Source organism: Protomyctophum parallelum, assembly GCF_964188405.1.
Source record: "Protomyctophum parallelum genome assembly, chromosome: 10".
NCBI lineage: Eukaryota > Metazoa > Chordata > Actinopteri > Myctophiformes > Myctophidae > Protomyctophum > Protomyctophum parallelum.
The window spans coordinates 19,645,777-19,717,865 of NC_139704.1; positions in this window are offsets into that span (position 1 = coordinate 19,645,777).

Here is a 72,089-nt window from a genome sequence, read left to right on the forward strand (position 1 = left end):
GAAATTACTTGCCCTTGGTCTCGTTATTTTCTCTAACCCTCCAAATCAGGACAAGCTCTCTCATAGTTTCACACCAGAAAAAGGGAAAATTGGTGTGTTTGGCTGAGTGTCATGTTTCCATCACTGCTTATCGGAGCTGGAGCCAACAAATACCTATGATTACCACAGTTATTTGTCCTGGGAATGAATGACAATTGTAACCTTTCGAACTGAAGACAAAAAGCTGGATGTTAGCGGGGCATGACCAAAGTTTTATTGCATTGTAGATGAGCATTTTCTTCCAACAATTATGAACCATTATCACCAATGCCCTTTTCATTGAACTTTTGTTCCATGTTATACTACTGTGGCTGTATTGCGAACTCCCCTCCTAGCTTTTACAAAGCTGGAAGCAATGTTGCCCATCTCACAAATTGCTTTAACCCATGTTTAAAAGGGTTATAACATCACAGATATGTAGTACACATGCGCACATGTAGAGTAGCTGTCTCATGGCTCGCCCCCTCAGAGGCCCCTCATTAATGTTTTAATAAATCAATGACTTGCAGTCATTGATTTATTAAATCAATAAATTATAGTATGTAGGTGGATATTCGGACCAATACAAGCTATGAAACATTATATCACACTTTCTTTTTGTAGATTGACCTTACTAGAAGGGGGACACCCTTTAGTGCAGGAATAAACCCTTAGTTTTTGAGATACCCCTACCCGGGGTAAAACAAATCGGGATTCGGGACATAGTTTTTTCATATCTTTCCCTTCATGAAATGGATTGTCCCGAGTTTTACTTTTACTGCAAAAGTCCTGAAATTAATCCATGAAGTGACTCACCGCATAGGCAAAAGAAACGCCTATCCAAAAAGTGGGAGTTCCAAGTAAATACTCTATTTTCTACCTGCTGATTGTTTTTACCTCTGACTAACATCAATATTCTGGGGGGAACATTTGCGAAGCCAGCCAGGTCGAAGGCCAGTGCTGGAGATAATGTTTTGCCCCCATGTGTGTCTAGACTAGAGCTAACCTGACAAACTACTAGTCCGATCAGCGTCAAATTTCTTGAGCACGTTGCCATCAGGCCAAGGAAGTCAATCCTAGCCTAGTTAAATCTTCCCCGGATTCTCGCTGGCAAATTTCTACACAACTTGTGACGACAATGTATCAAACTCAGTTCGACACATTGTGATATTCCATACTGAATGCCTATAATTTTTGAGTGAGGAGCCTATTTTACAAAAAATACCACAAATAGAACAGTTGACCCCAAAGTTGAATCATAATAAGCTACCAAAAGCTAGGTACACATCATCATCCCGAGAGTCATGTGACAAGGAGCGTGCACGCCAGACAGAGAGAGGACAGTGAGAACATTATGTAATATTCCCTGTAATAATATAATTTCTGCCATCCAATGACAAATTTATTCTGACATTGTGTAACTCTTTGTGCTCCATTACTCAAACAGTTCTGCTATCATAGGCCGACAGCTTTACGTCCAATTGTACAACGTCTAAAAACATATTAACACACAGACGCCTACGCCTAGTTCAGGTGATGCAATTCTGCACATCGTCCCTGTAATATGTCACATTCTGCTTCTTACACAACACTCGGTAGGCCACCCGGCCTGGTGGACACATGGGCTCTTGTCTATTGCAATTCCACTTGCAAATCCCCTTCCTTTTGGAAGGCTGGAGGCAACGTTTCCCATATCACAAATTGCTTTAACCCACGTGAAAAAAGGTGAAAAGTATCAGACATTTACACACATACCGGTATATGCAAACATGCACACGTGCATGGTACACACAAGCACGCGCACAGAAATACAATCTGTGGGCAATTAAGAGGCAGCAGGACAGTGGTGTACACCAGCGAGCAACGTGTCACATCTGCAACAATGCATCGCAATGAACTAGTAGACAAAGACACGTCATAGGACTTTAGTATAAATCAGGCTTAACACAGTTCATCAACCTGCAAAAGTAGGTCGGTATTTTGACTGTTTCCTCTAGACAAGCTGAAGCATTGTGCTGTAAAATGGCTCCCACCCCAGCAGCTGTTGCCTACTGCTGGTGGCCTGTAGCAGCAGACAGGCATCTGCAAGAGCAAAACCAGTCCACAAGATGAATGAATGAGCGACACTCCCCTGGTTCAAATTCACAGGCTGTTCAGTACAATCATCCATCCGGCCAATCTCATCCTTCCCTAATTAAGTTGAAAAGGGGGAACGAGGGCATTTATTTATTTGGCAAACCGCTGGCACAGAACGCCATGATTCGTATTTCCCTCTCCAGGTCATATAATTGGTCTGAGCAATGATAGGCTTAGCACCACACAGCGATTGGGCAAGGGCACTTGGAGGTGCTGTAAATGGAGCCGTGTCTGTCTGGAACACCCAGTCGCTGAGCATTACATTCAGCGGGGGACAGTATTGATGAATAACCCACGATGACTTTATGACCACTGAATGCATGTTGGGAGCTGTTAATAAAGCCACCCCATGAATGATACTGCTTTATTGCTGGAAACCTCAACCAGATAGGTGTCTCATGTGAAGTTGCGTGGTGGTAATAAGTGTGATAACATCACGACGGGAAGAAGGGAATCAATCAATTTGGGCAGAGGTTTATCACGCAGGCAGAGTGGCCCTTGTGTGTGTCAGAGATTGGAAGCAGAGACTGTTAATCATGACATTCAAACCACAGCTCAAGAACCGAGCCCTTGGTGCCATGTGTAAACTGAAATACCAGAGGGTGTCAGAGAAAAGGTCACAAAGAGAAAGCACTGTGAGAGGCAATTGTGACAAATACAAACTTTTTTATTATTTGCTTCTATAAGAAAACCAGCATTTACTTAAATATTCAGTGTATTTTAGAGGCATTATATGTATTTAGAAAGATTATTTTTATTATTATTAATATATTGTATGTAATAGCAAAGCATAGTGATTAAGGCTGCACAATATATCGTTATCGTATCGTTATCGAGGTATGAACATGCACAATATCAGTATCGCAAAAAGGCAACGGTATCGCGATATAGATATATCGTCGACATATCGATATATCGTCCACTTCTAAAGCCAGCCCTCTGTTTTAGCCTGTGCCCCTCGGAAAATAAACCATCACTCCGTTTGTCCCTCTGTCCTGCACACACGAACATGCACACACACACACACACACACACACACACACACACACACACACACACACACACACTAGGGCTGCACGATATATCGTATCGTATCGATATCGAGATATCTGCCATATATATCGTGATATTAATTATATCGTATCGTATCGAGATATCTGCCATATATATCGTGATATGAATCTTTGTCCATATCGCAGCCCTAGTTAAAAGCAGGCTCTGTACCCAAAAATGCCTGTATTTAGCCTGTCCCCAGCAAGTGGTCACAATTTCACAATTTCAGCCAAAAAAGTGTCTAATACTGTCACAATCACATAAATATACATACTAAATGAAAGTAGATTGTCAACAACATAGCAAACAATATACACAGTTAATTTTATTTTTGTCGACAGATTTAGCCTCAAGACTCCTTTTCCAAGTCCTGTTTATATTTGTTGCAACAGTGGAGCACCTGGTCTGACAAGCATTCAATTGTTTGATATTTTAAACAAACAATGTTGATATCAATGTGGTCACAGCTTTTACATGTCAACTCCGCCAGGACATTATTATGATCTTTGTTAAGAATTCCAAAATAATGTTTAGTATTTTAGTTTAGGGTTAGGTTTAGCTAGCAACTGAAGAAAAAACTAAATGGCTACATTGTACATTGTAAATGGCTTTTTTTGGGTACAGAGCCTGCTTATAACTAATTTTGATTTTGACTTTACAAGTGCTTTTATTTTTATGAATTAATTTATTTTTTAACATAAATAAGGCTCTTATGTGTGGGACATGTTTTTTCCACTTTTGTCCCTCATCTCAACAATGAGTGCTATATATAGACGTCTACATTTAAACCTTGATTAGCCAGGCTAATCAAGGTCTAAATGTAGACTTCTAAATGTATACAGACGTCTATATATAGACGTCTACATTTAGACCTTGATTAGCCAGGTTAATCAAGGTCTAAATGTAGACTTCTAAATGTATACAGACGTCTATATATAGACGTCTACATTTAGACCTTGATTAGCCAGGTTAATCAAGGTCTAAATGTAGACGTCTAAATGTATACAGACGTCTAAATGTAGACGTTGAAACAACGTTGTTTCAACGTCTATATATAGACGTCTACATTTAGACCTTGATTAGCCAGGTTAATCAAGGTCTAAATGTAGACGTCTAAATGTATACAGACGTCTAAATGTAGACATTGAAACAACGTTGTTTCAACGTCTATATATAGACGTCTACATTTAGACCTTGATTAGCCAGGCTAATCAAGGTCTAAATGTAGACGTCTAAATGTATACAGACGTCTAAATGTAGACTTGCAAAGTTATATGTAATACAGTTGTGTATTCTTATGACATTAATTTCATTATATTTCTTTTCATATTCCATCTGAATTAGTTAAAACTAGTGATGCATAGATGAATATATTTTACCTGTTAAATATTTGGATAGCTGTAGAGAGCGCTTCAGTATTTGAGCCAGATATGAGAAACAGGTTAACAAATACAACAGTAACAGCAGTCATTTAGTAATAATAATACGTGCCAATATGTACTGCTACTTTAGCATAGCAAACTTGTAAGCCATTGTAAGCCATTTCTTACAATTTACTGCAGTGGTTATTATTGATTATTATTGTTCACAACTGAGAGGTGCATGAATGCACTGCTGTAACCACAATCTCACTTGACAGCAAGTCCAGCCTTCACCTGCGTTTCAAATAATATGAAATGAGTTTTAATGAACTGTTCTCCAGCTAGATGAACTGGAATTCGATTCCTCGCCTGAAACGAAGATGCCGTTTGGCATCTTATTGAAACACAATCAGCATGCTGTTGGCTTCACTATTTAGCATAAGACATCAATAATACTGTCCTTGACAAAAATAAAATACTGTTAGTTTCTCTGCCTAGCTTGCATGACATACAGAAGGTTAGCTTGAGACTGGGGGAAATCCTAGACAATATTTTGACATGCACATTATACTAAGTACATAAATGTCAATCAATCAATACATCAATCCTTTATTGGGGGAGATGTTTTACAAAACCCAAAATAGACAATAGATGATTGAGTACTTTACGACCAAGTGGTAGTTTGATCGCTATAATATCACTGTAGGTGAAAATCGTAAATTATTTTCAAAAATAGCGAAAATAGCATACCGGTATCTACAAGCTCATAATGCATCGCAATGCAACAAGTAAGTTAAATCAGCATTTGTTTTAATCAGGTTTGTAAGTGGTAGTACATATTCCTCCAGACTAGCAGGGGGAATGCATGAAGGAAGTAATGAGTACAGCTCTCTCCTCCCTCAATGGTTGCAGTGCTTTTGAGCAAGGACATTAACCCCCAGCCGAGTGGTCGATATTGAGCATCTATCTAATGAGGGTTTGAATGTGTGCAACGCTCTCTTCCCTGGCAACCAAAACTAGTTTTTCGGATCACAGACTGTCTTAACCATTGAAACCCTCTGAAGTTATCCTCTGAAAGGGTCTTCTTTTTTCCCCTCAACACCAAATCTCTTTGCAGAAATGACGCAGATGTGATCATTAGTGTTGTTGCCCTATAGACTATTGTTATTGTAAATGAGCGATACTTTGCCGCACTACTCCTCCCACAGTTTTTGCCGCACGCACTCGAGCCATATGTCAAATCGACCGGCTTCATCGGGAATCGTGTGCTTGCTCATTGCTAAGAGATCCGTTGTATAGTTTAATTGATATTAATTAATTCATTCTCCATAGACTTATAATGAGAAGATCGAAGACTAATTAAGGCTCCAATTTAAGTATTTTTTCCTTTGGACCACAAGCGCCATATTTACAAGACTTGGGGGAGGTTAATAATAATTATTAAAATTAATTGAATGGATTATTACATCAGTTGGCCTCATGGTGGCACTATAACAGCGTGTGTTTTTCCCTATAACTCTTGAACCGTAAGTCATAAAATCTCCAAAACACACTTTTGGCTCCTCCTCCTACAGATTCTGTCCAAATCTCACAAAAATCAGCACACATGATCTCCGGACCTATCCGATTAAACTGCATAATTTTGGTAGTGCGTATCGTTTGGCCGTAATCGTCGTCCGAATGTAGTAGGAGGGGCCTATTTTACAAAACAATTACGGAATGTCCAATCCATCCCAAATTTGAATCACATGTCAGGGGTGGTTCAATCAACCAAGTTCCAAAAGCAATTACATTTTCATCCATAGGGGGCGCCGCAAATGTGAGAAATGTAACCGTTTGTCACAAAAACATGATTTTTGGGGGATAAATCCCCTTACTTACGCATGATCACAGGGGTGACGTGGCATTGTAATTGGCTGGCAAAATTAGTGGGAGGGGCCATGTAAGCGACTGCGGCAACCACACTTTCTAGTTTAGAATGTTCATCTATTATGACATAGGCCTACCCGAAAAGGAACACTATAGGGTTCATGATGGTAACACTTACAACCAGTGTTCAGAGAAGAGCTTGAAATACTCAAGCAAGAACAGGGTTGCTTCTGTCCTGGGGACATAATGCAATTATATTAGATTTTACATTCCCCGTATTCATGATATGAAGTGTGAACTGAAGGTGTTGCAAGCCTCTAAAAAAACCTCCAGGCCTAAATTTATGAGTGCTACTGTACAATATCAATGCTATGACAGCCACAATTTCCCAAGTTGTGGAAACTGTCTGCATAGCTTTTTCCCACATGATCCCTATTATATAGCTGTCATTGCTAACAACATTTCACATATAAAATGGCATTGTGGTAAATATGGGATGGGATGCGTAAGTGTTGTTGACTTTTATTTTAGAACATTTCTGTCCTGTTGAGAAATGTGTTTATCTATTATTGAAACGCTTACAAGCACATCTTTGAAGAATGCTGGTATTGAGAGGCATGCAGATACAGTATACTAAGATTGCTACTTACAGTAGAATGTTCTGTTAAGGTTACAGACTTCGATACGATCCTTTGCGCTTTGATGTCAGTGGATATGATGCAATTGTGCTCCAATACAAATTGTGACACAATCACAAATCAATCCACATCGGCACGGTTATTAAAGCTGAAGACTTAACGCCAGTCACTGTCCGTGAAGCAGTCTTGCGGTATACTGTATTCAACAGCAATTGGTCTTGACACGTCCAGGGAAGTGAGGAATCTGCACCCCTGATATTTACGGGGGTCAAGTGCCATCGATCGTAACCTTCCATGGAGACACTGTCCTGTCATTGATAAGACAGATTAAGATCTCGGTGCCAGCACGTTTCTCTACTGCCCATCACAGCCTGTCTCTACCGACGTGCTCTATACTGTATGTCTTCCTCTGGGTATCACTCTATATGGTATCCATGTGTTACTGTACTACATGTGTCTTCATTGCCCTCTACTCTTTTTTTTCCTGGTATACATTATGTGCCACTACTACATTAACTAACCACTTTCAACGTGGCGTGGCGTCACCGTACTAAGTACGGTGACGCCAAATTTGTGCAAGGTTTCTGGCTGATCAGAGCCCCTCTCAAAACAACAAATCTCAAAACATTTTCCAAAATAACGAAAACGATCTACAAACTCACTGGTTATCTTCGACAAAGTATAGTAAAACTAGAAAGATGCAATTCTGGAAAAATTGTGGTTGCCTCAATCTCTAATATAGACACCTCCCAGTAATTTTGCTAGCCAATTACAATGTCAAGTCACCCCTGTGATCATGTGTAAGTAATTCGGAGGGGATTTATACTCCAAAAATCATGTTTTTGCAAGCAAAGACTCTTTTGTATTTGGCAAAACTGACACGCTATTGCCTCCAGGTTTTAGGTTGTATTCCTAGATGCACAGGTACATCATTTCAGTCAGACAGAGGCCATTCCCTTTCCCACACCTGTCATTTTGCATCAGCAAATAATCCTTCAGGAGGGACATGGGGTGTTGTTCAGTCCAGTGTGAAAGTATGAGTTTGTATGCTTCACTAGCTCCTGCAATTTCCTTATCTCACACGGAGATGCAGAGGAGCTTGTGATGATGGGCAGGGTGCTTTTTGAGTTTAGAACAGTGATTATTTTTCTGAATCAGGACCCTCTTGAAAATCTCAAAAGCGGCTTGGATCAATATATTTGAAGTTTCTATTTTTCACAATGAGAACTTATTTTCGGTCATTTCATGAAAATATATCATAATGGTTTTTTTTGTTTTGTTTTTTCTATTACATGTATGTATAAATTACCCTAATTGTATTCACGCAGTTCACTTCACAGATGTTGTTTGGTGCTTTTGTAGTATGTTGGATGTGTCATTCCATGTTCATTGACAGAATTAAACCTGGTACATTGACCTGGCAGTCACAGACGTTAAGTGTTTGATATGCTATTTGTTATTTTGCACAATAAGTTGCAGTAAACTATCACACACGGCGTACATATACATTCTCACACATTTTATGTATTTGATATTAGCCTTAAACATTTTGCCTAAATAGATGGCAGAACACTATATTTGATTAGGTTACCATTATTGTCCCTTGCATATATATATTCACCTTTATTTGCATTCTTATATTTTACTTATTCTGTATTTAACGTAACTGCAGTTTATAGGAAGCTTCCACAAAATAATCTCACCCACTCCTTCCTTTATACCTCCTTATGAATTGGAATGTAATTATTACGAAAGACGAAACATACAAAAGTAAAAGCTGATATATGAAGCCGATTCCATTAACAGGTAGACTGTGTCAAGCATAGAAATAGAGAGGCTGACCGAAAATGTATCTGTTTTCACCCCCGGCACCAGACAGGAGGATGGCTCATGGCTGGTGTGTATTTATAATTCCCACCAACACAGCCCACAGAGTGCCCTTGAGCAAGCAGGAGTTCTGTACTGACTGAGGGTGACTCTACACTCTGATCTCTCTGAGGCAAAGCATAGGTGTATGTTTGTAATAGCATGCAGACACTGTGCATCTAAAAAGACATGAGGAAAGAAAGCCCGATTCCAATTTATACCCAGTAACTATAAACTAAATAACAATTCATGTGTTATTATAAATAATTATTATAATCATTATCATTTATAATTGCCCATTTTAATCTCAGCATGGACATCATGAAATGAGGTGACAGCATGAAACTGAGAGAAATGATTTAATTTTGAAAGCTAATATATCCCTCTTAATTAGCTGGTGGAACAACGCTGTTGAGGAGCAGGCTGTGCTGTTCTTTAAGAGTATGACATCATCATGTTGGTACAGCCTGTGTGTTCAGGTCTCCGGCACGATCACCATGTGCTTCTCTCAAGAAACGAATGTGGCAAATTGTCTGTGGACCTGATCAAAGCCTGATTTATATACTTCCTTCTGAGTATAGTGCATCAGGGACCCTGTGTGTGTGTGCGTGTGTGCGTGTGTGCGTGTGTGTGTGTGTGTGTGTGTGTGTGCATGTGTGCGTGTGCGCGTGTGCGTGTGCGTTGTGCGTGTGTACTGAGGCAGACACCTCACGCAATTTTCTCGTTTCGTATTTTGTTGAAACATTTCTGGAAATGCAAAAAATAGTGAGTTTGCCAAACCGTCAGGAAATGTCCTCGCTCATCCCACTTTTGTGTCCAACATTCATTCATGTACTATATAGTAAAGTAATATCCTTCTCCAAATTTTGGCCAGTAGAGGTCAGAAGTGTTCCTCGCTTCCTCTGTTGGACTGAGAGCCACAACTGACATCATGCTTATTTCTCCTGCATGCATGCATGCATGCACTACTGTACATAAAACATTACATGATTCATAGCAGAATATACGCAAAGTATGCCCCCTCTTTTTTTCCACATATTCATTTGTGGTAAATGTTAGAGAAGTTAAATGAGGAGGGAGGGAGGGAGGGAGGAGGGTTAAATTCATGTGTGTGCTAGAGTGGGGGTGTAATTCTTTAGCTGCTGATGCGTATTATCAAGTTGGAATGAAGACACACAGTGATAGCAGAGGACATTTTGGGTGCATACAGCACAGTACACAAACCGTCAACTATATTTAGAGGCAGCTGTGAGGAAATTGTTGAATGATCACACAGTGAACTCCTGAGTGCTCATTCACTCAGCGTGTATTGCATACGGATAAATGAACACTGAGGATTTTAATGGGATAGCTTTATTTATTTTTTTACTTTTATTGTGCCAGAATGGCTAGTAATGGTGTGAGTCAGTCTGTGATGTCAGTCATAATTGACGTAGAGTAGAGACAAATGGCCCCATATTTGGACAAGGTTTCAACATTTTCCAACCACATTTATATAGCGCCTTTATCCAAGGCACCCATTTACCCCCCCCCACACACACACACACACACACACACACACACACACACACACACACACACACACACACACACACACACACACACACTTTGACTAACTCTGGGGGAGCCTGGGATCGAACTGGGAACCTTTGGTTGCCATGGGGCCACTCTACCCCTGAGACTTCCATTATACATTTTAAAGATGGAGTGCCGTGATTTTTGTACTTTTTCTGTCTATGGAGTTAACATTACTCTAATAGACCCCAGGTGTAGTTATAATATTCAAATATGTCTTCCCTGTGTATTTTTGGTTTCTTCCCGAAAGCTGAAAGCCTTTGGTCAAAAGGCCCAATTGAAATAACACCATTTTAGTGACATCATAACAACAGCTGTGGGCGAGGCTTAAGTTCAGGTGGGTGGTGCTAAGGTGATAACCAGGTATACTTAATGAACTGGTGGGTGTGGCCACATAAAAACATAATTTTAACACTTTCTGTACACTTTTTTGAAAGACATCTTCCTCCTAGTATAATCATAGTACCTGATGATCATGTTTTAGGGGGAGGGGGGGGGGGGGGGGATCACGGCACTCCATCTTTAAGTGAATTGCTTCAAGGAAATTATATAAATGTACATTAGCCTGTACTGGCGGCATGCGCACGATATTTGGTACTGATCGGTCCACACACACACAAATGCACACTGACTCGCATATAGTCAGACCTATATCTAGATGTCGGGTCCAGGGACCACCACCAGAGGTCTAAATGGACCCTTAAGGCCTATTCATAGTCTGGATTTTCGGTGGTAAGGTGACCACCGCTCTGGTGGTGAGCTGACCACCGGAGCTGAAATAACGTTTAGCGGTGGTGAGTAAAAACAGAGAGAAGGGCTGGAGCGGTGGCGGTGGTTTGCTCTTCACTGCGGCTCGTGACGTCATGTTGTATTTCGGTGGTCACCCCACCACCGTAAATCCAGACTATGTATGAGCCTTTATGGGTCTGTCTGAGAGTCACCAAATGGCACAAAATGGACCTTTACAGGTCCATTTTGTTCCATTTGTATGCTCTCATAGTTAAATTGTCACTGGCACTGCAGATTTTACCAGTCCATTTGATCCCCTACGTGGTCCGCAGACCTGCAAGCTGAGCATTTAGATCGGCTATTTTCACAATGTTTGCCTCTTTCTTACGTAATATCTGGCATTGAAAAGGTCATAAAAGTCACTAAATCGTAACTTTAGAAATGTGCAGATACCCTATACACATTACACTACCTATACTGTATGTTGGTTTGTTTACTGTTGAGTAGAAAACAACGTTGCAACATTAACAACCTTAAGCTAAACCGTACAGAGCCAAGCCACAACATGACGACATCAGTTCTGCACACACAGACAAAAGAAACAATCAGAAGGGTGAGCAATATTCTGCAGACAAAGACATGTATTTGTATGGTGTGACTGGAACACACACGTACACAGGAACATGAACATGTTGGACGGTACGGCTGAGTTAGTGACACGGTCCTAGAGATAAGAGCAGAAACAATGCAAATACCTCTCACTCTCTGCAGTTACCATGGCGACCATGCACCTGAACTTGAGGTAAGTCCCCTGAGAGGTCCGAGAGAGAGAGAGAGAGAGAGAGAGAGAGAGAGGTCAGAGAGAGAGAGAGAGGACAAGGCTGGTATGTCCTGATTTACAGTTGGGCAGTGGTGGAAAGTAACCAAGTACATTTACTCAAGTAATGTACTTAAGTACAATTTTGAGGTACTTTTTATTTTCCGATACTTTGTGCTTCTACTCCACTAAATCTCAGTGGCGACTTATTATTATTTGAAAACTTTAGTTTACCTCTTAAGCCCTATTCTATATATTGTCAATCTACAAGCTCACAGTGTGAGCAATGAGCATCGCATTATATTTTGATGCCAATACTGTTACTCAATTAAACATTTCAATACAGACCTTTTTTATTGTAACAGAGTATTTCTATATGCTGGTATTGCTACTTGGGTAGAAAATAATATGAGTACTTCAAGTTCTTTCACCACTGAAATTGGGCAAGTACAGTATCTCGCAATACAGAAGTCTTGCAATGAGATGAAAGATGGTTTATTTGTGAGACAACTAAAAGTCTTGTGTACACACAATGAAAAATTCAATATCAACACTGCTCAAGCTTTCTTGCTTGACTTTGTTCCAAAATGTTTATTTATTAAAAGTGGTTCTGGCTATATTTTATAGCAATATTATTATATATCCATAGGCATAATGCTGTGTTGTGTGCTAATATTTTGTTCAACACAAGAATCTGGCTTATGCTGCGTTCACACGGGCAGATGCAAAAGATCACAACATAATTTGTTGCATTGCCGCTTTGTAGAATCTGTTGCTCACACGGTCGTGACGTTATCAAGCGTGCGTCCGTAATGACGTGTGTCATTGCAGCTACAGTTGTGGTTTTGTAGCTTTGCATCTGGAAGTTGAACCCAGCTCAGCTTCAATTTGTAGCTTTGTAGCATTTACAGCAGCTACAAACGTTGGATGCATCTTTGTATCTTCATGTCGCTGCTGCTGGCTTCCATTGACAATGAATGGTAGACTGTATCTTTGGCTCTTTTGCATCTGCCTGTGTGAACGCAGCCTTAATGAAGCTGGTGCATGGAGACACTGACCAGTCACAGATAATTGACTCTTTAATATAACTTGATTGCTGCTAACTGAAGGTAAAGCCATGGTACTAATAGTTTAGAGTAGTATTTATTTGTATCCACGTAGTACTGTTGGAAGTGTCGGTGGTCACAAGAAGTGCGCTCTAGCATTTCTATCCATGGGCAAAATATAGGTAATTGTCACTTCGGTCACATTGGACTCGGACTTGGACTAGGAGTATATATTGTGCTGTTTAAGCTTTCTGTGCAACCCTCAGTTAAGACTATATATATATCCTTAATTTTGTCAGTAGGGAACATTGTATTTAGACAACATACTGTAGATCACATTTTTATTTTATTTATACCCTTTGTCATCATAACGCTGTAGGGAGTTTATGGGTTAGATTTCATAGTTAATGTCCACATTATTTTTGGTGCCATCCTTTTGACACTCTAATACACATACTGTACTGTAGTAACAACATAGCTGACTGAGTGACTTTACGATGACTTCCTTTTGGCAAAAAATACACTGGATCCTTTCTTTTGTCTTGGGGAATGGGTTTGAGTGAATTATCTGAGATTTTAGGAATTGCAGTTATTGATTTGAAGCTTACATTTTAATTACACAATTCAGGTTAACATGGGGGACCTGATCAGCACACTAAAGATAATTTGACTAGGCGGTTAATCTTTGAGAATAGGTTATGGCAGTGGTTCCCAAACGTTTTAGCCCGTGACCCCAAACCGAAATTACACATTCTGTGTAATTAAGTAAAATTAAGTGAAAATAGATATACAAGCTCACAACATGTCACTTCGTGCTGTGTTGTGAGCTTGTAGATCGGCTATTTTCGCTACTTCTTTTCTAATTTATGGAATTTCTTAGATTTTTCATTTCTTCAACCGGAATAAACTGTGGCATGTTGGGTTTTCAAACGCAGATGCTTTAAAATACTAATTTAAAAGTAGGCGTCATGGCTCGCCAGATCACAGGCACAGATCCTTGTTGCCACTCGACAAGGAACGCTACTTTAGAAAATGAAACAAGTCTAGAGTCCCATTGGAATGTTTTCCTTGACTGCTGGACATGATCCAACACAACACAATGGCCTGATGTATTCGCATGGTAAGAGACACTTTTCTATAGATGTGATCAATGGAACTTATCATAACATATACTGTATTTTAAAAAGCCATTAAATCATCAATGATGTTTATAGAACACGTTTTAGTGAATTCCAAGTAGGCTACCGACACCATTCGTTTGGAAGTGGAGGTATTATTCACTATTATGTGTTCTATACATTATTGATGGCTTAATGGCTGTTGGTTTTTGATATTACGGTAATTTTAATTGATCATATCTATAGAGTGTCTCTACCAGGCGATTAAACACTGCGCCGCAGTAACACAATGTTTTGTAACAGATGGAGATTATGATGGAGATTGGAGAGGAAAACAGATCTCCGATACCGCTGGTGCTTGCCTGTGCAACTTGACGCATACAATAAAGTATAAAGAGATAAGGATAATCTGACTGATTATAAACCACTTAAACCCTAGGCCCCAGCATAAACCAAAAATCTACAAACTCACAACGCTTCGCAATGCACTATGATGCTCATGGTAGCCCTGGCCTCAAGTGTTTTACGCACATTCTCCATTTACAGCCCTTACGGATTACGCCTACACAAAAATTCAGATTACAAATATAAAGTGCTCATTCCAGGGCCATGGATGTTAAAATTCTGCTAGGGTGGGTATAGTACCCATATCTTCCGTAATGTTCAATCAAAATAAAAATGTTTAATCAGATTATTCGCCATATGCTTTCAACCATGCGTCCCTATGCATGCGGATACATTATAACTCTGATAAAATGTCCACTGATCGGATTAAAATGCTTTTTATTGAACAATGCGGAAGATACTGGTACTGGTACCCACCCGAGAAGGATTGTAACATCGGTGGCTCTGGGGTGAGCACTTTATACTTGAAATCCGAACATTTATATAGACGTTAACGTTGTAAATGGGAAAAGTGCGTAAAACATTTACAATGTTAAATATGGCTAATCGTCTCGTATACTTAATCGTATAATAAGTCAACTTTCCGAGGGCGAGTGAACGATTGCGTTCCAGATGTCCTTCTGATGGATTTTTCTTGGCTGTAAATAAAACAACAAATGGCTCTGAAAGTGAGCCAAAGGATCGTACGCTATTAAAACTCTATGGGGAAGAGCATTTTCTTTCCCCTAGTCTAAAACCGGATGTGACGTCTGTGGGCATTCCTGTTTAGCTTCGTGTGTATGTATAGTTGTGCACACAATTTGGTGACAATCACCCGGTAATTATGTGTCGGGACGTAGCCGAGCCCTTGTGAGGGCCAGATGTTATTAAGTTTCTGCACACCTCAGAGTGAAAGGCTCCTTTGTGGTGCTTGTCATTATTTTCTGTTATTCTGACTAAGAAGAGCGCAAATCCAAATGAGCAGAGATTAACCCGTTTGAAGCCGGCCACTTCGAACCAACTGTCAGCGGCTGAACCGCACCACACGCCGCGTGGGGAAGTGTGGGGTTAAAAGGGATAATATCGCTCGACGAATAACATGAAAATTCAATTGCGTCTGCTAATGCCTCCCATTAGTGATAAAAACCACAGTGGCTTTCTGAAGCGCTTCAAGGGGCTGGATGTCAACATCTTGTGGTTATTGTCCCATGTCTGATGGCAGGTGGTTAAGGGGGTTTGGCTGGAAGTCACAAATGTGTGCTTATGGAAGAAACATATTGAATACCTTTGTTGAACCCAATACTGGGACAATGAAACATAAGTCAATCTCGATCACATGCTCTGTCCCATGGCAACCAATTCTGCCCAGTAAAAACCTGCGTTAAATCAAATCATTTAACTCTGAGAGTGTACACACACACACACACACACACACACACACACACACACACACACACACACACACACACACACACACACACACACACACACACACACACACACACACACACACACACACACACACAGTGCATTTACTTAAGTACTGTACTTAAATAAAATGTTGAGGTATTTGCACTTTACTTGAGTATTTCCAATCTCCAGTACTTTTACTTCTACTCCACTACATTTATTTAAAAACTTAAAGTTACTAGTTACTTTGTAGATCTTGATTAGTATTACTAAACATGCATTAACCACATACATTTCGGCCATTTGAAAATAGCCAATCATCGCGACACATTGTGAGCTTGTAAATCGGCTATACTTTTACTCAAGTACATTTTGAATTCCGGACTTTTACTTGTAGTTCTACATTGCAGTACTGATTGTAAAACAATTGAGTACTTTCTCCACCAAGACTCCAGGGAAAAACAGAACTTTAAATTCAGACCCAGGTTTTTTCTGTGTATACAACAGAGTGGATCGAACATCATTTTCCATATATAAAACATTGCCAATACACGTATCAAAATAACCTGCCAAAGATATGAATATACCACTCTACTGTGCTGCTATCATGGTGCTTCACTGTTCAGGATGACAATTTATGATGGACATTTTGAAATTATGGATGAATATTTCATGGACTGATGTCTTGGCGTCGAGCCTGAAGAGCTGTTGCTATCGGACAGCACGCATTTTAGCACATTCGTAGCAATGCATTGATACTCCTTCTCCCCTTGAAATGTCAATGTGCAGTGACCTGAGATTTCTGTCCATATTTCCTGAAGAGGGAAAGTAGGAAATCGAAACAGAGAGAGCAGAGTGATTGTCTTACCAATAAGTGCTGAGAAATATTTTAATGCAATACATTTTCAGACATCAAGGACAGTGGCAGTCGTACAGGAAGTCAGCACTGTGTGTGTGTGTGTGTGTGTGTGTGTGTGCGCGCGTGCGTGCGCTAGAGAGAGATAGGGGAAAACATCCTGTTTGTTCCTGAGTGCACACAGAGAGAAAGGTTTGAAAACAAGTGTTGCTAATTTTATTTATTTATAGTAGACTGATCCAGCTATGCAATACCTATTGTACCCGTTCCACCCATCTGTCTGTGTCCCTTTTATGCCCATATATGGAGATTTCTGTATTTGTCTCTCTCTTTGTCTCTTTATTCATATGGAGTTCTGTGTCAGGCAAATATGGAGTGTTGTAATGTCAGAACTGGCCAGCCATATATAGAGACTGGGCAGGGGCCCTGTCCAGTGCCCGGGCAGAGGGCTTTTGTGGTGGTTCTGGACAAGCGTGGTTCCGACCGATTTGACACTGCGCACTGCACTCCCTGTGGGGGTGTGGAATGTGTGTGTCGAATTCGTGAAAGTCGGTGGGGCGAACGGTTCTGGAGTTGGATTACAGATGTACACACGTCAGACATACGTATGTACAGACGTACATAGACGTGGTGCATTTATAGATGGATTATGTTATCGTTACTTATCTGCATATCGCATACATTTTTTTATTGAATTGAAAAGAGAGAGAATGGTTGGACATGTACGTGACATAACGTGTACAGTACATTATCTTATTTGTTGTCTCTCCCTGGTGTTGCGTCTCTCTTCGCCCTCTGGTCTGCTTCACATATTGCTCCTGCAGAGTAGTTGTCAAATGCCAGAAAGGAGACCACTGCTAAATGGAAGACAACACACTGTGAATATTTTTGGATTATTGGCCTAATTAGACCAACTGGGAGCCAAGACCAAACGGTGTGCCAATGTGACAATGTTGAAGCACAGTTGCTAGTGCAAACCCAAGCAGTTATCTGTCTGCACTACAAGCCACCTGTTAAAGGACTTCATTATTGCTCAGTGTCGACTGATTTTAACACGTGCATCTTCCATGTGCATAGGGCACAAGGGCATATGTTTTTTTTTTTTTTTTTTTTACCAATTCGATGGAAATGGAAACTAATTTCCCTTTCGGAAAATAATGGGATTCGTCTCAGTTTTAAGTACTTTATGCAGAGACTGCTTGAGGATGCTTGTTTATTGAGTTGGCATTATTTGAATCTGCGGTCAAATAAATCACCCTGGACAGTTCACTCTGCTGCTGTCTGGCAAATGGTACCAGAGCATTGGAACTCAGTCCAGTTAGCTTAGAGACACTTTCAGTTCTCAGGCCATAAGACTTCTGAACTCAAAAAGTAAACTGTAAGTCTGTAACATATTATACATTGTATAGATATGGACAGATTTCACATTTTGTAGTGCCATTTCTGCAAGTTCACTTACTGCAACCACTTACAGTAATTCAATTCAATTAAAATGTATTAAAGTGTCAAATCACAACAAGTTGTCTCAAGACACTTTACATATAGAGCAGAAAACCGACAGAGATCCCACCCAGAACAAGCAATATTGTGACAGTGGTAACGAAAAACTCCCCCTATAGGAAGAAACGTCAAGCAGAACCCGACTCTAGGGTGGGCGACCATCTGCCTCGACTGTGTCGGGGGGGGGACAGGGGGGTGGGAAATAGAAAGAAAGATAGACAGGGAGGAGATACAGGTAAATACGAGTAATAGCAATAATTATGAATGTGAAAGTGTAAGATAATACAGTAGGTGTCCTGTACTATTTATATTACTCTTGTATATTATTCACTGACAAAATGCTAGAGGAAAGCCCACCAAATCTGTTGCGTTCATTCTGCAATCTGCCTGTTAGATTGAGATCTTGTGTGCTAGGTTGTCATTTCTGCCTGAGGGCAGTGCCACAGGCTACATCACTCACTGAGTTTCAATCTGTCTATTTTTCAGTTGCAGATGTGTATTTCTTAACTTTTTTATTTTCTCCCAATGTAAGTATGCCTGCCAATTCCCCCCCGTTTTGGTCCTCCTTGTACAGATTTATTTCCAAATTTTACAAACAATTCGTACACATGATCTCTGGACCTATATGATAAACATATGTAGGCGGAATTTTGTCGTTAGTCGGATGGGCATATTTTACAAAAACTGCCCAACAAACTGCCAAAAATAATGTCTTATCAACCCAAAATGTTTAATCACATTTGTAAACACAATCATCGGTTTTTTAGTTATGGGTCGTTGAATATAGCTAGTTCTGACCAAAAACAAAATCTAGCAAAATAAATCTGATAACGTGGAGGTCAGGCAAAATCTTCACTTCCACTTCCAACTTTCCCGGTTGTATCCTTCGTACATCTCCTAGTATCATTCATACTTTGGTGTGCCTGATGGTTGTTAGGATGGTGGACCAATGTTGTAACTTCACTCAGTGAATGACTTTTTGGATGCGAGTCCAGCGAAAAAGGGAAATATAGTTTTGGTAGCCTCGTTGATGGAGCCACCGCCAGATTAGAATAAATCATCAGAAAATTAGCTTTCTTTGGACTATAACCTTAAATTCTGTGGGTTAGTTTATTGTGAGTTATTATATAGCACCACAGTGAATGGAATGGGCACTAGTTGTTGGCTCTCAGGGTTATTGGCCAGAGAAATATGCATATTGACTGACTGTAGGAAGAAGTGATAAAAAGGTAAATTGTACTAATGCATGGATGGATGCCTTATTAAGCACCCCTTTTCTCTGTAGTCATATTCACTTTGAACAGCTCAAGGTTATTGATGTAATTGATAGATCATTACAAAGAAAGATATACACTTGCTCATACTAAACCAGCCACTTTATAACATGGAAATTATTGTATCATTATCAATACAGCACTGTGAATTAATTCTGTCATATTCGTGTGAATGCATAACCTGAATGCATAATCCTGATCTTTGAACAAACAAAAGAAGGATGATATATTGCAAACTCCCAACCTTTTTCCGCTTTTTTTTGTGGGGAGATTAAGGCTTGGTGTTTGCAATATATCATGTGCGGTATTCTGTTTGTTCTGTGGTTGACTTCCTCCATAGACCATCACTGAATATTTCAGGAGGCGCATTCCTAAAATAACTTACTGATTCAGTCTTTACCCTTTTCCTTCAGACCCATAAACTATGTTACAGTGCTACCATAGATAATCAGGCTACCGTGGCATACTTCATGGGACAGAAACTAATGTTGTATTTCAGGAGGACCGTGGCGGCCTGTGCTCAGAGCTCACCAGGCAATATATATCTCTGACATCCATTGGGAAACTCATTTTATGCGCACATTAGTGTCCGGTGTTTGCTTTCCAAATTGTATCAGTGCCTGTATCCTCTGGGAGAAAGGTGTTGGGTTAGATCCTAATTTAGACCAGTATATTTAGGACCTTTGCTGCCGGGGAAGTGCTGTCACGGTGAGATTGATCTGATTGAGTTAGCGGAGAAGTGTGTGTACAGAGTAGGTGTGTGCTTGTGCTCTATGTGGGTGGGTGCATGGGAAGTGGAGGTCCTTTGCATCTCCACAGGGATGTGCCGTAGCCCCTACCATCTGCTGCAAACAGTCAATACATTGCAAAGAAACATGCAGGACCTGCCTGCACGCTTCACTTATCGACTCTGAAGGTCTCGAGAGGCATCACGTATGAATAAGCAGTCAAAATGCATGGTGTTTATAAAATGCCAATATCTCATCAACATTCCGAGAAGCCATAACATGCTTGCATTATCGCTGTAATTTATGTTGCTTACTAAGCCGACCGATACAAATGTTGCTGAAAAAGGAAATTAACAAGAGTCACTCTGATAATGGTACGATTAAAACAAATAAAGGATTCTAAATGGGTTTTGAGAGGCACCTATGGCTGACTGTGCCTATTGTGAGGTATAAATGGGTTCTGAAGCACACCCACCAACCATGGCTGCTTGGTACTTCTTTCCCTGGGGGTCTAATAAACCGAGCCAAATGCACGTGTGGAAACAGAATGTCAATTGAAAATAATGAAGGTGAAATAAAAAAAAAGCTCACTTGTATTAAAAGATCTAAACTATGCATTTTAAAATGATTTTTAATATTTAATATATTGTTTTTGTCCGTCAAACGTTTTGCTAAAGGTTTGATTCTAATTTACCACTCAGATCTATCTGGTCCAAGTAATTTCTTGTTATTAGTTTCACTACCGCAGCGCAGTAAAGAAGTCGTCTGATTATTTTAAGTCTACTTTTGTGTTTGTGTGTCACCAACTACAGCCACCTCCACATTGCCCTGACGGTCGGCTGTCGCCAGTCGCGAGATTGTCGGCAGGAGACAATGCATGCGCTTTGGTGAGAAACAAATCCAAAAGAAGCAACTAGTTTCACTACTTGAGCCCTATTACATCAGCTATTTTTAAAATGAATCATGAAAGCAAGCCAAAATAAGCAACTACACTTCAGAAATAAGCCCAAACTATAAAGCAACGGGCAACTCTGAATATTAAGCTATGTTACAGGAAAACTAGCCCAAAGTCGCTTATAATAAGCAGAACTGGCAACAGTGCAAACCAACGCTGGCCTGGTGGCTGCTTTCTGCAATTTGCATTGCATTTTGCATGCCTTAAATAATGTTTAGTCGGCAGACCTTTTTTGTGCTTATAAAAAAATGCCAGTCTGTTGCAATCTGACAGTTTTAAGCAGTCTTTGACTAGTCTGGACAAGTCTTCTTGGTGTGAAGTTACCTTACTAGGCTATCAGCTGTTCTGTGTGCACTGCATGCGCCCATGTAGGCGCGTGCACATGTGTGCGCGTGACGTCATTAAAATGCCGTGCCACGAAACAATAATCACCATGTGCGCTATCACCAAGAGCTGCTGCTTCTTTTTACAACATGGGTCTATAGGAGGCAAGCTGGATAGAAGAGGTGTGTGTGTGTCTGTCTGTCTGTCTGTCTGTGTGTGTGTCTCAGTTAGTTTACGGCTAATCTCACAAACCATTTGACTGATTACTGCCACATGTTTTGTGCACTCTGCCAGTAGGCCAAGGAAGTACCTCCCATGTATATCTTTTCATACATGTTTTCTATTCAAGAAATTTTGAGCATTGGATGTACTTGAAAATGCCCCAACAACAAATCAGTGGGGGTTGGATTGGGCTAAAACCAACTAGAGTTACACACTGATTAGATAAGTGCTATCCAACCATAAGAACAAAATCACAATGTCTGTTTTGCCATGATCATCATTTGAATAGTAAATTTAACAAATACTATTTTGTGTAGTAGTCATGGTTTGACAATTCTACTGTATATGGAAGACACGTTTTACCTCTTTGATCCAGGCTTGGCTTACCACTGCAAGATGTCTCATTTTAATATCATGCAAATGCATCTCATATGACTGATCGCTGGAATTTTAACCATTATCCATCATTTACTCTGACTCTGAGCCAATGTCAAAACACTATTTTGACATTGTGATATACAGTATATTATCTTTACATCTACTGGCTGACATCAAATATGGGTCATACTCATAATACAACAGCGATAATATTGTTTATTAAACAATTGTCCATCATTGACTGGGAGCCAGTGAATACCATGTTGTTTTTAAAACAAGCTGTTAATTACAGTGGTCCTTGAGGGGGTTCCAGGTGGTCCCCAGCTAAATGATGGAGAGTTGGTAACCAAAATTAGACACTTATAGGTCTTTAACTTTTGAGAGTGTAAAATTAAACCAACGGGTCCATTTGGTTTGATTTTACACTCAAGAGTTACATAATTGTTTGATATCTGCATTACTTAATTTGAACTGAAGTCTACAGAATTAGTTAATAATTTTTATTTTGATCGTTTGCCAACAGCATGGAATTGTGTGTCAACGATAACAAAATATTCTTTAGCTTTGGGTCTGAGAGGCTAAATCTCATCAAACGGTGGTCCGTGGATCAAATGCAGAATAAATAATGGACCTTGATGTGATAAATCTAGTGATCTAGTTTCTAGTCTTCAAACGTTTTAGCTCGAGTCCCAAAACACGTCGTCTCCCGCTGTGGCCCAACCATTGAAAATAGCAGATCTACAAGCTACAAGCTTCTAGATCTGCTTGTTTCACTACTTCTTGAAAGTTATTTGTTCTTTCTTTCTTTCAGAAACTGTTAAAAATAAATGTATTTTTAATCTATGAAAAAAATAGCTTATTTTTTTAAATAATTTGAAATGATAATGATTCAAAACCAAATGTAGGAAACAAAAACCCAGTGCCTATGGTTCAGTAGATCTGCTATACTGTGGCAGAACATGCTAGCTTTAATAAACCTGCAGACACATAATGAAGGACATGGCACAGGGATACGCCAATGTGTGGAATGATTTAGATTGAGAAGACAGGAGACTTTAAAGTGGTTTGGGGGTTGGTGATAGTGTCCCTCGGGCCCGCTCTGCATTTCATACTACCACAATGAACCTGTCACACACCACCTCACTAGCAATGTGATCCTCTGGAGGATAGTTACGCTAATTTTAATTTGGATGTCAGACGAAAATGATTGACTTGTTTGATCTGTCTACTGTGTGTGTGCGCGCATGTGTATGCATGTCAATAAGTTCATGTATTTGTTTTTATCTTGTGGATACGAAAGGGACAATTTTAGCTTTAGGATAGGTTCATGTTAGGGGTTCGCTTAAAGCTTATGCAGTCAATGTAAATGTCCATGAATTGTGTATTTGTTTGTTCTTGCCAGACTACTCCATTCATATAACATTTCATGGAAAATGTGTTTCTGGGCTCTCACATTAAATCAATACTCCTTTGATGGAACTGGAAATTGTAAACTTAAAGGTCTTGATATGCAACACCGGCGCGCAACTAAGTATAAATCCGGCTTAACACCACCGCAGTTTTATTTTTTTTTAATTTTCAAGGAATTCTGAGCTAAGCTATAGCATCAGTGAACGGAGTTCGGCTGAAATGGATGCAATCGTTGCCGTACAGAATTTGCCCTGCAAGACAACTGCAAAAAAAAAGAAAAGAAGAAGAAGCAGAGCCTTTAATGTTGTTATTAAAGCTTCGCTGAAAGGCGTAAATATCGACCTGAGAGTAGACTCCTTCACAGACCAGTGCGTTTTGCCGTCCCGCCTCACTAGTGCCATCAAATCAACCAACCTTTCTAATTAACTGCATCCAAATGAGGCGTCCTCTTCTGTGCCTCCAAAAAGGACCTCTTTTTCCACATCGCCTCTCTCAGGCATGGATGCATGGCCCTAAGTGTAGCATTATCTCTGCCTGCATCCCGTCTGTATCCTCCTGCTTAAAGGCCTTTACACGCCAGGCTGTGACGAATAAACCATAGGAGAATGCGAAATACTCACCAGCAAATATTGTTTCATCAAAACTATTCATGATGACTCATTCATACAGGTTGATATTCACAAAAATCTAACTTGTTCCAATCCAAATACAAATTAAAGGACCACTTCACCACTTTTCAACATATCTTCATTTAATAGGTCCTCACTAATAATCATGCTAAAATTGCACAACTCTTGTCTCATAGGAGGGCTTTGGGCAGTTCAGAAACCCGTTCACCCCGTCCACTCACATCATCGTGAGGCAGAATTTATTTTAAGATATTACAAAAATGTTTAGATGTTTATTATTGTGAGAATGATGGCTTCTATTTTCACATTGCAACTTTTCAGGACTAGAAAGCCTGCAATTTATATTAGCTTGAATTCCCTATTGATGATGTCACTGCCCTCCTATGGGCATGTACCATTTTATCATGATTATTATCCTATTATATGAAGATAGGTTGAAAAGTGGTGAAGTGGTCCTTTAAAGGTTGTGTAAGTTATGTTTAAAAAAAATAAGCTTTTTCTTTCAAACTATACTCGGATACCAATCATTGTAATTATGCAATCATATGCAATCATACCTCTCATGTTTGCTCAGTAATAGGGCTGTCCTTGTCTCGCCAACTACTTAGTAAACTAGGCCAGGATACCAATTTTACCCAATCAGGATAATAATAGAAATACGGGATACAGGATAAACAAGGAATTGATGAAACAAACAAAACAAATGAAAGAAAAAAAAGAAAAAAGAAAGGTGTTATAATACAAGGAATGTAGTACAAGTAGTAATACAGTAGGCCTATGTAATGCAGCTAATTCAAACAAATGCACCTTATCTGGATTATACATGTAGAATATATTGTTCATTATGTTTCAGCCAAAAAAGAAAATATACAGAATATAGAAAGTGCATAAGAGTATAAAAGATGAATACATTAGTGACTGAAGACATACAGAGAATACATTCATGTATTCTCTGTATGTCTTCAGTCATGCAGCAGAAGGATGAATACATTGGCAAAGTGCATAATATCAGTGGATATTATGTGGTGAACTATGACAATTATGAGCTCACAAATTACAATCCAAAACTTCCAATTTTGGCAAAGAATGAATGCAAAGACATTGTCTTAAAAATACATGCAAACAGCATGGGTTACAGTCATACATTTGGGTTAAAAGGATGCAATAGAGCACCGAAGTCCTGACGTAACTCGCTCATCCCTTCGATTCCCCTGGTACGCGGAAGTAATTTCTCTATGGAGAATAACATGGGATCACCTTAAAATCGCTAAAAAAGTGTTTTGGTCCAAAAATAAACAAGCTCTGCGTTATTGTCATGGAGGGGTGTGCGTATCGTTTGCAACAGTCAGTCACTCATATATGATACAATCTGCTTCTAGCGAAAATGTAACTAATTCAGTAGCAGTAACTGCAGCAGTAACGTTTTTTCTCAGTCAGTTGATTCTTAATATCCATATGAGTGAAATATGGGTGACATGTTTATTTTTCAAACACAGTTATATGAGGCGATCTAAAATCCCCCTATGGGGATTATAAAGCAAATAAAAAGTACACGAACCTGTGGATTTGCGCCCTCTACCAATATTGACGTCAGACTTCGGTGCTCTATGTAGAATGCAATTATGTAATTATTAATGCAGTTTATCCACACAGCCATTCCACTTGGCACTCTTGGGGCTATAAGTTCATTTGCACACACCTCAAATTTGTCCTCTGCATTTCACCTAACCTAAATTGTAAAAAAGTGTTAATTTAAATGCATTTTACAGTGTAACTATTAGGAGCAGTGGGCAGCTACTGCCCAGGGAGCAATCGTGCTCAAGGACACTTTGACGCACCTTGGGAGGAGGGACCAAACCGGGGACCGTAACCATTCCCAGGTGACCGCACTGTGCTGAAACAAATCTCTTTGGAGTTTTCAAGCCTGCCTCGACGTGACTTTTAATTTCTGCGCGAGGAAGGGATTTGTGTGTTTGGAATCTCAAGCGAGGCATTGTGCATGTAAAAGTATAAAAGCGGCTCCTTTGAAACAACAAGCGCCGGAACGAACAGCTGCTTAACGGTGCAAATCAGACCCCAACCCCCCTCTAGCGTCCCTCAGGCTGTGCTCCTCACTCCCTCCCGGTCTCCTTAGGTGATCTGGTGCGCTCCGTGTCTTTGTGATGCCTCTGATGGCACTGGGGGGGGGGGGGGGGGTTCATCTCTTCAGCTCTACCCCTGGGGGGCTCTTGGAATCGCTCCAGATGTGTGCTACTCCAGAGCTGGAGAGCGTAGCATCGACAGCTTGAGCATCTATCCCCTGTTGTGTCCCTACTGTACAGTATATCAGGGATTCTTAACCTTTTTTTTATTTATTTTTCAAGGACCCCCAGTTTGATATGCATTACTATTAGGCACTGACTACCATTTTATAGGATTTCTTTGCCTCTGGGACCCCAGTCTACACTGTACATTTTTGAATCAGGGAGTGTACAAATACGGGCCCATTTGGTTGCATTTCTCAGAGTTACAGACCGGAAAGGGTCCATTTGTTTCCTAGCTATCAATCATTTAGCTGGGGATCCAGCTAAATGATTGGACCTCTGGGGGAACTCGCAATGAGAACCAGGGCAGTATTATGATCAACTTGCATTCACATGCGTAAAAGCAGCTAAACCACAAACATACAGTCAGGTCAATTGAATACATGAATGATGATCACCGTGAATGTATTGAGACATTGGTGTGATCAGTTGATGAATGCCCCCCCCCCCCTCCCCTTTTTTGGCAGACACTTCAGCTGCTCCCCTGGCCTCTAGCACCCGTAGCAGTTGTCTTATTAATAAATGATTGAGTTTTCGTTGAATATTCAAAAGCACCTCCGGAGAAAGTGCAGGTTATTAATTGGCACAACACTCTTGCTCCAATGCCTGGCTAAAAATATTCCTCCGTAACCGACAGGCAATCTTTTAAAATGTACCTTGCCTCTCAGGGGGGAGGTACTGGTCACAGTACAGACAGGAAGGCTCCGCCAAAACACCTTAATCCTTCTCAAAGTAATGGCTTTAATTCTAAAAATTAGCAAGTGAGCCCAATTGCAAATTACCAGTTATATTCATTGCAAACTGTCAACCAGTAACATTAGCGTATGATGTTTTTCCACACAGTACAGTTAAACCTCTATATTCTGATAATAATCATTGCGATAGAGTTTGTTCAGTAACTCTGTCTCTCCATATATTTTCAAGTGGTCTGCCAATTTCAGCCAATCAGAAGAGAGTACCCATCATCTTCAGTTTGATAGAGTTCCAGTTCCAATATTGTCTGTTCCAAGTTCACTTATTTATCCTGTACACTATATGTGTTCTCTTTCCTGATTGGATAGCATTGGTAACCCGACCTGAACATGTATATTCTGTTTATTAAAGTGTAGAGACTGAACGGACAGAATATTAGAAAATACTTGAGCTATTTAGTATTTACAGTAAACACTTTTACTACTTTAACCAAATAATAATCACTTAGTGCACCATCAACCCTATGCGTCCCTAGTCTGGGCATGTCATAATAATTTAACATTCTAAAAAAACTGCTGAACATTTGGTGAAAATATGTGTGAACATTTGGTGAAAATATGTGTGAACATTTAGGGGAACATTCACCGAAAATAACCGATGTTCAAGCTCAACTTATAGAGCTTGAAGATTGACTATTTTGTAATTTGGTGTACAACAAAGTATAGGGTTAAAGCTTATCTTTGGGAAACACTTTGTTAGTAACCAGTACCAAAATGGCACCAGTTCTCTATCCTGAACGGGAATGTCGTTATTACAATATATTTGGGGAGTCGGGACCTTCCGATCTAGGACATGCACAAGATGTGATATCATCTGTATTCTATTTCAGACATTGTTGCATTCCGATCTCCGTCGGGTGAGGGATACAATGGACATATTCATCTTACTGATTTTAGCTTTAAAGATGGAGTGCCACAATTTTTGTGTTTTTCCAGTTTATCATGTGTCTATGAACCTCTGGTGTGGTTTTTATGTGCAATGATGCCGTCCTTTTGTATTTAGGGTTTCTTCCTGGAGGTGGAGGCTGAACCCTTGAGTCAAACGTGATAGTGTGACATACTATTATCACACGCACCCACGCACCTCCCCCTCATTATATTTTTGAAAAACATATGACAACCTTTGTGGGCGGAGCTGCCACAAACAAGTGTGAACTTTGAACATGGCGGCGGCAGGTTGCTCTGTGCCTATCTGTGACAGCTGTCAAACAGTCATTTTCACACATTACCACACATTAACAGTTCACAGCAGACGTCAATTAGATTGGAAGCAAGTAGATTTCACGTCGGGTCCTGGCACTGCTCACTAATCTAGGTCTAGGAAACCAGCCATAGTCTGCTGTCCAGCTGCTCTGCTGTTCTCAAGGAATCCAGGTTGTGTTTCTTTTATAATCACAGTGGTCGGGCTTTGATTCAGAATGTAGTGTGCATTCTCGTTGGCTGTTGTAGTCATACTTGTAATACAAGGCTGTAAAGGCAAGAATTAGAAGTATATTTGTGTCGCACTGTCAGTCATGTTGCCATTTCTGGCTATTACAAGCGACTTGGGCTTGTTATTATATAAGTCACTTGCAGGGGAGTTGTTGACTAGATCAGTGGTTCATGCGAAGGACCATCAGGCCGCTTGTCTTTTGCAAAATATGGCAACACGACTTTTGCTGAAACGTCAATACAGTCAGAAGGAACGGTATATTCAAGTTGTAAATTGAGGTTGACCAGAGCAATAGAAGAGTGGAGGATCTTCTGGGTGCTAGCATCATGGGCCTAAGGCAGAGCTGCAAGTGTTTTGTGTCAATAAAGGGCAGTTTCAATGCCGGAGGAAATCAATAGCCTATATTGGCAAATTATTCATGCTAAATGATCTATCAAAATTGATTCTGCTGTTAAACAAAATTATTTAATTGGATGATGAGGTGGATGCTGATTGTGATATTAAAGCGCCATCTGACGGAGGGACAAGATAATTGGAGGAAATAAATAAATAAATAATAAAAAACAGGTCTGATATGGTATGGCTGCGTGGATTATAGGCATATGCATATCTGACATCTCAGAAATGAGTGTCTAACTTCTAACATTCACAAAAACATGAGTTTTTGTAACATTACAGACACCAATTTGTCCCCCCCCTGCCATTTTGTAAACAAATGGGCAGAGACCATGGGCAGTCCTTTTGTAAGGAGAGGGAGGGACTAGGACACGTGGGTGGTGGAGGGACTGGATTAGGTGGGTGGTGCTAAGGTTAACATACTTGACATACTGGTTCACAACTGGTGAACTGGTGGGCGTGTCCACATAAAAATGACATTTTACTTAATATTCCACCTTATATAATAATACCTGATGATCATTTTAGGGTGGAAAAAACCACGGCACTCCATCTTTAATATTCTGTGGAAGCTTAATAAAGCTTTCCCTACATTGTACACAGGCCACGTTATGAAAACCTCTGATCAAACACAATCACTTTCATCTGCTTATTGCAGTGAATGTAAGGTTACATATCATGTGAGCCACCATGAGGTGAGGTGAGGTGAGGCTGAGGTGCTCTGGGACATTTGTCACCGTCAGCCATCTCTCTGCAGGCTCCCGAACACTGTGACACCACTGCTTGACCTCCAGTGTTCCTCGCTCTGTTTCTAGCTGTCCTTCTTTTACTGTTAAATAAGTGTTCGTTTAACTTAGAGCTACAAATAAATACATTACCCCAACATTATGACCTGAGGCAGATATTCTACAACATTTTAAATCGGTAGTTCTAACACTTTCAAAGGTTTTCCAAAAAGGTTCGAAAATAGCAGATGTACAAACTCGCAGTGCGGCACGAAGTGACGTGTCACAAGCTTGTATATATTTTTTTTTTCTTTGAGTAGCCTAAGAAATCTAAAATGACTGCAGTTTAAATGGGTAAACACTCAGGATTTGACTGTGTTGTCTGTGGCACAGAGAAACCAATAGGCTTACATGAAAGTGAGAACTTGTTATAATGATATCACTTTGAAATTGTAAGTACCAGAGGGATAGAAACAGTTCTGTTATAGATTACTTAAGTTTGTTCCCATCAGCACATTTGACACATTGAATCATGCAAATTAATAATAGGACAAAAACAGACAGAATCATTAATGGCAATTTACTGTATGTCAACTGGAGGTTGTCTTTGAGCTCCCAAAATAAATTGTTATTGCATGGTGCATCCCTATCCCTACTACATAGCAGGATTCATCAAATATATAACATTCAATATTATTTTCTTTTCGAAAAACGTATAACTGCGGCCTATCTATATCTAAGCATCTAAAGATGCTTGCATAGACCGTAAGAAAGATGCTATAAAAATTATAATTATGGGCGTTTCTGAAAAGAGATCTTGGTTTTCATCTCACAGCCACAGCCTGTGTCTCTGTACTTTTCTCAATGACTGCCTTTAAGTATACCTGCTGCTACAATATGTGCTGTTTTTCTGTCGTTATGGTCCAATTACCCCCATCTCCCTGTTTAGCATGAAATAGTGAACCATATGTAGATCAGTAAACAGCCTGAGGCTCCCTTTCCACTTGAGCCCGACTCTCTCATCCTGTCAATCACATATAATTAGATAAACAACGGTGAGACATGGACAATTTATGAATCATTTGAGGGAGAATGCTAACTCATTTGGACACGCATGCACTTGGACGAACACACATGCTTGACCACACATGCACACACACATGCACGCACGCACGCACGCACAGTCGCACACACACACACACACACACACACACACACACACACACACACACACACACACACACACACACACACACACACACACACACACACACACGACCACGGTCCACTGCAGTAACTGACACTATTTTAACAAATGTTTTTCTCCCAACTGAAACATTCAGTGATTATTCATCGTTAATTTCCGAACTAATAAAACTAAATCACGTGAGCTCTTGAATGCTTCATTGTCCAACGTCCACACACAGCATGGTTTAACCTAGTTTTATGCCTTAACACATACTCAGGTGAGGGCAGGTGTCAGTGGTGGAAGAATGCTATGTGACAAGTAATTTATTAAAACTTTTACACAAGTATAAGTACTAAAGTATTGGTATAAAAATATTGTTACAGTACCAAAGTAAAAATACTCACATTTGTCAAACTTCTTCTCAAAAATACTATATTTGACGTAGTGTATTAACTGTATACAAAATGGTACTTCTTAAGCAAATGTACTTTAGTTACTATCCATCACTGGCAGGTTTATGGTCACGGATTGAGTCCAGAGTAGACCTTCAGAAACTATGCATAATAGAGGGTATGCGAGTGACATCATCATCAAACCCAGAAGTTATGCAGGAATGCCTACTGAGTGGCAAAAAACTACTTTCTGGCCTTGACAGCCCATACATCCAAACAGAAATCTGATTGCATTAAACAACATTAAACAATGTTTAACTCACTTTGCCTATTGCTTTGCCACTCGATTTGCCACTCGATGTGCCATTCACTTTAAGCATGCGCATACCCTCTATTGCCTGAATGTATAAACAATTGAATCAGATTAGGGTATTTTTCAGATGAAACAGTGTTTCTGTGTTGCACAGTATAATCTGATGTGTGGATTGTATTCGCACGGTTTTGAGAATGTTGACAATGTTTCAGAAAATGCGTCCACAAGTCTCTTCCATAGCCACTTAATATAAAATATTGCATGACGTATTGGACAGGGCAGGTCAATATGAAATCAAACTCATTTTTGAATATTTAATGAGGCATTTTATCCCAAGAGAAAGTATACTTAATAGGATTTATGGATTTAATGACTATCTGGAGAAGAGCAAGCCCACAGAGGTGAACCGTAGACCAGGGAGGACATGTGACATGGTTAATGCATCCAGAACATTGTGTATGATCACACATATTCCTGTGATGATTGGTGATATCATTACCAGATAATGATCTACAATGGCACTTGTTGCCCTTGCTACCGAGGGTAATAAATATTGTGTTCTCCCCCCGTTACAGAGGGGGATGCACTCATGCACATTCTGCCTTTGAAAAACAGAATAAAACAAAACTAATTTTGGAGCAACACATACTATTCGAAAAGTTATCCTACAGCTTAATTCCATTCAAAATACAATTTTATGATCCATTAGTCAAGGTGTAGGTGTATAGCAAAGATTGGAGCACTGATACATTTTTAATGAATGAGGTTTGTAGCAAAAAAACATTATAATCTTTGTCTTCATTTATAGCCTACCGACATGGTAAAAGGGAACGAACGCTAGTGTTTTAACAAAATAACCTGCATAATTTTGCATTGTGCCTGTCCCTTTATTTATTTAGTTACAGTATCAAGTTGTGAAAAACGCCTCAAAAGGATAGAGGTTTTAAAGATCATAAAGGAGAATTCCATGCTAGAAGGCTTTCTTACGTTTATTTGTAGCAAAGAGGTCCAGGTGTTATTTTGTGCAAAAGTGCATTATTGGCTATTTCCCTTAATATAAGCCCTCAATGGGGGTTGGGTTTTTGTGCTAATTTGCTTATTTCCATCGAAATAAGTAGTAAAGTGTTTTTTGAGTGATGGAAATAAGCGAATTAGCACAACACCCCAATGCCCCATTCCATTCAATGCAATTCAATTCAATTCATTGAGGGCTTATATTAGAGGATATAGCCAATAATGCGCTTTTGCACAAAATAACACCTGGACCTCTTTGTTGGGGACGAAACAACTACAAATAAAGGTAAGAAAGCCTTCTAGCATGGAATTCTCCTTTTAAGAGGCAAAGCTTACAGCACTTGACATTCGATTTGTATGAGAAGGCTGGGGCTGTTGGTGGGTAAAACCTGCAGCACACAACGGAGGGAGAACAGTAGGACAGAGCATTTAAAACGCCATGCCAATTGGGGCTGCAACTATCAATTATTGTCTTAGCTATTATTCTATTGATTACTTTATCAATAGAATAATAGCGTTACACTTTACACTTAAGCATTATTATTTTTTACACAATGTGTTGTGAGCTTAGATTGGTTATGTTCACTTTTCTTTTTTGAGTGTTGCAGCCTCTGCAATCCTATATACTTCATTGACCGGGGTCTCCCAGGAGTCTATGCTTGTTCCCCTCACAATGCGTCATATTGCAACGCGTTGTGAAATTGTAGAACGACTATCTTCGCCAAATGTTCACCCATTATGCCATTACGCCTGGAACACTGGAACAGGGATGCTATAGGGTTCAACGTGTTTAAAAGATGTGTTTGTGATGATGTACCGAACATAAACCAAAATCCACTTTGAAGATAATATTATTAATTTTTTTAGTAAACAAGCAATCACCCGCCTATTCAAATGTTGTACTGCACTGTGCACACAATTTCCTTTTTATGTTTATTCATAAAGTAATGCTCTATTTTATACTTCATCTAGCTAATTTTGAATTAGATTATTTTAAGTGGTTAGTCTTTGGGTTTTATGCATATTGACCAAAAACAGCAGTTTTCATTTCCATACATTATCAAACATATTTTCATCTTATTGCGGTTTTGGTTTTGCTCACCTCTTCACCACTCTTCACCACTTCCCAACCTGTCTTTCTCAGATCACAACATGAATCATTCTTTTCATGTGTGCACTGAGTGTAGTGCGAGAAGGGATTGGAAGTTAGGCTATGTTCTTTTTTTTGTCCTCACTTTTATTTTTATTCAATTCCAACTCAATTGTGGCTAAACCTCAAAAGAACGATTTTCAACAAGCAATATTAGGCCTATACGTAGCTGCACCTCAGGTTGCCATAGAAACGCTTCTCGTAAAAATAGAGCTACCTGTACCGGAATGAAAGCTGGCCGGGGTGGGGGACTGTTTCTCATTGTCTGGTTCGGGGACCACCCGGGCTCCAAATGGACCCTTACAGGTCTGCAACAGCAGACAATAAAACAGCGTAAAAATAAAATGGACATATATTTGTACACTGGCAAGAGTTAAACAAACACAATGTCAAATAGGGGTCGGCCTATAATGCTTATCAAGCTTGGGGTCCTGTACATTCAAAAGGTTGTGAAACATTTGCATTCTGCCAGCCGGGAGAGTCTGGGAACTCTCAGGCAGAGATGATGTACTCCGGTCCAATTCTGTCCGGAGCGATATGTGGCTGTATGAGGCCGCTAGAGGCGGGATCAACACGAGACTTATGACATATTTAAGTGCTGCCACAGTGCTGTAAACACAACCTAACAAGACTACAACTCGAAATGATTATGGAGATATCAAATGTTTGTCCCTCTGCTTCCGGGTTCATCGTTTCAGCTTGAGAGATCCCAGATGCAGGCAGGAGGAGGGAACTGGTGAACTCAATACTGCCGCAATCTGGCAAAGTCAGGTTACAAAATAGGGACGCCAGGTTGAAAGTTAGCGGACTGCAATGAGAGTGGTGTCTGGATCCAGAGCCCTTCAGTCCTTCAAAATGGATAGCTGATCATGACGACTGTCAAACAGCATTCCACCAGCCCTCTGATCCGGCAGGCCAATCGCTACGGGGGAAAAGAAAACTCTATTGACTGTATTGATTTTCCCGCGGCAGGAATGAGGAAAGTGAAAGTTAATCGTGGAGGAGGCTGTGCAGCGGTGGGGGGGGGGTCTGAAGTTATATATAACACAAAGTCACTCTACCATCTCCTCTACCTGTAATGTGTTAGAAACCAATGTCATGTTTTACAGCCACTGACACACAGACAGTTGCTGACACTAAAACAGTGCTTTGTAGTTTGTACCCTGGTGGATCTGCTGCACTGGCTGCTGGGTTAAGTAACAGTTTACGCTAAACCAGGGCTTCTCAGATGTTTTCATACCACCTGTTTTTATCAGGGAGAATTTCTGGTGACCCGACACTTGATTTCATTGAAATGAAGCATATTTAAACTAGAAAAAGTGCCCCAGGTCTCCACCAGGATAATAGCATTTGTGATGTTTGGACAAAAATGTGTAATATATGAAAAATCTAACATCTGTGTTGAACACATGACTATAGAGATAGTGTATGCCGATTTGCGTGATGTATGTATGGATACAATCTGTGCTAGTAATATAAATGTGTTTTGAATTGGTCTCATGGTGGCGCTATAACAGGAAGATGTGAAAAATGTAGGGCAAAGGTTTTTCCTTGGCCTCTAGGGAGTGCGCAACAAAGTTGTACACAGATCGGTGCAGTTATAGGTAAAACAGGAATTGGCCTGTTATATAGCGCCACCATGAGGCTGATTTGAAAATGTTTAAGTGGCATTTCTTCCTTTCCTTAGTGTTAATGTATGTGCATAATTGCACGGAAATCGCACGCTGTGTTCAGATTTGAGGCATTTTGATCAAAAAGGACCAATCCTGCAATCTTAGCCTGATGGAGACAAAAATAAAGCATACATTGGTAGCGATGAATAGGAATATTGATTAGAAAATACATTTACAACGTTGTGAATCCTGCTACTTTTGTGTGTTATCATCAACGTAGTTTAAAAGCCATGGAAAAGCATTTCTGTATACATTTGTAAATAGAAATATACAGTCTACGAGATAGCTTACAGTATCTGTTGCCAGAACAAACATAAACAAGCAAGAATCTATGCTTCTCAAAAAACAAAATTATGAAAGATAGTTACCTTTATTGATTCCGCAGGCAGCACAGCACTTAAAGGACAACTTTTATTTTCATGTTCAAAGTTCATGTTTTTTTTAACAATTATGTTTATTCATTTTTCTTTACAACATAGTATTTTCAAAGCAATTAGTCACATATATTTTTTCCCCACACCCACATGGCAGCACAAACACTAAACAAAATCTTCAAATTAATACAAATGCAAATACATAAGTACAAAGCAAAAAAATACATTCCATACAGTTAAACAAACAAATGCATGTCCCCATCACAGTTCCTTACCCCCACGCTACAGCTGACTACTCCAATGAACCACTATGGACCGATTCCGTAACGGGTCTCATGGTCGCAGCCTACGTATTTCCTGTAGGCGGAGACGACACATCTGCGGTTTCCCCGCACCAAGCTTCTACTACAGTGAATGGAAAAGTGACTGATGGAAAAGCTTTTTACTAACACTAACATTACAAAGATGCCCAGAACATCGGGATGAACCTGTGTAGTTTATGGCTGCTCCAACAGTGGTGGCAACATAAAAAAAACTGAATGTCAAAATATCTACCGCGGTGGCTGAGACCAGAGCCATTGAGTAATGGTTGAGACAAAGCAGTGAAAGGTCCAAAGTTCATGTTTTAGATTATTAGAGAAAGTAAAAGATGAGTGTAATTTATTATTTTATTTTTTCATTTGCGACCGTAGGACCGTGTCAGTCAGTCCGTCACGCCTCGTGACACGCTCCATATATGGCCAATACAGAATTCATTCCATATGTTGACCTGACTTCATCAAAACCTGTACACTCAAGACACACTCCATATATGGCCAATACAGAATTCATTCCATATGTTGATCTGACCTCATCAAACACTGTACACTCAAGACACACTCCATATATGGCCAGTACAGAATTTATTCCATATGTTGATCTGACCCCCCCATGCCAGTAGTCTGCTGTCACCCAGGCTTTACTATAGTCCTACTAGACCCCAGGAAATTACATCTGGCCACAAAAGATCACAGGATCTACTGAATGAAGGAGGAGGTGACGAACTGACATATTGAGCCTACGACACACAGTATGGCACCCCCCTAGTAAGTTGTCCTTTAAGAGTTACAAAGTTACACAGACAGAGTAAGTATACTGTCAGATACAGCAATACAGTAAAACGGTAGGAAATAGCAATAAGAAGCACCATCAATAACACTATACAAACACCTATTCAGCTTTCCTGCACTATGTCAAACTCTGCAGTCTGCACACCCACTCCCTGGATGCCAACGACCACCGTCTGCCCCAAATTCTGAGGCAGATTTTTCGTAGACACCATACGTCACGCAAATCGATATACACTATCTCTATAGTCGTGATCAACACGGATCTGTCCCATTTTCCATATTCCATCCCGATTGGCTAAGATTGCCTTCCAAAGCTGCAGGATTGGTCCGTTTCGAACAAAATGCCACAAATCATGAACACAGCGTGCTATTTCTGTGAAATTATACATGCACATTCCCACTAGGCCGAGGACAAAATGCCACTTAGAAAATTTCAAATCAGTCTCACGGTGGTGCTATAAGAGGCCAATTCCTGTTTTTACCTATAACTGCACCGATCTGTGTACAACTCTGTACGCGCACTCCCTAGTTGAAAATGTTTTTGTATTTGCTGTTGTTGACAATAACCAGTAAGACACCTGAGGGCACGCATCGGCCTGGGTGACAGCAGACTGCTGGGCGAGAGCTGGCGCTTTGGTATGGGGGGTCAGATCAACATATGGATTCTGTACTGGCCATATATGGAGCGTGTCTTGAGTGTACAGGGTTTGATGAGGTCAGATCAACATATGGAATGTCATAACAGGTCTGCTCAATATATGGAGATCTAAGGGTGGCAGCAGGGGCAGTGTTGAGTGTACAGGGTTTGATGAGGTTCTTAATTTTCGGGCCTATTGAGAACTCTAGTTTTCACTGGCTTCCGGGTGCGGCTGCACTAATAACTTTGGGGCATGCCCGTCTAGAATGGACAGGTATCAGTCAAAAGGGAGACATCGAAGAGGAAGGATGGATGGGGAAAGATCAATCAACATCCAGGAATATCAGAACAGTCAGCTCCATATATGGAGACCTAAGGGTTTGAGGTTTGAGGTCAGATGTAGAGTTGCTGGCCAGTCCCTGATGATGTCACGTGATGTCACAAGGCATGACATATGGACTAACAGAAAAGCACGATTTCATAGTAAATGCGACCTGTGGTCACAATAATGACATGCCCAAAATAGGGATACCAGGGTGAGAGTGTCTAAAGAAAGGTTGTGGAATGGTGACTGACCGCACATGATCCATTACCATCACTGCAAGCGCTGTAGTGTAGCAGGAGTTGGTGTTAAGATAGTTTGGAATGAAATGCTAAGAACATAAAGCATAAAAGGCCAACACATAGACTGACATTTAAAAGCTATGATTAGCTTTGATAAGTGCACTGATGTATGTCAAAGCAATTATGGTGTTGATTATAACCGCTTTTAACTTTGTCCATTTACAGTACCACTCTCCATACTTGTTTAGTTGCTCACTTTGCAGCAGTTTTATTAGCTTGTAGTATAGAAGTAAACTACAAAAATGTAAAGCAATGGGATATCTTTCTAAGAAGGAGAACTTGAGCGATCCCAAGGCATTCAAAAAAACGGACAGAAAACGAGTAATGGCACAGCATCTAGTGTCTTGAAACATAGTCTCCAACTCTAACATTAAAGCCTGGAAGTTGGCACGTGTAAACTATATCCTCAAATAATGAGCCAATAAATTCCTTTCACTCTCCACTTGGACAGTTCCTTGTCCCACATTAGCAACAGAGAAGAGACACCCTCAGCTAAAATGAACCGCTTGTTAGAACTGCCGAACGGAATTTGAGGATTTTCATCAAACTTGGTGGGAACGATCAGTTGGCAGTGTTGGAAGCAAACAAAGTACATTTACTCACCCTGACATCGTACTATACTAACTTTCTTTTAACTTTAGTATTGATACTATTGATACATCTCAGAGTCAAATGTACTTTTTACTTTTATTTGACAGATTTAGTTGCTAGCTACTTTGCATATTTAGATCATTAGTACAAAACATACATTAACTGGTAAATTATGTATTATTATAGATTAAACTATCCTGCAGCAATAATTACAATGTCTTGAATTGCTTCTTTTACATAAGTAAAGAAATCTTCCACTGGCAGTAATTCGTTTCCCTTAAAGAGATGATTAAATGTTCAAGGTCATAATCATGGTCAAGGCCACAATTACAATCATATGACGGATGTAAATTACCTAATATCTTGACTACCTTAACATACATTTTAGATTCATACTTGTGCTCTGATGAAGGCTGCATAGCCGAAACGCGTAAGCGTTCCTTTTTGGTGTGTGCCAATAAAGAAATTCAGACTTATGTCAGCTTATTTTCAACACAGCCCAGCTTCACAGTTATGGCATCAGTTATATTGGATTATTTAGGATACATACTACCGCTACAGATAATCTTCCGCACCTTGACTTCCTCATCAACTATCAATGTTTGTATATACCGGTATTCATTATTATTAGTAATTTGTCTGCTTGCTAAATCTCTGTGACTGTCCCAGTCAATCAATTCCAGGTTAAGATGCCTACTGTATGATTGTTCTCTCAGAGAAAGTCTCTCGTTTGTTTTTATTTGTTCCTCATGACCCCCCCACCCCTCCAAGCAATGTGGGAGTATTAATCAAAAGAACGGTGTCTCCGCGTTCCCTCCTAATAAGTGGAGAGGTAATGCATGACTGCTTCCATCACACTTGGCGATGAGACCTTGGACTCCATTACACGGGTTCGTTAATTCATCAGGGGGGAATTTCCTTGCCCCCTTCTTTTAAAGTTCTTCGTTTTCGCATGCTCTTTATGGCCTTCATGCTTAAAGTGTGTCTGCATACATACAGTACAGTATAGCTGTGTGTGTGTGTGTGTGTGTGTGTGTGTGTGTGTGTGTGTGTGTGTGTGTGTGTGTGTGTGTGTGTGTGTGTGTGTGTGTGTGTGTGTGTGTGTGTGTGTGTGTGTGTGTGTGTGTCACACAGAGTATATCACTTTGTATTGTGTCCATAATGGCTTATTTCATAATTCATTACTGCACTACAGTAGGTACAGCGGTGGTCTTCTGTGCCCCAGGCCACGGCCAGTGCAGCACTAACAGCAGAGAGCCTTTTACCTGTTAATGGACTTATTTCAAATGACACAAGTGATCAGTTACTGAGGATAAACCATTGCACAAACATGTGTGCTATTTTAGCACTTAAACCCTATAGTGCTTTGTTGACCGGTGTTCCACAGGGTGCTATGGGGGGAGAGCATAGTGAAATCAGTAGGATTTTGGTTTATTTGGGCGCCATCTTGCTGCCTACATGTAGGCAAGTAGGATGCTAGGCTACTTGGCTGCCAGTCTGTAGTTCGTAAATTTGCTTGTCAGTGACGCTGGTGTGTATTCTGTCACTGCAGTACACCATCTTCCATCTCTCTACTATCTTTAACTTGTCACAACTCTTCTACTCTATGGCTCTGAATCGACGGTGGTATTATTATTATTCGTCGTTAGAAAATGTTCGAGTGTTCTGATCTGAAAACAGTTCTCAATGTTTACATCTTACTTGACGAGAAGACATGTGGACATATCCTTATGGATCCAGGGAGAGGGGAAAAACACCACGAGAGTGACGAGTGATCAGTCAAACATGTGTTCTCTCCACAGTAAATAAATAATCTGTCTGTATGCGATCTGACCAATTATTATTTGAATTACACTGTCCTCGTTTGAGGACAGGTAGATCTAGCAGATCTAGAGCAGAGCATACATGTGTTTTACAAGCAACTTTACAGAAAAAGAAGCCCAAAGTCACTTATAATAAACATACATGGCAACGCTCCAGAGCAGCCACAGAGCCGCTGTTGTGTAAAATCAAACAGTGTTTTTTGCATTTAAGAGGTGGTCAGAGTCAGACCCAGGTGGAATCGTCATGCGCTGATTGTTTTTAGGCCAAGGGGTTTACTAGCAGAATGCGCAAAGCGAATAAAATGAACATATATGGACACTCCCCCAATGCTAAAATATTCAGGAACGTGGTACGTATGCCATATGTGTATGCGTTCAACATGGCTTCCATAATACGAAAGGGCGCAGAGCGAGGCCAAATTCTGTATTACCACATGGGTTTAGTAATATTATTTGACCTACTTAATAGACCCCTCAGTCTTCAGTCGCTAGTTTATCGTCATGTTGTGTTCAGTACATTATGGTTCCATTAATTTGAGTATGTTTCTACTTTCTATACTAGGGTTTCTACTGGCTGTACCGAGTGAATAGCTGCCCTTGGCTGCGGTGTCAGCCAATAGCATTAATTTCTGTTTGCATTCCGTTCAAAGCAGACCAGATATGTCGGATTTCGAAACCAATAGCGTAACGCTGTCCATATTCTTTCACGGTCTATGTTCCCAACATGTACTGTACAGCAGTGGTCCTCTGTCCTTTTCATTTCAAGGACCCCCAGTTTGACATACATTAGTCCACGGACGGTATAAGGATAGGTTTTTGTTCCATTTGTACACTCTGAAAGTTACAGACCTGTAAGGGTCCAATTGGTTCCATGTTGGACACTCACAGTTACAGACATGCAAGGGTCCATTTGGACCCATGGTGGTGCCTGGACTGCATGTTGAGAATCGTCCAGGGACCACTAGTGTTTTCCCTATTGTTAGCAATATTTTCTCTATTCATCTAAAAGTGTGCCTAGTATAGGCAATGAGCTTCAAGCCAAGATATAATAATAATAATGGTTACATAAAGTGGGATCCAATTGGAGCAGTTTTTCTTCCATTGTATTATTTAGATATGTTACTTTTGCAAGATTCCATTGTGATTAACACAAAGACTGGGGAACATGTTCCTTGCAATTCTGATTGCCTATAATTGAAAGCATTACTTTTATATAGGCCTGTCACAATTATTAACAATTATAATCGCAATTATGTTCAATCAAAATTGTCATAATCCTTTTTATAGTAGTAACTTATATAAAGTTATTATGCAAGATAATTGTCATATCTGCCCTGTGCACCTTTTGTTCACAAAGCCTAAAAGCCGAATTAATGACTGAAAAATATCCGAATGGGAAGAGAGACGTTTCAACCATTTAAACGAGTGGTTTTCAACCAGAGGTCCGGGGACCACCAGGGGGATCCAGGTGGTCCAGCTAAATGATGGAGAGTTGTTAACCAAATGGACCCTTATATATTTTTAACTTTTCAGAGCAAGAACTCGCAAGAGTTAAATTACAACTTACAAGAAGTTTGATTGATTGATTGAAATATTTATTAACAGTTTGTAGAATTACAGTACATTTTAAGCACAAACTCAATACAAAGACTGTTAACTGTGAGTGGACGACCCAATTAAGCATTACACTTGTTTACAACAGGGTCCACATTGTTCAATTCATCAAAACATTTAGAGATATACAAAGTCTACACACAATTAGAGATTGTAGAATAATAATGTAGGGCTCCTTTTTCCCTCTTCACTGTAGAGGCTTAAAAGAGGATGGGATGCTTATCATAAAGTTTATCATAAACGTAGAGCTGTCACGAATCACGATTATGACATTTTGATGATTGATTGTCACTCAAATAATTGTGATGAATGACTGTGATTCTGTCACTGATGATTGTGAATAAAAATTACATTTCTGTTTGGCTTTTAGGCTTCGTGAACAAAAGGTGCACAGGGCAGATATGACAATTATCTTGCAAAATAACTTTATATAAGCTACTACTATTAATAGGATTATGACGATTTTGATTATGCAAAACATAATTGTGATTATAATTGTTAATAATTGTGACAGGCCTACATAAAAGTAATGCTTTCAATTATATGCAATCAGGATTGTAAAGGAACATGTTCCCCATTCTTACTCGACTGCCTCTAGAGGGCATAGTCCTTCCATTTTCTCTAAGTTTGGCACCTCCCTGTCTCCAGGGGGCGCTGTGTATTTGTGCTGCAACTGCTATAAGTTACAGGAAGTGAGTCCTTGTAAACAACCAGCAAGATAGTTTCTGACCAAGGCCCCATTGAGGCTCTTCAACGCGCCAGTTCAGTCTCTATCCTTCTTTATACTCTATGTTTCTGACAGACAGTAGAGTGCTGTTATGATCATCATCCAAAGCCATCAGTTTGTTTCTACCCCTTTGAGTGGCAAAATAAGTAAGTAGGCATATTATCCAACATTGTGACAATGTATATTGGGACATATTGTGAGATATTTCTACTCTATATGTTATGTTTGATGTATGGCTCTGCACTCTGCAGTAGCGGTAGCCCCTTTCGGGACCCTACATAAAGCTTTTCTGAAATTTTGATGAGTTTTACGTTGGGTCCCTGGTCATAACTATATTTTCGTATGGGAATTTCGGAACGCGGAAGTAGACATGCTCTCTAAGATAGAATCTGCGCCGTTTGACGGCCTGTTTTAGTTTAAATTATTCTGAATTCGGGAACTTTAAGTACCTATACATTCCGCTGTCAATATCTCCTGTGTTGCGGAAGCCGTTAAGTATTTTTTTTTTTGTTTGACCGATTTGGTCGCTTTATTTCTTCTTGTTTGTTTACCGTTTATTGTACCGCCTCCCGGTGTGCGGTTGGCTTGTGCGGCTACGTCCCTGCCTCTGATCTGCTGTGTCATAGCTATAGCGCCACTAGCTAGCCAGATAGGCGGTACAATGAGGTGTCAATAAACAAGGAAGGAAGAGATTAATCCAAACTTCCAAATCGGGCAAACATAGATTAAAAATACTTAACGGCTTCCGCGCCACAGGAGATATTCGCAGCGGCATGTATGGGTACTTATACTTTACATATTCAGAAAGCCTCACAAGGAAAAATGTCGTCACAGAGCGCGGACAGGCTCTAAACTTGTTGTTTATGTTTAAGAATGGCTGCGTACCAGGTGGCATGGTAGTGGTGCAACAGGACCCCATGGACTGGGTCGAACAAAATGTCAGAAACTTCAGTACCATTGGGTTCTGCTTGGAGGGCTACAGTAGCGGTAGTTTTGGCCTACTCATGTGGATGCTCTTAAGGTTTATTCAATACAATACCTTAGTGGTTAAGTATTTCTGCCATGTTTGCCTTACCTGTTACAAATGTAAGCTTACATGAAAATACTTACTTTGTTGCCTGTTACAGTTGCGTGACATTAGTAACAAGTTATTTGTATTACTTGTATTAATTGTGCTTTCTGCCTTCTATTTTGTGTTTCAGTTTTACAGTATGTTTGCCTATTATTATGCCTAGAATATACATTAGTAGGGTACCTGTGGTTAAGACTAGTATCACAGTAAAATAAAGTAAATACTCAAAGAAGGTACAAGAGCCCTAAATGTATACACTGTATGCACATAAACTATTACACACAGAGTGTTTTACTGTATGTCCACCTTTTGTAATTAGGACATTTGTCAGGGAACTATATAAAGTCAGTGCAGATGCACAACATAAATGTCTTTTTAATGTAATTGTTGAGGAAACCCTTCTTAATACTAAACCATCTTCCCTGTAGCCATAGTGTGTGTGATAAGTGGACCTTGTGTTTCAGCCTACCTGCTGTCACTGACATAGATCGAGCGGGTCCTGGCCATGTTTGCGGAGTCTCATTTACACGTTGTGTGTGGCACATAAAATTGCCATTGACTGCAATCTTGCGAGCTCTCAATGGCCCTATATTGACACTGCTTGTTAAAACCGGACCATGAATAAGACCCAGGATAGGAACACATGCCCCAGGGGGATGTCGGCAATGGGCTAACAAGCACATTAGACACAGTGTATGGCAACGAGCACACATTGTTTACAGCCACGCTCAATGCACACGCACGTGCGTGCACACATGCATGTGCACACACACACACACACACACACACACACACACACACACACACACACACACACACACACACAAATACTAGGTAAAAAATAAATAAATACCCTAGGAGGCGAGCAGAGGGGGATAGTTGACAGGAGTGAGTGAAATTAGCTTATTAAGCGAAACACTTGACTGTGACTGCAGCTTTCCTGGTAAGTATCCAACACTGCTACTGTAACATACAGGAGATTAAGTCAGGATAATGATGTTGTTTCTGTGATAGTGGCGTGCCGCTGTCTAACCACAGAGCTCGGGGATGCTGTTAAGCCTGGGATTTATACGTGTTTGCTCGCCGGTTGTCGTGCTCTGAAAAAAATACATGATCTACAAGCTCACAATGTGCCGCCTGCATGCGGCGCGTTGTGAGCTCGTAGATCGGATATTTCCGGTGTGCGACAGCACCCTGCACGGCCTAGAATACATGAGGCATTTAGTCTCATCCGATATGTCTATGACAAAAGAAAGCCGCTTGTGCATTGAATTCTCTGCACATGCTCACCCCTCCCTCCGCATTTCATCTCTGCCTCCTCTGCATTTTGGTCTGATGCCAGGAAATCACATGGGCGACTCCTCTCTCCTGCCGAGGAATTATTTCAGTGAAAAAAATAAAATATAAACAGCCTCCCACCCCCCCGCGGAAAGGCGTGAACGCTGGCTAAATGGTCCTCTTAGGGAATGTGGCTCTAAAATGAATAATGCACATGGCTCTGTGCACAATTATAGCTTACAAGACAAGTGTGAGAGAAATGATAGATAACGGCTCTGCCCATTTTCAATGTGTTAAAACACAGAGGAATCGATGTTAAACAATTTGTGTGTTAAAACTCATAATCGATAGGAATAACTCACGTGGAGGACATCACAATATATACTGTTAACAGCAATAATAGAATAGGTGCAGCTATTTGTTAGAAATGGTAATAACTTTTTTTAAAGTGCGTTTTAAGAAGGTGGGGGGGGGGGGCTCAACTTTACCCAAGTGTGCACTTATTATAATCTGTATTCTGTATCATCAATAACAGGGTGGAGAAGTGAGTAACGTTTAATGTTCGGAGAACGTTAGGCACGGCACTGCATTCTATATAATAACAATAACATCTACATATTGAAAGAGAGGCTGATAGCCCCAAAGAGATGTAACCTACTATTATTTCATGCGGTGGAAGTTTTTAAATAGACATTGGAGAACAGCAAATGTGACATATTGCAACAAATGTTGGCAAATTGTACCTTCGGAGACCGTGAGCTACAAGATAATGAAAGTTGAGGAGAACGCACACATGCATGCACGCACATTCCTTCTTGAATATTCGTATCTATTATTACTTTTAGGAATTAAAGTGTGAAACATTTTAAAATAGTTCAAATAGCCCATCTACAAGCTCACAATGTGTCAATGTAGATCGGCTCGTTGAAACATTTTGTTCAAAAATGTTTTTGAAGATAGTAAAATATGGCAAAAAGCTAGGGATAAAGGGTAAGGCGCACCCAAGATATGGAGATTTATCTTCTATTGTGTTGATATTCATAGACATGACATCTGGAAATGCCACCGTACACATTCTGATTTACTGTATATAGACTCTATAGAGTATAGAGTGTGAGTTATATTGTTTTTTCCACACTATCAGAGCTATAGCATTATATTTGGACTGTGTACACTCCATCTGTTATATACACTCCAGAGCAAGCTGTTGTTCCTCAGGAGGCTCAGGTCCTTCAACAGCACGTGCAACAGGCTGCTGCAGATGTGGTGCCAGTCCTTAGTAGCCAGTGTCCTCTTATTATTTGCCATTGTCTGTTGGGGACAATACAAGGCACGTTAACAAGCTCAATAAGCTGCTGAGAAAGAAGTTGCATGCCCTCTATGATTAGTGTGGATCCGGAGAGAGCACATTCAGCCATCATGCACAAAGCAAAGGGATTTTGTGCCCGTAGCCAACAATTAGATTACACAATCAGGCCTGATGCACCCATAATGATGAGAACTTCACCTGGCTCCCCCTACCTCTCTGATCATCTCGAACCCTACACCCCTTCAGGTCCAGTGAAGCCAACCTCCTGAGGGTCTGCAAGGCCAAGTACCGCACCTTCTATGTTTCTGCCCCCAACCTCTGGGATGAACTCCCCAATCATCTCAGAGTTGCCCCCTCCCTCCTCTCCTTCAAAACCTCACTCAAAACCCACCTCTTCAAGATAGCCTTCTGCAGCTGAGGTCTGGTTAGCCTTGCTTAGCCTTTTATGTTTTTAACCTAGCACTGATATTTTACTTGCCTTGCTTTTTATTTATTTATTAAAGTTGTTCCTAGTGTCTTATGTAAAGCGGGTACTTAAAAAAGTGCTATATATATCTGAGCTATTATTATTATAACTTAAGATCAGCACTGTCTGCTCTGTTCTTTGGGACTACTGACTTGAGTCTGGCACATCTGCCCATGGAATAATGGGACGTACACTACAGAACCATGACAGATGCTGGTTAAGGATAACAGTTGTGACATTGTCATGGTTGATAGACAATTACAGCACGTATGCTATCCAGATGCCCACTGTTCTAGGCCTGCTGCTGTCACTACTGTACATATACTGTATCAGTGTGATATCCACTGTGTTGAGACAATATGTACAGTATATTCATGCATACATAATTTGACTGGTCATAGATCATATATTATACTTATATATTTACTAGACCGGTGCCCGGCTGTAGAGTACCAAGTCGGTAACGATGGAAGTTGGAGATCCGTGCCCCGCCCCGCTATGCAATACCCGTTGTACCCGTGTCAGAGTACCTGTTCTACCCATCTGACTGTGTCCCTTTTATGCCCAATCTCCATATGGAGATTTCTGTATCCGTCTCTCTGTGTCCCTGCCCCAGGGTCGCTGCCAAGGCCCCTGCCCCAGGGTCCCTGCCCAAGGCCCCTGCCCCCGGGCCCCTGCCCATGGCCCCTGCCCCAGCGCCCCTGCCCAGGGCCCCGGCCCAGGGCCCCTCACCAGGGCGTCCGACCGAGTTGGTACAGAGACGTGGTGCATTTATAGATAGATAGATGGATGGAATATACATTGTTAATTTAGTCAGACCAAGTGCAGAGTCTAGGATCAGACAAGTATTTAATTATATTTTATTTAATGTAATATTCTTCTTATCTTATTCTTATCTTGTTACTCTTACCTGTACTTATCCTGTCTTTCACGCTTAATGCTATATCACTACTATGACACCTGCATTTCCATTATTGGAACTCATATCATACAGTAATTTATTTAGTATTTTAAATATGACATGTCATGCAAATGATGCAGGAATGTGACAAGATAGATGAACATTAATAATATTGACAAAAAACCGTAGCTCATGTGAGTATTGTCTGAAGAGGGAATAACAGCTCATGGAGTCATTAGAATGACGCTGACAAACATAATTATCCCATACAGTTTGTAGAGCAAATGGCAGATTTGGTTTGGGACCAAGAAGCAGAAAAAACTGTAATCAGTCACTGTAATTAATCACTGTAATGTAGGCCTATACAACATTATGCTTTTAGTTTTAATTCAGTATTGTATTGTTCATTTCTATACTTAGGGCTGGGAGATTGAAAATGAAAACCTAAATTAAACTGGACAATTTAATTATATAATAGTTTTTACCGAATACTTCTATTAATATTGTGACAATAATATTGTAACCTGATAATAATACCAGTTTAATTTTAATTTGGAATGTAAATCAAACACAGCATAGATATACAAGTGGGCAACGCATTGCTGTTTTTGCTACTTTTTCACATTTTCTGTAAAAAGGCTTTGGTTAAAGTTAGTAAAATTTAAAACAGAAAAAAGACATAACTATTGTGCCTTATGACGATATTTCGATGCATATTTCGATACACAAATGATCAAACATCAAAGCATACTGTATATTAGAATGTTATGGTAAAGGTAATTGGTTTCATTGTGACACCAGGAAGCAGGTTATTTCTTTATATATAAAATACATATCTTTGTCTTTGAAGCGTGTTGCTTATATGGATATTTCCCATTTCTTTACACAGTTCAAATATCTATTCCATGGCCAAATGAAAGTTAAAACAACACATTTTAAGCCGTGTTTCTTTGCGTACTGTATGAGTCGTGTATATGGAATCAATAATATTGCCGAGCCCTACAACAAGAGTACAGAGGAAATACAAACTATTCGAACCCTCTTTCATGCATACCCACGGACACCTCTCATCTATCAGGGATATTAAACAGTGGCTGTGTTTAAAGTGGCATACCAGCCACCCAGCTTCATCTTGCTCTGTGTTTGTGTTTGTGTAGTTGGGTGGCAGTGTGTGTGAGAGAGAGTGGGGGGGGGGTTCTTGTATGGGAAAGAAACGTTTGCCTTTGGGATAAAGCATGTTTAAGTCTGCCTGACAAGTTAAACACTGCAAACTCCCACCGAGGATTATGGGCTCTAAATCGGTTCGCTTACTTATTTACCCGCCAACACCTTCAGCCTGAAGAGGTCACACTCGGCCATTTGTTTTTCATTATATTGTTGATGTTTACGGGCAGAACTTGAAGTTTGATGTGTCACAGTTAGACGTGTTTTTTTCTTTGGCACACGTGCGTTATGTAAAAAAAATCACACCTGTGTGAACTGAGTGGTGCAATTCCCCCCCCCCCCCCTCACACCTCTCTCTCTCTATCTCTCTCGCTCTCTCTCTCAGCAGGCACAGCAATACCCCTCTCTCTGTTTCTGCCGCCCCCTACTGGTATTATTAAGTCACATACTCGTGCTCATGACAACATGATACAGGTACACGGACATTGCTGGTTGTAGGAGTGGTTGCACCACTCAAAAAAAAATCAGTGTCACTGAGTCAGTGGGAAAGGCATGCTGTCAGACTGTTCAATTATCAGCATATATTGTCGCTGTCGGGTGGAAACCTCCAAAACCCTTACTTGTTACTTGGAAAATAGAACCTGTCTTCCAAATGCAGCAGTTCCCAAACATTTTAGCCCTGTGACCCAAAAGACAAATTAGACATTACGATTTAGGCATTAAGGCAGACGCTCTTAATCCAGAGCGACTTTCAGTAAGCTAGAAAGACACATGGTAATACATCAAATACATAAAAATTGTCATCAAGAATCATACATAAGCTAAGAGCCTAACAGTGGAATATCTATATAAAGAAACTATGTGTATACACTGTTGAGTGCTATGTCTAAATAAAATTGTATCTAAGTTACATAAGCCTGTAAGGTCGTCGAGGCTAGGACAAGTGCTACGGAAAGTGGTACGGGTAGAGATGTCCCGATACTGAATCACTATCGGAAAAGTATCTGTATTGGCCCTTATTCGTCATTCGTCGGTTCATATCGGCGAATATGCCAGTCTCAAGGGGTTGACATTATATGGCAGGTAAAGAAAATGTTGGGGCATGTGGAGTTTGCTTTGGAGTTGCCCAAACTGCAAGTGCACATTTGAGTGAGGAGTCTGCTATAAACACAACACGAGATATATAGATCTCGTGATATATATAACGGCAAAGCCGGGTAAAGGTTGTTCAAAACAGATCACTTTAAAACTGGTGTGAAGTGGCTGGGAGCGTACAGTGGCAGTTGTGTACATTGAACTGTCCGGACACGGGGCGCCTAACCCAATATGACCTGAAGCCGTTTCTACAAAATGTCTTCTAAATCTTAGCAGTTTTCTGAAAAACGCATGTTGCTATATCAGTGGTGCTCAAACCTTTTAATGTCAAGCATCCCCAAAATGCTATGTATTTGGCCGCAGACCCCCCCCCCCCCCCCCCATCTCAAAATATTGTGTTCCAGCCAGGGACCCCCAGAAGCAATCAGGGGGTTGCTCTAAAAAGAATATATATATATATATATATATATTCGAAGATTTTCTCAAAAATGTTCACGATTAATAATAAGGCATTAACTGAGTTCTCCATCCTATCAAATAGTAACGACCAACGCTCAGGTCGGAGATTAATAAAAGATTTATTTATATCAAAACCGATCGCATCGCTCCACAGGCGGGCAACATTCGATGTCATTTCCGGTTGAGACGTCATCCAAAATGACCATTTTAGTGGATGAGACAGAAAATCTTAATCTTAAATCTTAATCATTCCGTCCAATTCTAAGCAAAGATGATGTTTTAGACGGGCCATCGCGGTCCTGTCACTAGTCGTGTTAGAATTAATCAAACCTCCCGTTGTGTTGATCGCCTTGGGCGTGTTTTGGGTACAGCTACTTCAGCTACATCCGGGATAGTGCCTGGTGCTTCGCTAAATGTGCTCCGTTGCTGCAAATCGCTGGGTGCTCTGATTTAATGGTCCTAAAGAGACCACCTCCTGGGTGTTTGTGGTGTTAAAATGAATAATTAGCGCATCTACAAGCTTATAGCGCAGTGTATATCTGCTATTAGCAGATAGCCAAACTCATCATTTTTAGCTTTCCCGGTTTTGATGGGCTAAGAGTGATGTTTTTTATTTGATGTACTATCACCACAGACCTGTGGTCATGCCTATTCGCTGGCGCAACGGGAAAGATCAAAGGTGATCTTTGATGGGGTTGGACAATTCATTCCACTCTGACAGGTGGGATGCAGTTAGGCATGCTCATCAATCATGTTCCATCAAACTGTCACCAGTGTTTCTTGATCAGTCACTTGAAAGGATGGGACACCACCCTCCCCCCCTCCCCCTGTGGCAATATAGAGGGTAAACTTGGGTGTGACATCAGTACCTACTCTGTTCATTTATTTTCAACACTAGATTAATCTACACACTGATGATAGATAGATAGCTAGCTGAAGTGCTGCGTGTTGGTGCTTGTGTATGCACGCACGCACACATGCACGTACGTACACTCACGCACGCACGCAGGCGCACGCACGCACACACACACATGCGCACGCGTGCACACACACACACACACACACACACACACACACACACACACACACACACACACACACACACACACACACACACACACACACACACACACACGGCTATACAGGTCAATAGCCCATCAGCAAAATTTAAATGACCAACCTAGCTTAGAAGTTTGTTTATTCTGTCGGAGGTCTTCATTTCCATTTTACTCTCATTACACGGGGCATTTAATTAGAATGCAGGCAACCGAACAGAACAAGAGTAGCTGTGCGATTGCCTCTTCTTGGGCAGATTGGCATTCGTTGTTGTAAAATTACGGCAGCAACACAACAAGCAAGGCATATTATCGCTTTGGGGCACTGTCTCATAAATATTAATGACCTTCAAATAGTCACTAATGTTGTGGAGCAGGGAATGGGCATGATGGTTTCATGGTTTGTGGAAAGTTACCTTTATTGATAGCTAGGGGTGCAACAGTACTTTATACTTATTATTTATACTTACTAGCCCTTACCCGTTGTGAGATGCGTTTTCACTTTTTAAATTCACTAATAAATTCATTATTAATCATTAATGTGTCAAATCGAAAAAAGGGCTTCGTTACTCCCTCCATATTATTATGGTCTAAGCCTGTGTGAAAAGTGGGAGTGACAACCTGTCACAGCTTGTACATGTGAGATTTTGTGAGCTTGTAGCGTTATTACGACAGCCAAAATACATTTTAGTCAACTAAATCAACTAGATTTAGTCGACTAAAACTAGACTAATACTAAAACAAAACAAAATTTGCTGTCAAAATCAACACTTCTCTCTATGCCAGTGGTTCGCAAACATTTCCCCCCTCAAGGAACCCTGAGGGCCTCTCTGGACCCCACTTTGAGGAGGACTGCACTGTGCACCTTTCCTCTGAAGTCTGTGCTTGTCTGTAACCCTCACCATTATAACCCTTTTCTGTTGAACTTGTCATCTTCCACTCATTTCTTGTACTCCCACTTGGCCTGTTTGATGGTTCCTCGGAGGTCAGAGTGGGATTTTTGATTAATCCGCCTTATTCCCAGCGCATCGTCATATAGGCATCATCGGCACACATGTGAAGCATGAACAATATGGTGTTCTGGTTTAAGAAATATGATCCCGACTGACTGAGTTTACGTCATTATTAATTTTTCGGATGAATCTTGTGTATGTGTACTACTCGTTGACGTTAAGTATGTTTTATACTGGTCATACGCCAGTGTTGGGCACCGAAAATAGCTCATCTACAAGCTCACACAAAGAACCAGAACTAGCACCAGCCCAGCAACAGCATGTGCTTACTGTAGGTTGGAGTTGGGCGAAATGAGGTGCGTGTTTCTTCTGTATTCACCAGATACAGACAGTTGTTCTGTGTACCTGAGACCTGTGAGACCTGTCCTTGATCAATGTTTTCTATAAATTGGGGCTCGTCGCTTAGAGTATGCTACCAGTATATGCTACCAGTCCAATTTGGGGGATTTTTTTATTATATTTTACTGTGATTTTACTGGGTCTGTACACTTTGCAGACTCCGATGCCATTTCTTCTCCCTGTTGAGAATTGAGGCTGCAGTTTGTATTGTCTTGCTCGCTGCTTTTCTACCTAGTGTGTTGCCGTCAATTCATCCATTATACACTTTCTTATTTGATATGATGTCAGAATTGATTGATGAGTTGCTCAAAGCGTATATTAGAATGTTATGGTAAAGGTAATTGGTTTCATTGTGACACTAGGAAGCAGGTTTTTTTAAATATAAAATACATATATTTGTCTTTGAAGCTTGTTGGTTATATGGCTATTTCCCATTTCTTTACACAGTTCAAATATCTATTCCATGGCCAAATGAAAGTTAAAATAACAGATTTTAAGCTCTGTTTCTATGCATACTGTATGCATACATTTCCGAAACACATTGTCCTTATTTATGTCGATATAACCAAATGCAACCCACCATTGTGTGGCTATAAATATGTTATCTTTGGTGCATTTTGAATGAGGTTAGCCAGGAATACATTGTCATGCAATCCAACACAATACCTTTAGCTCCAAACAAATACATCGGACAAAACCTCACCACTGTGGACTGGAATGCAAAGTTTCACCTCTCAAGCCTTAAATCTCATATTCTTGAAGGGATGATGACTGTGACAATAGCTTTCTATAAACCCAAGCATGGAGAGCGCTGTTTAGCGCATAATTGCTTGTAGCAGCAAAATTCGGCAGCAATAATAGCTTTTGTATGCAAGAGAATTAAAATGTGTCAAAATACGATATTTATTCTGCCTGGCATTCGAAACTATCTCTACGATATACAATAGCAAGGCTTTGGACAGGTTTTTAAACATGCATACTTAACAATGAGCTCATGAACAGCCAACTCTCAACATTATATACCTGCAGACAATGCAGTCGTCTTTGCAATGTTGTGATTCAGATCCGAAAACTGCATGCTGAGAAGTCAGTCATACAAAATATCTACATTGTGGCCTTGCTGTTGATTAAAAAACATTACTTTTTTAGGAAAAGCATCACACCATATCCCTGAGCCTCATGTAATCACAACAATAGCGTTCCTATCCTGCGGCGAAGATTTGGCAAACATGATCTACAAGCCTGCAATGCGGCACATCACGAGCTTGTGCATTGGCTATATTTAGCGAAGAGTTTTGATGTTATGAGGAAAAAGGAACGTCTTAGTATCGACCCTTGAGGGACTCCGTTCTGGTCAAATAAAGTTTAAGTGGTTAAAGGAGCTTCCCAGGATTCCCTGTCACCACTACGTTCAACTTTCTTTCAATTTTCTTTATACTACACCTTTCACAATGATGGTACCTTTGGAACTAAAGATTGGAATTGCTTTAGTTCAACAATTAGATGCTTTCAAGGCTTGTCTGAACATTTTAAAAGGCTTTTGCGGTTAAATGGTAAATGGTGCATTTATATAGCGCCTTTATCCAAGGCGCTTTACAGAGGTCAAGGCAGATGACGAGTTCACCACAAATCCATCTGGGTTGTACTGTACTGTAGATGACTTGAGTAAAAGTACAAAAGTATTGGTATCAAAATTTACTTAAAGTATACCAAAAGTATAAAGTACTCATTGTGAAGAATGTCTCATTTCAAGTTTTAAATATTTCAAAAACATTTCAAAAATTGAAGATCTACAATCTCACAATGTGTCACATTGTAAGCTTGTAGATCAGCTATTTACTTGAATAAATATTTTTATTCAAGTCTTTACGTTGTTTAAACAGAAGCACAGGGGCAAGTTATGGGGAAGATTTACAGCATAATCAAATAAGAGTATACTGTAGCCTTCAGTAGTTAAGTATAACCAGTTATATACAATTAGGTCTGACCGACCGAAATGTATATTTTGTAATAATAATCCAAATCTACAAAGTAATATATATATATAAGTATATATAACTATAGTAACTAAAGTTTTCAAATTATTGTAGTGGAGTATAATTACAATATTTGCCCCCGAGAACTGTTGGAAATTGGAATTACTCAAGTAAAGTACAAATACCTCAGAATTGTACTCAAGTACAGTACTTACTTTAAGTAAATGTACTTAGTTACTTTCCACCACTGGTAAAAAACGAAGTTCTTTGCCAGAGAAGAAAGATTTCTAGGGAGGGCATGAAATGAAGTGTGTCAGAAGTTGTTGCACCTGAGATCTTTTTGTGCTGCAGACTAAAACACAATACAAATGGTGGAAGAAAAGACACTATCGCTGAGACAAGGCATGCGGAACTGGGTCATTTGTACACATGTCCTCAAGGTAAGAAGGCCTGCTGGGACTGTGAAGGTCATGGAGGTGAATGAAATACCCCTTTTTTTGTTTATTCACGAATGCTCCCTCCTTAGGTTTTAACTACTATTCTTGGCATTAGGGTTAGGTAAAAAAATGGAGAGTCCCAACTTAAGTGGAGTGTACGTAATAGTGTACATACTACAGTACTGTATGTCATTGTTTCACAGTGACACTGGGTCGTAGACACATTTTTTAAATATGGGTCACGAGTAAAGAAATATTTCTTTATATATATTTTTTAGCTTGTTTTGAATTATTATTTAAAAACATTTTTCATGAATTAGAGACAAATTCAATGTTTGTTTGTTTTCTTCCATGAATTAGAACGAAGAAGCCTAAGAATGTTTATTTTTGTATTATTATTATTTGTTTGAGTTTCTGTATTTTGTGATGTATGTGTTTTTTGTTTTCATTTAAATCAATCAATCAACTTTATTTATTCAGACTTGTATGCTTCTAAAAAAATTATAAAAATGTGAGTGACAAAAAAGAAGAAGAAAATAGCCGATCTACAAGATTTCAAGATCACTAGTTTGGGTCCTGGGGATACGTCACATTTCTCTTTTGGGTCTTGAGCTAAAAAGTTTGGGAACCACTGTAGTAGGCCTATATGTCATATCTGAATGGCACTTTATAATAGGAATTAGGAAACGTGTCTAGGTAAGCTGTTGGTAGAGCAAGAATTGCAAGGTTTTGGGTTCGATACCAGGCATACACATGCCAATTCTCCATATGATTACATAGACATGTGGTTCGTGCTGGGAGCTGATGGTTGGTGTGATGCACCTCCACCTCAAAAATCCGTCTCCTTCTCCTTCATGGACTAACACTACTGTATGTAAGGGGTACCATGGGCCCCCTCATTGCTCGGCTGATACTGAAAATTAGGCACTTCGACGACCTACTTACTTACTTAGCCTCAATACTTCTTCTAAAACTACTAATAAATCTCAGTGCTAGGTGTTCCCCTTGTGGTTTATGTGTGCATGCAACAATTAGCAGTGGTGGAAAAAAAGTACTCACATGTTTTACTTAAGTAATCATTGATAAGTATCAATACTGCAATACAGAAATACTCTGTTAGAAGTAAAAGTCCAGAATTCATACATTCGTACATCAAAATGTACTTAAAGTGACAAAACTAAAATAATAATAATAATAATAATAATAATAATAACAATAACTTTAATTTATATAGCGCCTTTCAAGAAGCCCAAGGACGCTTTACAAAACAGAAAAACCAAAACCAAAACAAACAAATAATTGCCAAAAGCCTGAGTGAACTTCAGTCTCTTCAGTGTAGACTTGAAAGAGTCCAATGTAGGCATCTGGCGAATCTCCAAGGGGAGAGAGTTCCAGAGGGTAGGGGCTGCATCATAGAAGGATCTATCGCCGAGGGTCCACTTTTTCGCGTGACGGATGGTGAGGAGTAACATGTCCGACGACCTCAGGTTCCGCTCAGGGGTGTAGTCCATGAGGAGGTCAGTCAAATACTGTGGGGCAAGGGCATGGAGGGGATTTGTAGGTGAGGAGGAGCAGTTTGTAGTTGATGCAGAACTTAACCGGGAGCCAGTGGAGGCGTTTGAGGGTGGGGGTGATGTGCTGCCAGCGTTTTGTGCAGGTGAGCACTCTGGCAGCCGAGTTTTGCACGTACTGCAATCTGTCAAGGGACTTGTTGGGGAGGTCGAACGAACAGGACACCATTACAGTAATCCAGCCGGGAGGAGATGAAAGCGTGGATGAGGGTCTCTGCAACAGAGTCTGGGAATGTTTTTCCAGTAAAGTGCTAAAAGTACTCATTACGCAGAATGTCCCATTTTAAGTTGTCAAACAATATTTTGAAGATGGCAGATCTACAAGCTACGAGCTTGTAGATCGGATATTTTCAAATGGCCGAAATGTATATACTGTACTGTATTTGAAAAAGTGGTTAATGTATGCTTTGTAATAATATAAATAACTCTAAATAGTAACGACAGTTTTCAAATAATTGTAGTGGGGTAAAAGCACAATATTTGCCTCTGAGATGTAGTGGAGTAGAAGTAAAAGTTCTGCCATTTTTAAATACAGTAAAGTAAAAGTACCTAAAAATTGTACTTAAGTACTTAATGTATAGTTACTTTACACCCCTGACAATTAGGTGAAGCAATAACCTCCAGGGAAGAGAAGAGCAAAGCACCAAGGCGAGGAAGTCACAGGGCAATGGAACAGCAAACATGAGACTTTAATGATACTAGCAGTTATAATGAATAAATAACAAAAACATGCATGTATTATTTATGAATGATTTCTGCGGCTGGAGTGAAAGTACTTTTTAAATGGATCATGGTGCTGGGTTATCTATGCACCATTTCTCTGGTAGTGCCAGCTGAATGCGAGGCAGATGTAATTACAAAAGGAACAACTGCATGTAGTTAAGACCTGTGATTATGCTTTATGTTTTGTGTTTTATGTTTTTGATACGCACCAGTATGAGCCTCAGATCGATGCTTTTTGTGTTGTTGTGGAACATTTGTTGAAGTATCTAACTGGTCTTTTTTAATTTACATCACATTTACAGAGACACTCGCCAACATCCTGCGCTGCTGTGCACGCTGTTTCGTTATTTGTACACAAGCTCATAAGTCTACCACTAAATATCTGCCAACTAGTGAGGAAGTGTCTTTCCTCTCTTGTGATTCTGTTTTTATCAATTAACATCTAATCATTAGTGGCAAGCAAGCACTGCATCACAGCCACATAGTACTGTTGGTTAATGAGCAGATGAATATCTCAGTTGCCTGAGTGCCAAACTCTTTTCAGTGATTATCTGGCTGTCCTCCTTTTTACAGTGTGGCTGAGCCATCTAGAAATGGGTTTATGTATGAACCTTTATTGAAAGGATACCCCCTTGAGATGTATTATCTCGTTTTTGAGAGGGTCCATGCAGCTGAGAACAATAAAGTAGACAAAAACATTACAACAAATACATCCATGCATACATTACAAAACAAAACAGAAAGGTCTCCCAAACTGGGGCCCACCCCACCTAAACACCCAGAGAATAAGGCACTTAATGCATCATAGTACTCATATAATGATGATGAGCATAGATCAAAAATCAGAAATCAAATCAAAAACCAAAAACAGACATATACTGTATGCAATAAAATGCATTAACGACATGAAATAAGTACACAAAAACAAATGTGTGTGTGTGTGTGTGTGTGTGTGTGTGTGTGTGCACGTGCGTGTGTGTGTGCGCGCGCATCTGGCTAAACTCGCAATCCACTGGTCCAATCTGCACCAAATATCTTGTGCACACTGCCAGTATAGGCCTACTAATAAACCCCCCACATTTCCATTTTCACATTATGTTTTATATTTTTGTGAAATATTAAATATATATTTTGTAATGGAAGTCAAATGGCGGTCGGAATGGGCTGAAACCTTGCGCAATTAGTCATATCTGTCATACATCAGTGACGTCACAGACTGGCCACATCAAGTCTGAGAGCCACATGGAATCAGCCAGTGCTTTTATTACACTGTCTTGTTTTTACTTTAGTTTGCTCCTCTTTATTGCGCCACACCTGCTATACTAGGCAAACACAAGCAGCTTATATAATATATAGTAATGGTACTACTAGAGTATTATTGAAAAACCTGTGACGAAACAGCTGAAGGCAACGGCCCCATATTAAAAAGCTGATTGGCTTCGCACCCTTGGTGTTCTGTTAATTAGTCCAACAATGATAAATGTGGAAACAGGCCTGTGATGAGGTGGTCTGAAAATTGCTTTGGCCTCCTCCTCATCACTAGTTCACCCTTCTGCAATTTGTGTGGTGTTTACTCACCCTTGCTGCCACTAACTACAGCTATAGCCTACAATAGATTACACTTTGTTATTCTATAGGTACTTTACGGAAGCTGAATTTCACACTGCATTGCTTCCACGGCCAACAGGACTTGTATACGTGCTTAGGCACGGCAACTGGAAACCAATCATTGGCTGTGATGGCCTAGCACACTGTTTCCATCAAACAGTGGGTCGGGACCCATTTGTGGGTCGTGGACACATTTGTATGGGTCTCTTTATTTTTGATTTCCTACATTTTTGTTTTTAATTATTATTATTTCAAAACATTTTCAAAAAATAATTTCCAAAGAAGCAAAACATTTCTTGAATTAAAAACAAAAATCGAAGATTTTTCCAGGAAATTCATTAAGAAATCAAAGGAAAATCTAAGAAATTACATAAATTAGAAAACAAATTAATTAGTGAATGAATTAGTGAAGATAGCCGATCTACAAGCTCACAATGCGTCGCTTTTGCGCCGCGTTTTGAGCTTGCAGATCGGCTATCTTCACCGGGGCAATGTCTAAGTTCTATTTTGGGTCACAGGCTAAAACGTTTGGGAACCACTGGCCCAGCAGACATAAACGCAGATTCACATGTTGGGCCTCAGACAGACGGGTGCTGACAGTATTCATTCAATAATCTATCAATCTTTAACCATATGAACCCTACAGTAGCTAGCATCCATTCTCTGGGCATGTCATAATAAGTGAACGCTCCGCGAAAATCAACAACAAGCTCACTACACTGATAATCAATATCTTGGTTGAGAGGGAAAATTAGAAGGGTTCAAGTATAGACCCTTGGGGGACCCTGCTTCAATTAAGTGTATAGGGTTTACAACTTTACATGATGTTTAGTCACTGAAAATACTGTAGTGTCAACCAGTGTTTGTTGTCGACTAAAACTACTCGTTCATTAACTTTTTTCACTGACAAAAACTAAATTGAAAACTAAACCTATGATGACTAAAAGTAAATATATTGACAATTATGTTAACAAAGAAAAACTAGAGTGAAATGTTAGGGAGGGGGCTAGTGGAGAGGATATCCAGTAGAACTAAAAGACAAGTAATCTATTGATGTTTGGTTGTGCTCCGGTGTTGCACTCTGAAAATAGCAGATCTACTTGCTGCCACGCGTTGTGAGCTTCTCAGCTTGTACATCTGCTATTTTCAGTATGCAACAAAGTGTACAATAAATACATTTTTGTCGACTAAATCAAGTGTAGATTCAGTCGCCTAAAATCTTATTATATTTAGTCGACTAAAACTAGTCTAAAACTAAAACATTTCATATGACTAAAATATGACCAAACGTAAATTGGATTTTTATTCAAAAGACTTTACTATTCAAAAAAGTAAATAACACATGCTACTGTATGGAGGCTATTATTATATTTGCATGGATATGAATACAGGTGTGCGCCTGGATATTTTGACTTGAAAATCACTTCTGTCTGCACACAGATACTGGGATACTCATGAAGGGCAAAACATTAAAAGGGGGCAAGAACCTCAATTCACATGTCCTGCGGGATCTTGGGAGATTGTAAGAAATAAGTAATTATTCATGATTCGGTAAAGGTTGCCTTTGTTGGCTTTTATTTTCATTTTCATTTTATGTATAGAATATAGACAAATATGTAGTGCATACAGAAATGCCATGGCCAACCGTCTGGTATCCGGATGACAATTCCCATGACTAATGAACCCGCGATGAATCACATGACGCGACATGTTGTCGATGCTCAGCTTTGTGTTGCCGATATTTCCAGATCCCTGTATGAATAAATGGTTTTGATTTGTCAAGTTGATTAGCCGTAGCATACTGTACGCTGGCCATACAGCAGACCTGTTAGAAACTCAAAAGCTCCATGCAGATCAATTTAAAGTACACTTTGACACGCAATATGAATGTGTATATCAGAAGTACCTTGGCACACAGTACAGTTTAATGTCTCCTGTAGTCCCTGACCCCGCTCTGTAGTACAAGATGAATATCGTCGCTGTGGGAGCAGAAACCTTGGCTCTCCACAGTTCATCTTTTGATGTATTTTCATAAATGAATGTCCTATTTTGTACTTAGCCATTTGATAGTGTCACGCAAAAGTGGTTGGATTTGTGTATTATCTATCCTATCCATCCATCTATCTATCTATCCATCTATCCATCTATCTACCCATCCATCCATCCATCCATCCATCCATCCATCCATCCATCCATCCATCCATCCATCCATCCATCCATCCATCCATCCCTCCCTCCCTCCCTCCCTCCCTCCCTCCCCCCCCCCCCCCCCCTCTCTCTCTCTCTCTCTCTCTTTCTTTTGAATTTGGACAGGCACTCGGCACAACGGTTTCCACCCATCAGTGACGATGTGACATTAGGTCAAGGTCCCGTTCAATATTCACACATTCCCACCAAGCCACACATTTATTGACACGTGTGACAGTCATCACACCTGTCACCATTCCGCTGAGAGCTGCGGACAGGCCACTGAATGATGTATCACCCCACCTGTCGACTTATCACTGTACTGTACCGCTCAAAAAGGAATCTCCCCAGCAGCGCGGCAGCCCTCCTACAGTACCCTCCTCCTCCTCCTCCTCCTCAAGCCACCCTTTCTCACCTTGAAATGGGGCGAAGCAAGGGGTGTGCACAGGTGCGAGAACTTATACGAAATGTCCTCGTTTCCACCTTTCTTTCTATACGTGGTTTGGTAGCGTGCTGTCATGGCGGCTGTCATCTCCGGTATGTCAAATTTCATTAAGAGGAGGGAGTCAGTATAGACCCTTTGCAGCACAGCAGGGCAGCAGGTGGCCCAGGACGCTATAGCATCAACCGTCCTCCCTTTGTCCTCCCATGGGCCATCTGAAACACCCGACATCCGCCCTGGCATGACAATACCATCACAACCCCTATTACACACGCCACAACCTATTGTTTTAACCAGCTTCAAAAGCTACAGACCCCTGTTTTTGTACAGTATGTGTACTGTATATTTATTGTCTTACAGCACCGCACCACCAACATATTTGTGACAGGATTTGACTGAGGGGCTGCCATCGTGCACCCTCCAGCTTTTCATCAGAGGAGTAAATCACTAAAACACAATTTATTTTTAGCACAGACAGACTTATCGCATACTAGAGCATGTCTGAAATATATGTCAGCGGTGAAATCGACATGTAAATGTGAAATACATGCTGTGGTGTAATGTTCCAGTCCACAGAAGTGAACCTTTCAGGCCTGTTTTCTCAATTTGCTGTTTCTTCTGCAAGACATTATTCTATAAGCCATATCTCACAAAAGTGGTGGGTCACACTGAACAATGCAACCAATGTCAATTTGAAGCTATGACTCCCTGCTTTCATATGACATAAAATAATAATAATAATCCAATGACTTTGTGTTTGTCAAGGTGGGTCACAATTGTCTATTCACAGCTTCGGCTAATATATTTTTATTTAAAATGTAGCATTTGTTCATATTTAATCCAAAGTCATTAAAACCTTACTAAAGGTACCCGAATAATTGAGTCAGTATTGGCTAAACATCATTGCATGGTTAATAAGTCAGGGAGGTTTATATTTAATTTGTAAATCAATTTCTTCTTCACGGGCTAGACTTCTTAAATCAATCTTGCGCTTTCAAATGCACTGAAATGCAACTATAGCTTCGCTTTGACCAAAAGGAACCACACAGTGATATTTAGTGTGTTGAGACTGTTGACTTGTTTTGCTCTATAAATTAATGGAACGCATTTGTTTCCTCGAGAAAACAAACCACAGCATTGTTGCAGTTATACAGCAATGTTTTTTTTGTAAAAACATTTTACATGCTATAGGGTTTTGTCTTCCAACCACTCAAAGTGCTTTAATGAGCCCTTCACATTCACCCTATTCGACACGCACATTCACACATCGACGGGTAGAGGCTACCATGCAAGACAAAACTTGGTTCGTCGGAAGCACTTCAGTATCTTGCTCAAGGTCACTTGGTATGAGTTGCCACGCATGGACGAGATGCCTGGGGATCGAACAAGGAACCATAACGAATCCCACACGGCCGATCAACCTATACCAACACCGCTAGTAGTGAAACCAGTGTGAGTGTGGGGGAAGCATACCTGCCAACCCTCCTGCGTTTGGCAGCTATTGCATTGTGAGCTTGTAGATCTGGTATTTGCAAATGGCCGAAATATAGGCCTATTATATCTGAAGTTATTACTGTATGTTTTGTAATAATCAAAATTTACAAAGTAACTACTAACTAAAGCGGCGTAAAAGTACAATATTTGCCTCTGTGATGTGGTGGAGTAGAAGTCGAAGTATTGAAAATTGGAAATACTCAAGAAGTACAAATACCTCCAAATTGTAGGCCTTACAGTAACAAAAAGTACAGTGCTTAAGTAAATGTACTTAATTACTTTCCATCACTGGAAATTATGAGAAAAATATAATGAAAATGAACCTTAGCTTCAGCTTCATGTGAAAATATAGTAACAGTAAGTTATTAAGCCTCAGCATACATTGCAAGAGCACTGAAATATGTAATAATCTCGCATACGTGTTTTGTATATTAAAAGTGTCACATTCGTTTGAGCTATAATTATGAAATTGTTTTTCTGTTGCTTGTGGAAGATAGGTGTGATGGCAGGGTCCACTTTTATGAAAATATGCATTGTGTTAATATACTATAATATAGTAAATATTATAATATTATTATAATATTTAAAAATCATCATTACATACATTTAGAGATATTGTATTAGGACTATAACCATAAGGGAAAAAAGGGAAAATTGTATGAACATACAAAAAAAACACATACTTTTTTTTAATGTTACATTTAGCTAGTAAGCATTGTAATCAAAATATATACACAATGCATAACATTTTATAAATTCCAGATTACTGAACTGTCCTAATTTCCTGGACGTATTCTCTATCACCTTCCTATTGCTGGAAAACTTGGTTGCTTTGAACCAAATTTACCAGTGCAAACGATGTGGTGTTGTTTGGCTAGAATTGGAGGTGACATTATTTTGACCATTAAGTAATGGACATGCAGTGGTGGTGCAGTTGATTGGTAAGAAATTAGATTTGAGAGGGGGCACGGTGGCACAGCCGGTAGTGCTGTCGCCTCACAGCTAGAAGGTCTTGGGTTCGTTTCCTGCTGGGGACGCTGTGGGTGCTGGGGGCTTGTTCCCTCCTCTGCGTCATCAGTGCCCATACCCGAGGTGGGGTTGGCGAAAGGGCCTTTCTGTGTGGAGTTTGCATGTCCTCCCTGTGTCCCCTACGGTATATGCCCTCACAAAAAACATGCAGTAATCCTGGTCTCTAAACTGCCTCCCCCTGGCCAGCCGGGGCACCTGATGGAGGGGAAAGGAACTGGTTGGAATAACGTGTTCCTTCCACATGCTACGTCCGGCCGGGGAAACTCTCCCCTGTCAGGTGAAAAGAAGCAACTTGGACTCCTCATGCCTAGAAGGAAGCATGAGGTCAGTCCGCTTCCCTCCAGGTTGGCAGAGAAAGTGTAGCGCCCAGGATTACATTAGAAAATTGACACTGGGTGAAAAAATGGGTTACAAAATCATGGGATAAAAAAAGAAAAAACGAAATTAGGTTTGAGATGTATAGATTTCATTGTGGGGGTTAGGATTTGATTGGTATGAAATGGATGAGAGACGGCGTGATTTGCTTGGTACTGAAAAGATGGAAATAGAGACGGGTGACGCTTTGAGTGGTGAGAAATGGTCCAAAAGAAGCAGTCAAATGCAAAAGTGCTTTGGATAATGGTCCGCAGTAATGTCAAGTATAGCATGAAGCGCAGTCAATCGACTAAACATGCCAGACTGCCAGTATGGTCCTTTAAGGCTAGACATAAAAAATATGAAATACAGTATTCAGCTCTCTCTTCAGCTCACACCCCCATAAGCCTGCCAAGCAATATTGAAATGGTTGTAATTACAGTTCATGATTTGTGCTATAAATGTCCAGTATATCTTCTTTGGCCTGGGCTGCGGGAAATGAAAATGGGGGAAATGGTCAAGAATTCATTCCATTTCATGTCATTCCTTGCCTTCCTTCATACAGTATGTCTGACTGCATTCATTCCATTATACATTTCATATCTTGCATTTGTCCATATGCCTGCCGCTAAGTTTTGAGTTGTCATTCAACATTATCCCCATTGTAAATGTATGTACATTCAGAATTGTGCCTATATTAACAAAAAGCCTATTTTTTAAAAAGTGTATATTTTATAATTAGTACACAGTTGTGGTTATAACAAACGTATTTTACGATATATAAATCATATTACCACAAAATACAACGTTTGTAACCATACAAAAAATGTGCAAGAGAAACGGATCATTGATGCATATATGTTTCTGTCCCGCTGGTTGTCTCGTCTGTTTAGCCTGTGGATCTGACTGCTGCCACTCAGGTCTTTTTATTCTCCACTTTGCAGGAAGCAAACCCTGCTATCGATTTGGATTTCTCCCCTACTGATTTCAGATAGAAATCTATACAGCCCAGTTCCTCATGCCTCCAAAGTGAAAGTGAGCGGTCCTCTGAGAAATGAATGACATAGATTGATGACAGAGAATTATTTCTTTCTTTTTTTGTGAAGTTATTGAAACAAAGCTTCATCCCATAAATATTTAATATCGCCCCCGTCCTTCCGATTAATCAAACTCTGTGAGGCGGGTATCTTATTTCTCGCTTTGATTCCCACTGTACACATTGACCAGCACAGCAGTGACCACTGAGCCACACACACTCTCCCTCCGTCAGCTGCTGGTCCTGTGCAGCTGTATGTATTATCACGATAATGAAAATAATGCTTAAAACTCTTAAAATGCCAATATTCTTAAAAGGTCCTGGCTACAACATGATTCAACTTTAAAGAAATTGTTTGTGTTTTTTGCGCTCCCCTATGTGCTTTCTATCCCCACAAATATGCAATTTTGAACAATCAGGCTTTCTCATCATATAGGGGGCTTTCATGAAAATTTCTCTCAGGAACAGCTCAACTGATTTGGTCGTACGCGTGATGTCATCTGTATCACCCTACTTTGTATAATTCCTCCCCCTCTTCAGTCTTCAGTTCCACTTTTTTTTTTCCACTTTGTTTACAATGTCCGCCATTTTTGATTTTCCAAGCTAGCATGGAATGGAAACAAGCCTGGGTTTATCTAGCAGTATTATAATGACTCAAAGATATAATAATTTGCATATCAGTGCCCCACCACCTCAGTCAGGACATTGTGGTACTCCACCTAAAACTGCTTCAGAAGCCAGAAATGACATGGTTATACAGTATCAGAGGCTCAAACCATTATAAATATATTTGAGGGATATAAACAATGTGATATTAAATATTAAAAACTGTTTTAAAATGTGTGTTGTAGTTCCTGAATTTTGGGGGAACACAGCTTGTTTTAGGTGTAGACTGAAAGTAACAGTCTGTATACACTACAGAGCTAGCCTGGGCACCATTTCATTTAGGGTATATGATCCTTTCGGGAGCGGATGATATCGTTATGTCATGTTGTAGTATTGTTTTGTAGTCAACAGGCAGGAACAATGGGGCGGCAACTTCCTTTTCCCTTAAACCGATTTTTCTCAATAAAAGCTACAGGCTACGAGAGCTTTTATTGAGAGACCAGGCTTTCCTCCGAGGTGGTGGAAATCCTGGTGAGGAGAGGTTACTACAGAGCTAACTCAGACTGTATGACGGACAATTTCACAATAATTTTAAATCTCCGCGATAGCTTATCTACAAGTTCACATTGTGTCGTGTAATGTGTGTAGATCTGAGCTTGAAGATCATCCATCCATCTTCAACCGCTTATCCGTAGTCGGGTCGCGGGGGCAACAGCTCCACCAGAGAGCTCCAGACTTCCCTCTCCAGAGCAACATTAGTGACTTCCTCCTGGGGGATTCCGAGACGTTCCAAGGCCAGTGAGTCGATGCATTTCCTCCAACTGTGCCTTGGTCTGCCCCGGGGTCTCCTCCCAGTGGGACGTGCATCGAGGACCTCCCTAGGGAGGCGCCAGAGAGGCATCCTAACCAGATGTCTCCTCCCAGTGGGATGTGCGTCGAGGACCTCCCTAGGGAGGCGCCCGAGAGGCATCCTAACCAGATGCCCGAACCACCTCAGCTGACTCCAGGCGAAGGAGCAGCGGTTCTACTCCGAGTCTCTCTTGTGTGACTGAAATTCTCACCCTATCTCTAAGGGAGATGCCAGCCACCCGTCATTTTGTCATTTGAAAAAGCATTTGTGGAACACAGTCTAATTAAATTCCAGAAGAGCACGTTAAAATGTTTTAGGGGCCACTTCCAGTGTTCTGCTGCTTATTATTTATCACCTGCTCCTGCTCCTCTCTTTCTTCTGCAGGGAGTTATGCTTCCGAACTTACTAGAGGTGTGTGAATCTTCACTGGCCTCACCAGCATTCAATTCAATTACGATTCACCTGTTAATGATTCAAATCGACCTTTGGAAAATGAAGGTCTCCCCATTCATTAGAGGCCAATATCAGTCACCGTCCATAAGCAGGGATGGGCGTTTTCAATTAACCTAACATGGAGTTTGAAAGTGAATGGACGTAAAATATATGATGGGGTGTTCGAGTAAACACCTGTTTTACTTTGCAACCACCTGTTATACCCTATATAGCAACCAACTGCAACCACTGCTTTACACTAACACCCACCTATTAGATCCTAGCAATTGCCAGCAACGACCTAACTAGCACATAATGCAACCTGGGTACGTATATTCACATACCGTACTGTACATACATAGATACGAACATACATACATACATGTACATACATACATACATACATACATACATGCATACATGCATACATACATACATACATACATACATACATACATACATACACACACGTATACTACGTTATAGAAGACAAAAGAAACAGGTCAACAGAAGGGATGTGGATCCAAGAAGACAGATTTATTGACCTGGAATTCCGTCCGTCACGCCACCATATATGGCCGTCGGTCTGTCACGCCTCGTGACACGTCACGCCACCATCTGGCCGTCTGGTCTCCATAAGATCACGACAAAACTAGAGGCCTGAAAATGAAGGCCTGACCCTACCTGGGCCCTAAGTGGGTTGGTTGTTGTTTAGGGTATACTATGAAAACCTGTCTGTCCGTCACGCCTCGTGACACGCTCCATATATGGCCAATACAGAAATCATTCCACCTGTACACTCAAGACACTGCCCTCGCTGCCACCCTTAGATCTCCGTATATGGAGCTGACCTGTTCTGACATTCCATATGTTGATCTGACCTCATCAAACACTGTACACTTAAGACACGCTCCATATATGGCCAGACCTCATCAAACCCTGTACACTCAAGACACTGCCCCCGCTGCCACACTTAGATCTCCATATATGGAGCTGACCTGTTCTGACATTCCATATGTTGATCTGACCTCATCAAACACTGTACACTCAAGACATGCTCCATATATGGCCAGCTACAGAATGCATTCCATATGTTGACCTGACCCCCCATGCCAAAGTGCCAGCACTCGCCCAGCAGTCGGCCGTCACCCAGGCGGATGCGTGCACACGACCTCGCCCTCAGGGCGTCTTACTGGTACTTTGTTTATTTCATGATGCGTTGTGAGCTTGTGGATCTGCTATTGTTGGTGTGAGATGCCATAATACCATGGGGCATAAATTAAACGAGAGAGAGAGAGAGAGAGAGAGAGAGAGAGAGAGAGAGAGAGAGATTCATTAATATTCAGCAATTTCAGCAGGTCTTGTAAAAACTTAAATTATTTATCAAAAAGAGTCCAGCAAGAGACCAGAAAAAAAAAAAAAGATACAAAAAAAGGTAAAATACATGTTTTTGATGTGCCTGCAAATCGAATAACCACTGGACTGATTCTGGAATGGTTAAATTATCATTATCATGGTCCTTAAAAGGTTTTAACAGAAAAATCCTCTCCAGTGGCCATGGCAGTTGTTTTTCTCTGAGGCTACTCAGGCTAGGGGATGGGGATGGGAGGAGCTGGGAGGAAAGGGGGCGGACGCACGAACACACACACACACACACACACACACACACACACACACACACACACACACACACACACATACTTGTATCACTATACTTAGGCTATTACTGCTCTTTCTGTCTTACGCTTTACCAATTCTATTTCATACATTTGTTTATATAGTCAATCTGTCTGTATTCTTTCAACAAATAGTCTTTCATCATTTTATTTTCCATTGTGTCTTCATGACTGCCTAAGCAGCTAGCTGTCTATATTTGGCAGAATGCACAAAAACACATTTGCTAGCTGTCAGGAATGAAAGCTCTGTTACTGTTTCTGTGTGCCGTGTCTTTTAACACTTGAATGAATGGAACACAAATAACACAATATTTATTCTCAACGTGGCATTTCAGTGATTGAAAATGTCAAGTCATTAGGTTGTGAATGCACATTGACATTGTGGGTCACCAATATGGGTCAGTTATACACAGAATATCCCTTCGGAATTATACAGAGGAGGAAAAGTCTGTGTTTGAGAGGCTGGTCACATTTTGATGGAGTAAAGGGCTCACCAGGGGTCCTTCCCATCGGTCTCTCAGGCCTGTCTCAGAACTAACAGCCAGCAGGAAAGGCACAGTGTACTGTCATTGCTTGTTTAGAAACACAGCATGCAGAGATACTCCATGAAAGTCATAGAGACTATGGTGGAAAAACTAGGTGAAAAATAAAACCCTGCAAAAAAGAAACTGCAAACAACCACACCTTGTAATGGCTGTTATTTGTCTCAAAATTGGAGCTCTGTAATGCTGTAGTGCTTTTGGCATTTCGAAGGCCTTGGCAACATGCTTTCACTGGATTTCCCACCTTTTTCCCATTATGTGTGAAGGTAGCTACAGCTGCAAGTTAAGACAGATCTATAACACTCCTGATGAAGTTCCAGGCTTGATCGAAGCATTGATCCAGTACTTAAAATAAACAGGGGGAGCTAATTAGAAGTGTGCAGATTTTATCGTTTTCTTTATGCAGACCTATAACACTGACACTGAAAAGTACACCGCCTTAGCTCAGTAGTGTGAAGCATCCTTGTATGTCATTCTCAGTTTGGGGCAAACTACTTTAAAAGCTACACTAAAAGCTATCTTTAAGAATAGGTGGCTCGCTACAAGTTACAGTAAAAGCAACTAGCTACATGACACCCAAACGCTACTGTCTACCCAAACCTAACAGTAACACTAACCATTACCCCAACCATCAACCAAACATACACGTGTTGGGATAAAGTAGACCTTTTAAGCAGTTACCATTACTTATACGAGTGTGCACCCTAGCCGTGCTCAAGCAAGGTCACAGAGAGACAGAAAGATTTCTATATACTGTAGTGTCTGAAAAAGTAGAGACACGTCAGAATTCTCCAAGACCAGACGACCCCTCTGGCCTGCGCTTCAAGGAGCGCCCCGACCAACGGACTGATATGATCGAATGTAATTTGTGATGTAACAGGTCGTATTTGCTTTCATCTATGTCTTTGCTGTGACGTAGCCTACAGTATAAAGCTTCAAGATCAACCACTTGAAAGCTGCATCATTCTGAAAGCAGTGAAGCTTCTGCACTCACAAGCTACTGCGAAATGTAGTTAAGCAGTAGTTTAGCTATAGCTAATTCACTGGGCAGGTTCTAACGATTAGCTTCTTAGAAAGGACAATGCAGCTGAACAAAGAGGCTAGAGACATGTCAGTACACAGCATTCTTGGATCAAGGACATATTTCCCAAAGGGTGTGAGCTAGGTTGTCATCAACACAGTGGGGGTAGCGTGTGCGTGTGTGTGTGTGTGTGTGTGTGTGTGTGTGTGTGTGTGTGTGTGTGTGTGTGTGTGTGTGTGTGTGTGTGTGTGTGTGTGTGTGTGTGTGTGTGTGTGTGTGTGTGTGTGTGTGTGTGTGTGTGTGTGTGTGTGTGTGTGTGTGTGTGTGAGAGACAGAGATAATCTGGAAAATTGTCCAGTCAGCTGCAGAGTTGTTGTCCTTTATGTACTTCTAGTAAAATATGCTATTGGCTGCAGCCGTATACTCATAGAGTGTGAAGAAATAAACTTTACGGACATAAGTTTATTTATTCATCATCATATACAGTATTATGGACTGGTGCAGACTGACGGCAGCCTTGCATCGGTTTTACGACAATATCCAACATTTGGATTTCACAGGATCATGTCTGTTGGCCTCTACTCTGCACTGGGAAATCAGAACTCTTAAATCTTTCTTTTTATATTTAAATATGATCTTATCTTACATTTGTACACTCTCACTCAAATGGATAATACAATTAATGGGCAGTATTATGCATGCAAAAATTCACTCAACTCACGATACGATTCGTATCACGGTATGAGGTTCACGATACGATATTTTAAACAACAAATATCTTCCAGAAAGATTACTTATCCTTATTGTATTAAAGCTATAT